We start from the raw sequence: 72,089 nt of genomic DNA, 5'->3' as shown, positions 1-72,089 counted from the left end.
CAGGCGGTATGCTACTGAATAGAGCTGGAGTTTCTTTAATCTAGCTGGATAAGGCACATGTTTGAGACCCATGATCCTCTTGGTGAGGTACTTCTGGGGTCTTTCCAGTTGTTGCATGTGGCGGGTGAGATACATCCCAAATGGAGCATTATATTCAATCATGGGCCTGACAAGTGAGGAATATAGAGGTACAATGACCTCCTTTGATTTGGATGAGAATCCCTTCATGATGAGATGGGCAAGGTAGAATGTCTTTCTGACCACTTTGGCAACATGGTTGTCAAAGGAGAGGTCACTATCAACTTGAGTCCCCAGGTCTCTGATTACTTCTTCCGTACTCAGTGGGTTATTGTCTATGTGATAATTTGTGGGTACTTTGTTTTTCCCAAAGGGGATGACTATACATTTTTGGTGTTAAGTTTGAGGCCATGATTCCGCACCAGTTGTCCGTTTCAGTGAGACCTTTCTGTAGGATGTGTGTGTCAGCAGGTGAATCAACTATGGCACCCAGTTTGCAGTCATCTGCAAACTTTGTCAGCCATAATCCTCCCATATTTGCTTTCACATCCGAGAAGTAAATGCCGAATAAGAGTGGTCCCAAGACTGAGCCCTGTGGGACACCACTCGTGACTGGTTTTGAGTCTGACATGGCTCCAGCAATTTTGACCTTATGGGTTCTGTTTTTTAGCCAGTTTGCTACCCATCTTGTGACATATGGATTTACATTTAGGCTGCTGAGCTTGTCTATGATGCCAGAGTGTGGTATCGTGTCAAAGGCTTTAGCCAAGTCCAAGTAGGCAGTGTGGACAGCCTTGCCCTCGTCGATGGCACTAGTGACTGTCTCAAAGAAGTCAACCAGGTTTAAGAGGCAGGATCTGCCTTTTACAAAACCAAACTGGGTGGGATCAAGGGTCTGCAGATCTCCAATATCGCCATTTATGAGTTCCATGATGATTCTTTCCATAGCCTTGCAGACCAGGCTGGTCAGACTTATGGGGCGGTAGTTACCAGGGTCAGTAGAATTTCCCCCTTTGTGTAGTGGGACCACTGTTGCTGTGTGCCAGTGTTCAGGTACATATCCTGTAGTGAGGCTAAGATTGAATAGCGTTTTTAGGTGCGGGTTTAGTTCATCTTGAAGTTCACGTAACACGCAACCGGGGATACCATTGGGTCCCATAGATGCTGTGTTTTTTGCTTTGTTGAGTGCTGTTTTCACCTGTATGTCTGAGATGACAGGTAGGTTACATTCAGCAGGGATAATTATTACATCTTTAGGGGGTGAGGGAGGGGAGAAATTTGCACTGAACCTATCTGCCAGAATATTGGCAATGTCAGTAGGGTCAGTGAATTTTTTGTCATTGTGTACCAACTCAGAGCATATCTGAGAATTTCCTCCCAAGGTTCTGACATAATTGAAGAAGGCCTTGTGATTGTCTTTGGTATCCTTGGCAATCTTTCTCTCAAAGTTGGCTTTAGATGTTTTTATGAGAGAACGTAGTTTTTACTTGTGCTGATCAGGAAGCCTTTCCCTTGTGGGATTTGGCTTTGTCCTGCAGTAGCTTCCTTCTTTGTTGTACAGTTTGTTTATAGCCAGGGTCCACCAAACCGGCGTTTTCCCTTTGTGGAGAGGGACTTGGTTTTAGTTGGGAATGCTTGATACATGCATTCTTGGAGATGTCCGTAGAAGGCTGTTGTGTAGGATTCAGCATTTTGGGATGTGGTTTCCATTAACCCAGTAGGCTTAAAGGATATCATTTCTGACTTAAGGAGTGTAAAGTCAGCTTTTGAAAAATTTTTCACTGTAGTCTTTTGTTCGCGGGGTGGGTTGGGATATGTACATCCAACGTGATCAGTTTATGGTCAGATCTTACTAGTGAGGGGTTTATATCCGTGCGGAGCATTTGGACCCCATGTTTGTGATAATCAGGTCAAGTATATTATCTCTCCTCATAGGAGAAGTGACCAGTTGCTCCATAGCATTTGATTTAATGAATTCCAGGAATCTTTGGGCTAGGGTGTTAGGGCTAGAATAGTGGGCCCAGTCTATGTTGGGGTAGTTGAAGTCACCCAATATGATGGTGTTTGGTGTGACATTCATATCCTCCAGTGTTTTCAGGAATGCTTGATGGGATTCCTGGGATTGGGAGGGTGTTCTATAACATGCGACCAGTTGTATGGCAGTTTTGCCTATGGTGATTAAAACTTGTATGGTTTCTGATGCTTCATGGTAGCCACCAATCGAGAGGTGTAGGTGTCCTTTATGAAAATGGACACTCCCTTCCTTTGTGGTTCGGCCTGGAACTTGAGGCCGAAAAGCATGATATGAGGTATAGCCTGGTAGCGCTGGAGTGCTCTCAGGAGCCTTGAACCAGGTTTCAGTTACTGCACAGACATCGATGTTCTCCATACTGAGAAGTGCTTCGAGTGCCTGCATCTTGAGATTTAGACTTCTGGCGTTGAGCAGCATTACCCTTAATTTTTTTCCATTTTTGTTTTTTATGGAGGTTGATTTGTCTTTTGAGCATTGCCTAAAAAGGCACTATGGGGGTGGCAAGAGCCTTGGCCAGTATCCGGAAGCCCAGTGGTGACAGGTGCAAGCCATCCCTTGTGAAGCAACGCGGCTTGTCCAGCATATCATCCCAGGCTGACAGACATTGCATCCCCCTAGAATGACACCAGTGATTAAGCCAATTGTTAAAATTGATCATTTTGTCTTTGTACTGAGGCATCATTCTTGGTGAAGGCAGGATGTTGCTCAGGGTCAGGGTCATACCAGTCTGGGCTACATAATCGGAGAGCTCCTCAATGTCTCTTTTCATGTAGTCCAGGGAGGTACGTCTCAGGTCATTCACACCAGCATGGACAATGACTGCATCATACTTGTACTTGCTTTGGAGTGACCTGAGTGCATGTGTAATGTGGCGGATCCTAGCTCCCGATAGGCAGCTCACTGTTACCCTCTCCTTATTCAGCCTGGTAAGTGAACGCCGGTGTGTCTGACTATAGAGTCACCTATTACTAATGTCTCTGGCATAGTGTTTTGCCTTAGGGGCTGTGATTGTGTGACACACCTGTTGTTTGAGGTATGTGTTGTAGGTGTTACGTTTTGTGGGGTGTATTTCTGGGTGTCTGCTTTGGAGGCCTCTGTTGTTTTGGTAAGTTTTTATAAGAGCCTCCGAGTATGTCTTTGTGTTCTTATGTGTTTGGTTTGTAGTGGTGGTGGTTTTATGTGTGACCGGTTTTGCTTGGTGTGGGTACCTTCTCCTCCTGTCTGGTCTTGCCAGTCCTGAGTTGAGAGAGTTCAGCCTCCAGTCTGGCTATATAGTTGCATCTCTCACAAGTATTTGTGTTAGTAGGAAGGAGGAGAGGGTTGTCTGTGTACATGAGACAATTGTAACATTGTCTTAAGATTCCCAGGTTAACCAGCTGAACAAGAGAGGATGCTAGTGGTCTACCACTCGACATACTAGAATATTATAAGGAGTGCTGTGCCTTTAAGGGAAGTGGGTATTCACAGGAGGTAGTGGATGGCTGTAGTGCTTACTTTAGTATGAGAGTGCTTACTTTATTATAAGAGTGCTTGCTAAGACTAGAAGTCCCGAAAACAGTGCTAATATATACAGCTAAATAGACTGAGTAGAGCTTTCTAAGTGAAAAATTGAAGAGCAGACTTGGCGGAGCCAGAAATAGTGAGGGATACACTTCTGGTCTGGAGCATAGTGTCCCCATGTTGGTGATGATCAGGTCCAGTATGTTTTCCCCTCTTGTGGGAGTGGTAACAAGTTGTTCCATAGCATTTGAGTTTATAAATTCTAGGAACCTTTGAGCAATATGTTGCTCTCTGACAAGCTTGAAGCAGCTAGTTGGGTGTTGAGATGCATCGGTTACAAATTTAGTAGAATTCAGTATTGTCTACGTATTAAAGCTGGTAGAATTTAGTACTCTACCCCAATAAAGTACCCTTATTTGATCTGTACAAACAAAGCACCTTTAATAGCTTTCTAATCCTAATACACCACCTCCTTGTAGCTTACAAAACAAAAGACTGGACAGTATGGATATGCAATTTCCTATCTTTTTTGTTGCCAACTTGGTGGATATGAGCATCTTGAGAAAATGTAGCAGTTGTCTCATGTTTTCTGACAAGAACTTAACTCTTAAAGAATCAGATACAATATGCGAAAGGTGTACTTACACAGTGACACTGGAGGCTAACCTCTCTCAAACAAGTCCACATCAGGGTGTCAACACAACATACAAAATACACACCTCACATAGCACACACATAGACTAATGTATGCAGAGGCACTTAAAAGCAATCTTCCCAAACAACAAAGATTACCTAGACCACCCACTGTCAAAGCTATCATCATCAGGTCCAAAGGCACTCAGAAAAACAGTGCCTAACACCACACATACTGTCATTCTCAGTGCAGCCCCAAACACTAAGTTTCTAATGCAAGCTAAAACACTTCCCAGGACATTCATCACAGGGGACTCTACTGTAAGATATACTGATTCCTCTCTAACCAGGCTGAACAAGAGAAGATAACTCTTCATTGAAGATTTGCAACCAGGATCTGCCAAATGAAGCAATGCAATCAAGTCACTACGCCACAGGTACCAGTATGATTCCATCATTGTCCATGTAGGTGTAAATGACATGAGATGTACCATCCCTGGGTTATATGAACAGAGACATTATAGGGCTTTCAGACTATGTGCCTCAGGCTGGTATGAGCTTAGCATTGAGCAGCATATTACCATCTTCGAGAATGATGCCACCATATGAGCAAAAAATGATTGATTTCTGCAACTGGTTGTCTTTCTGTTGTCATTCTAAGGGGATCCAATATTTGTCAGCTTGTCAGGACATGATCAACAGACCATATTGTTTTACAAAGAGTGATCTGCTCCTTTCCCTTCTAGGCTTTCCAGTACTTTATCCACCCCCATACTGTCTTTTTTAGGCAATGTCAAAATGACAAATTTACTGACATAGCAAAACCAACTCAACAGAACCCCAGACTGTTACTGCGCAATGTCAGGAGCCTAAATAAAAAAAAAACTGCACTCCCTCCAAGCCCTCCTCGCACTCAAGAATGTAGATATCTGTGCAGTTACCAAGACATAGTTTGAACTGGCAGAGAGTACCCCAGCAGTGCAAGGTTTCAGTGCCATACATACTTTTAGACTAGTAGCTGCACAGGCAGGGAGTAAAGATGGAGTTGTCTCAATATACATCAATAGCAAATATATATTTAGGGATGTCAAACAGGATGATGTGCTGGAGTTCCTCCATGTGCAGATCACCATAGATATAATACTGTGCCGTATCCTAGCCAGCTATAGGCCACCCTTCATCTACCAAAAAGCTCACAATGCATACTTGGACCTACTGGGGACACTTGGAATCCAACCTAATACCCTGCTTAAGGGAGACTTTAATCACCTCTCTACTGACTAGGACTCATACATGACCTCAAGCCTACAGGCACAGATATTCCTGGACTTTGTAAATACAAATACCATTGACCAAATAGTGAATATATCCACTAGAGGCTCCAACCTACTTGACCTCTTGCTCACAGATATGGGAGAATTGTGCACCTCCTTCCCAATACCTTGTTCTCTTGGTATGGTCTGACCATAAAGCTGTCTCCTTTGAAATCCAAATCAAACCCATAATCCCATTAAAACCAGCAACAGTTAGGAACTATTCCAAGGCAAATTACCTGTTATGAAGTGATGGTTTGTCCAAAGTCAATGCCCCTTGAAACTCTGAGACACACCAGACAATGCTGAATTGCTCTCAGAAGCTCTGTATAAACATGTCAATGGCTGCATAGAGGCTGCAGCACGTACTGGAAGTAAGCCCCAAATTAGTCCCAGAAGCAAACCACAATGATGGCATCCCAAATTAAACAACATATACAACAAAAGGAAAAAAATATGGCAATAATCAGGAAGGGTAATTCCTACAAAAAAATTAACTCCCTCTCTTATCAAAGTAAATCAGAAACTAAGAGAGATAATTAGGTCAGGTAAAGTCACCTTTGAGGTTAAGATACCCTCTCAGGTAAAAGATAACTATAAGGTCTTCTGCAGCTATGTCAGAAACCTCTGAGGGCAGCACACGGCAATGTGCTGAACTGGTGGTTAATGGTGCAACATTCACCAAGCCTGGTGATATAGAAAACCTGTTAGTGGACAAATTGACTTCCAAATTTACCCCCTCACCCCTAACAATCACTCCAGTAATACCCTCAAACATAAAACCCTCCAACTATAACTAGGAGCATGTACAGGCCACACTCACTAAAGCTAGAAATACAGCCTCAGTGGGCACTGATAACATCCCAGGATACCCCCTGAATAGTTTAAAATATGACTTACCAGGACCCCTGGAGTTAATAATTAACTAGAGTCTTAAAACAGACTTTGTGCCAAGTGTAAGGAGGATAGCAACAGTCACCCCATTTCATGAGGGAGGACTTTCAACAGATCCTGGAAGCTACAGAACCATTAGTCTGACTAGTCTTACTTGCACAGCCATGGAAAGAGTTATCATGAAAATTGTCAGCAAAGACATAGGAGACCTCCAGACACAAGACCCATCCCAACCTGGTTTTGTCAAAGGAAGGTCATGCTTATTGACTCTAGCGGACTTCTCTGAAAAGGTCACTAAGGTAATGGATGAACGGAAAACAGTGCATACTGTCTACCTAGATCCTGCTATGGCATTTGATATAATACCCATCTCGGCCATTGTCAGCAAACTTACAGAACTAGGTATAAACCTTTTTATAACAAGCCAGATAGCTAATTTTTTCACTAATACAACTCAGGAGGTTAGAATCCGTGAGACCACCTGAACACAAAGGCAGGTCACCAGTGGAGTTCCCCAGGCCTCTTTGCTAAGACCACTCCTCTTTGTCATCTACTTCTTGGATGTCAAAGTCAATGTCAAGGGCCTCTGGCTAACCAGGTTCAGAGATGACTGCAAATTGGGAGCAGTCAATGAATCCCCCCAAGAGGAGACCAACCTTCAGGAAGGACTAATGCAGAGAATCGCTTGGTGCCACAGCCATGGTTTGAAGCTCAATAATAAGAAATGCATTATAGTACCTTTTGGGAAGTCTGCCACCCCAAGTAATTATGTCATCAATGAAACACCATTAAAAGTTCATTCACTAGTCAGGGACCTGGGAACTCATGTAGTTTGTAACCTAGGAACTCACAACCAATGTCAAAAAGCAGAGTACAGGAACCACTTGTAAAATTTATTAAGCGCTTTCATCTCCAAAGTGCAGACTTCTTCAGAATGAATAACTCAACCCCCAATAAGCTTTAAATACTCTGAATATTAAAGTAATAAACCAATTAACTACATCATATGCCCCTTAAATTAAGCAGTCCTATAAACCCATAAAAAAATGTACCATGAATAATATAACAATGTAATATAACAATTGCCCTATTAAAAGCCAGTAAATGTTGTTAAAACATAATGAATTGAAACCAGACAAACTATTATCTATAATAATTTCACATAAAAAATTGTGCCCTTAATCTAAGAACAGGGCTGATAGACACCGCACTGTTAAGACCAGGTAATTCAGCTGCATTGGTCCTAATCTGCCATCTATGCTCAGATAACTCTAAGAAATCATTAAGTGGCCCACCCCTTCCCCCACTGTTATCTGATCTATTATAATAAATCTAAAGCTATGGCCTTCATTAGCTGTAATATGCAGTGACAAAGCATTTTTACTATCTCCCTTTGTACATCTTAATAGTGCTGGTACACCCAGCTCCTGAGAGCATTTTTAGTTATTCCGATATAAAAACTTAGATATTGGGACATAGAGCAAGGTATGCAACTGCTTTGCTACCACAACAAAACTTGCCATTTAAAATACATTTTCCATAATTGGGAATGTTGATCACCTTACCTTTAATTATATGCTGACATTGCATACAATAACCACATCTTACAACAACAGCAGCAAAACCAACCATCTTTTAATGCTAAATATTAATATTAGAAGTATCAAAAATAAAATACCTGAACTCCAGGCCACAATAGCACACTACTCCCCAGACATAGTTGCTTTAACAGAAACCTGGCTAAATAAAAACATAGCTAACTCAGAAGTTCTCTCTACTGGCTACAATATCATTAGACAAGACAGACCACTTCATAAAGGGGTGGAACTGCCTTACTTTATAAGTCCAACTTAACTGTACGTCAATTACCAAACTCCTGCCCCTCCCCCAATAATTGGGACATACTTATCTCACAACTTCTTCACATTAAAAAGGTCATCACCACAATTGTGATCTATATTCCACCTGGTAATACACCTGATAGCCTTGAATACTTCTTATCCTGGTGTTCTTCCATATACTCACAAGAAACCCTTATTAACCTAGATTGGTTCACCTGTATATCAGAACCACCAAGTAATCTAATAAATCTCCATGGCTACCAGCAGCTAGTCCAAATTCCAACTAGGTGTGATAAAAATCTAAAAGGGAATCCATCCTTGACTGGGTCCTAACTAGCAACCCACATTGTACCCTCACACAGGCAGTCTCCCAGACACCTTAAGTGACCACAACATAATATACTTTATACGTAGTAGAACAAGCATATGCAAAACCACTAACTATATATCCACTAGAAACACAAAAAAATTCTCTCCTGAGGTCCTCAACACTTTACTGTGTAACTGTGACTGGACCCCCCTAAAAACCCTCCCACTTGACCAGGCTGTAGCATATTTCAACAAAACATTTCTACAACACCTAGACACTGTCGCTCCATTGCGCAAAATCAAGGTTAGAACCGCTACAAACCCCTGGCTCAGTAAAGAAACCAAACAAATCCTCAAGTCCAGAGACACTGCCTGGTGTTACTATCACAAAAACAAAGAAACACAAAGCCTAACTAAATACCAAGAACTGCGCAATCGTGCAAAAAAATGCATTAGGCTGGACAAAAAATCCTACTATACAACATTACAAACTAAATACCAACACAACCCGCAAAAATTTTGGCAAAATGTAAACCAGCTACTAAAATCCACCCAAAAGGCTACCCCCAAACCAACCACCCCTGACACTAAAGTTCCCATCGAAACACAATCCAACTCCCACTTTATGAACTCAGTTCTATCCTTAGTATCACAGGACAGTTCCTTCCTCACTATCCCCCCTCAACACAAATAACACTAATACAAGCTTTACCCTCAAAACAGTTTCCACCACTTCAATCAAAAGCATGCTCTCCAAACTAAAAACCTCATCAACAGCAGCCGACCTACTCCCCAGCTATTTCTTGAAACTTACAGCAGATGCTATTGCAATCCCAGTCTCCACTCTCATAAACAGATCAATTGTTGAAAACTATGTGCCCATACTCTGGAAAATATCCTATGTTACACCCATACATAAAGGCGGGACCTCCACTGAACTTAATAACTACAGACCCATTGCTTTACTCTCCCCCCTGGCCAAAATCCTAGAAAAATGCATCCATACCCAGATGCTAAACTATCTCCTAGACTGCAACATCCTGTCACCTACTCAGCATGGTTTCAGACCTGCCCATAGTACCACTACAGCTCTCCTCTGCTTCACAGACACAGTAAACCGTCTCAAAAATGAAGGCCTGCAAGTGTCAACTCTTGGATATGTCCAAAGCATTTGACACAGTCTCACACCAAATCCTGCTAAACAAACTAAACCAATATCATCTATCTAATTCCACTCTTACCTGGTTCCAAAGCTACTTAACTGACAGGTACCAAGCTGTGAAATGGGAAAATTCTCTCTCTCCTCAGCTGCCCATAACTATAGGAGTCCCACAGAGTTCTATCTTAGGACCACTACTATTCACAGTCTTCACAAATGACCTCCACACCTCCACACAGCATGCATCTATAATTCAGTATGCAGATGACACTACCTTAATCTGTGCTGCACAGAACATTCCCACCCTCCTGCAAACAACTCAACTAGCATTCTCTGACGTTGAAAACTACCTTACCAAAGCCCAACTTATCCTCAATCCAAAGAAAACTCAGCTTATGATTATAACCAGTTCTAACAAAAACACTAACAGTCAATTCACTATCTACTCCACAAATGCTACTCCAATTGCTCCAGTGGCACAGGCTAAGCTATTGGGAATAACCATAGACTCCCACCTAAAATTTGATAGTCATCTGAACTTAACTATTAAAAAGTACATGCCAAACTGGGGTCACTCTACCGTATCAAACCATTTCTTACCAACAACACAAGATCAGCCATTGCTCGCTCCCAACTTCTATCCACCCTACTCTATGCATCTCCCATTCTGACTAATCTCAACAAAACTGAACTAAGCAAAATGGAAGCTTGCTATAACAGAATTGCCCGTTTTGCTGCAAATTGCTCATATAGAACTCATCACTGTACTGCTTTGAGACAGCTCCACTAGCTTGAACTGCCCAACCTCCTAACCTACAATCAGCTCTGCCTCTGTCATTCTATCTATTACCTCCCCAATAAGTGTCCTGCCCTCAAAAACCTAGTACAACATCACTCAGCCAAAAGGCCTCTTAGATCATCAAGCAAACTACTACTAGAAGTCACCAACAGCTACAATAGCTTTGGAGATGTACTATATAGTAGTTCGGTGGCTAAAAAATGGAACTCTGTCCCTACTAGCATTCAAAGCACATCATCCAAAGCCTCCTTTAAAGACCTCATCAGGCAACATCTCAAGCAAAGTTGGCAGTGCCATGATTGCTCCCCAGGCTAGTGAAAGCGGATAACATATGCATACTAAATCTAGAGCAATTTATAATAGTTTTTCAATCTTACTCACAAACACTGGCTAATCTACAATGTATGTACTGTGCATGTGTACTATGTATGTATTCTACCTACATTCCAAAGTTCAGCTGTACACCACAAATCTATTACTTACCTTTATTTTTAAAATTAATATCTTTTTTGATTGTTCTCCCCACTGTAACTGTTTGTTTGTGCCGCATACCACTGTAAAAACATGTCTCTTGTAATTTGTGTGTATACTGATTATGTCTAAATAACTAAATGTGTCTGTATTTTTTCTTTGTGGAGCTTTTCTCCCCGGGCCCCTGCTGAAAAAGGGCCTTTTCGGCTCAGTCAGACACCCCCGGTTAACAAATGTAAAATAAAATAAATAAAATAAAATAAATCTTGTCATACCTGCCTCCCCGTTAAAGCTGTGTTTGCATCTTCCCAGTATATTCTTTATGCAACAATCCTTTTTATAAACAATATTAGGGTACGGTCCTACGAATTCAAGTTGCTCAGTGTTTGTGTGAAAAATGTTCCAATTATGCTTAATGATATCATTGATTTTATAAAAATGATGGTTAAAGCTAAAGATACCTGATTTATTAAAGTGTTCATTACCATCCTGTTTCTCCTGATTTTGTAGACTACTACCCATACCAAGTTTAGGGACAAAGTGTCCACTGATCCTCTTTTGTATAACTTCATTAAGACTTTTGTCCACGAACATCACCGGGTATCCTGTTTGTATTAATATATCCTTTAATACGCCCATTTGCTCTAAAAAAATGGTGTTCAGATACCATTCTAGCCAGTCATACCCCCCCTGCCCCTTAACTAATGATTTATTTTGATCTAGGTTGTGACTGCTGTCAAAATGTAAAAGGCTGTTTGAATACGTGGGCTTACAGAATATGGTAGAGGTAAATTGTTTTAAAACACCATTTTTCTTAACAGTAGTATCCAAATAAGTAGTTTCTTCATTATTTATAGTGTATGTGAACTCCAGGAAATCCGTGCTAGCTTTTATAAATTCCAAAAAATTCTTTCGTTCATTACTGTCTCTATTCCACAAAATAATAATATCATCAAGATAACAGCTGTAAAAAGTCCAACTATTAACAAAGGGACTTTTAAAAATTATGTTATATTAACATTGTTATATTATTCATGTTATGTTTTTTTCTGTTAATAGGGCTGGTTCCTTTAAGAGGCATATGATGTAGTTAATTGATTTATTAATTTAATGTTTGGAGTATTCAAAGCGTGTTGGGGGATGATTTTATTTATTCTGAAGAAGTCTCCACTGCGGAGATGAAAGCGCTTAATAAATTTTACAAGTGGTTCCTGTACTTGGCTTTTTTGTCCTTGGTTGTGAGTTCCTGGTTTGTGAGGTGTGTTTCATGCATAGTTTGTAACCTAGCCTTTGACCAACATATGTCCAAGGTAGTAAGAACATCCTTCTGTGTTGCTTAACTTATAAGCAGTGTCATGGCATTTCGGTCCAGAAAAGTCATTATCCCACTGTACTTGTCCCTCATCACACCCATCCTAGCAGATAATGCCCCCTTCAGTATGTACCAGATCAGGCACATGCAGCAACTGGTACATCCCAAAATTTCTTTACAAAAAAAAAAAAATACAGTACCATACAGCAGTAATGGTCACACCACTGTCTTGTAAAAGTAAGGTGTGCAAGACAGTGGTGTGATCAGTACTAGTGTATTTTACAGAAACCTGGGCAATAAAAGCAGAACAGTTGAAGAAGCTAGAGGTTAGGGAAATTAAGATGAAGAAATGAGGACATAAGGGCAGAATCCAAGGTAGCTGCAATTGCAGAAAAAAAATCAAAGAGAACAGATTACGGTGGTTTGGACACATTCAGAAAAGCAGAAGACAAGCTAGTGAGGAAGACTTGGGACAGACAGGAAGAAGCTAAAAGAAGCGAGGATGTCCAGCAAAGAGGTGGATGGATTGTGTGAAAGAAGATCTGCGACAGTCAGGCATGAGTGTTGAAGAAGGCAAGAGTGTGGCACTGAATCGAGAGAGGTGGCGACAGCACACTACCCCGACTCTATGCAGAAAAAATGGGAAAGGGGGGGGGGGGTTTATGATGATACACACTTCTGACAGTTGATCTTTGCCTGGCATACAAGACATCCCTGGATACGGTTTTGATGAATATTTTGTACATCCACAAAACAAGCAGCATCAGAACTACTAGATTAAAAGCCAAAATTTTGCTTGCAATATGAAAAGGGCATGTTAGAGAGATGGATATATTTCCCAGAGAATTTCCATTGTCTGGAACAGGCTTCACATCCACAAGAAGCAGAGTTCCTCACAATCCTTATTTAAGTGCAACTTGGACAAATGATTGGGTAATTGGAAAATTATTCTTGATCTCGCTCCCATGTCTCTGATGGACTGAGGCAGTCAGTAAAACAACCGAACCCTATAGCCCATCCATCCATCCATCTACAGACCCTTTTCCCATTTTTACACATGGGGTAGGATGTCACTTCAGCAATGACAACCATCCAGAGCACAGGTTCACATTGCTGGATTGGTAGCTCTGCCATCAAGTAGATTTTGAACTTGATAAAACACGCCCTATAAACCAAATATAAATCAAATTTGTAGGTCACATTTGGGTTACACAGTTAGGCTTTTAAGGACCCTAGTGGTCATTAGCCTAGCACTGAAAGGTGCTCATTGCCAGATGTACCACATGGTGCATAAAAGGGAAAGAGAGACAGAGTGGTCAGTAGGCTAGTATATACCTATGAACCTATGAGATAAACACTGTCTACAAAGTCTTTAAAATGCATACATATTTAGTTATTTATTTGTGCTTGCTTACCATGGAAGTCCAACAGAACAAAGTTCCATATCATTAGAGACCTGTAGCGAAAAGCTCTGTATTACATGAATTTAAATGTGAGAACAGTAAAAATATACTGCAACATGTAGTATTATATTATTTGCTAGGTGTTCACCCTGCTGCATATACTACATATTTCTGTAGCATGTTAAGACACATCTATAGAACACAGTTTATCCAGCATGTAAAACTCATACACATCAATATCACATTCAGCATTATTTTACTCCCACTGTAACATAAGCATACAAACAGCAAATAAGGCATTTATAAAGATAGATAGATAGATAGATAGATAGATAGATAGATAGATAGATAGATAGATAGATATCATTTTTTTTGTTTTATATATCTATTTTTGGGGTCTATGTTCAGCCATTGAATGGGAAAATTGCCGAATGGCATTACATCAAAAATGTCATTCAACAAAACTCCTCAGTCCCCACACCTCCCACTAATTATATATACCAACGCTGAGATCAAACTACAGTGGGGAAAGGCAAAGTTTCTGATCCCTACCATAATGCAATCTTAGTCAAACTGCTCAATGAACAGTATGTTCCATGAGACATGTCATTCTATGCTTTCTTCATTAAATGGCTGAACATAGATCCCTATTTTTCATATCTCTCTACCTATATGTATAGGGGTGTGCATCAGTAATTGCAGTCTTCATAACTGAAAAAAAAATACTACAAATAGGAAAATATGGAAATATGTCTTCATTCCACGACTGGCGTTTCTTGTGTATACCCCCTGTTCCAAGGAAGAACAGACTTGGAGTTAATACATATATAACAAGCAGAATTCTGTGTGATACTTGAAATATATAACTGCAACCCTGTTACTTTGGTGAATCACACTTTAGTTTGAAAAGTGTCATAACTAGCATTATCATGTCTGTCATTTCTGAAAGAAAACCAAACTATATAAGTATCTATACATGCATACATAGACAGTGTACTTATGTTTCTCCTTGTGTAAATAAATAGCTATGCATGCACATTCACACAGTACTTTAGTTCTTTCTTATACTAATGCATTAGGGTGTGTTAAAGGATAAATGCGAGTGTGCCTCTGCAACTGCCAGGCTATGTCAAGTTGGCTCTATGTTATTGCAAATCCCACAAGTAAAAAAAAACATGCTTTCAACCCCTAAACAGTGGTATTGTGAAATCCAGGTTGTTTTAAATTACTTTTTTTCTAGGGACAAGCCTCTATTTCCCCTGAATTGGGAGAGCTGGGCTCACAATAACCTTGCTAACTATATACAATAACTTAGAGGTTGGCTGTAAGTGTTTTTGTGCCCATGACTGCTGTTATTATCATGGTTACATTCCTCACTCAGATTAAATGCAGCAAATGTCCACAGACAGGTTACATAGGAGAGACAGGCCAGTTACTCAGACCTAGGATGAATGCCCATAGACATACAGTTACAAATAAATGTTATCATCATACTTTTCCTAGTCTGATCATTCTGTATCAGATATGACATTTTTGGTTCTTAAAGAACATTTCTGCATGCCTTTGGAAAGAAGAAAAATGGGGAAAAGTCAGTTCATACAGCTTACCTTGACTTAACCAAAGCCTTTGACACAGTCCCCCACTCGGGCATCATCAAAAAGCTAGCACAACTTGGTTTAAATCCCTATCTCATCAGGTGGATGGCCAAGTGGCTCATTGATAGGACCCACAAGGTCAAAATAGGTGCCACCACCTCCGAAAGCAAACCTGTCACTAGTGGTGTCCACCAGGGATCTGTCCTGGGACCCCTATTCTTTGGCATCTACTTCTCAGAGGTCCAAGCTAAGACAAAAGGCCTGTGGCTGACCAAGTTTGTGGACAATTGTAAGTTGGATGCTGTCATTGACTCCACAAATGATGTTAACACACTTCAAGAGGTTCTCACAGCAACAAATGACTGGTGCTGAAGTCATGGCCTTAAGTTAAATGCAAAAAAAAATGTATTATCACACCATTCAGCAAGAACACGACCCCTGCTGATTACCACATTAACTTCAGCCCCCTAAGCACACAACCTCTGGTGAGAGACCTGGGTACACAAGTTGGCAACAATCTCACATTTGACCATCATGTAACAGCAGTGGTCAGAAAAGCCTTTTACATGGTTCACCTCATGAAAAAAGAAGGCTATTACCTCTCTGTACTCTTCCCCCCTCATTAGGCCAATAATTGAGTACAACGCCCCATTTGGTATGTACCTCTCCAAACACCTACACCAACTGGAAAGGCCACAGAAATACCTCACAAAGAGAATCCATGGCCTCCAACACCTATCTTATGTGGACAGGCTGAAATAACTATCATTCTACTCTGTATTGTACAGATTGCTCAGAGGTGATCTGTGTCTTGCCTACAAGGCAATCTCAGACCATCGACTACTAGAGATGCTCCTTATCCATAAGTCTAACTCCTTGCGTAGTACTCGATCAAAAGACTTAAATCTAATATGTGACACTAACAAAACCTGTTGGAGATACAGGTTTGTCTCCCAGATGCTGCCCAGTCTCTGGAATAGACTCCCCATACACGTCAAACAAAGTATGTTGTTTACCCTCTTCAAGCGCAACCTTGATGAGTGGATGGGTAACCAGAAATTTGTCCCAGGGGTTCCACCTCTGTCCTTCATTGTCAGGGGTGACAGGTGCTGATTGGGGTTTCTTTTCTGGGGATAAACTCTTGGCTAGGCTTGTAAGGACCACAGAGCCATTAGCCTAGTAATCTATGATCCTATGATCCTATGAAGTACTCTGAAGAGCAAAATATAAACACACACACACACACACACACACACACACACACAGATATATATATATATATATATATATATATATATATATATATATATATATATATATATATATATATATATATATATATACATATATATATAAAATAAAAATCTGCCCCAACAACAAAGACTTCCGAAGCAGAAATCCAAGCAACCATCTCACCCAAACACAACCTCCAAGACACATAGCCCACATAAGCAGTGTGCCACTCAGCCCAATACACTAGTCATAGGTGACTCAATTGTAAGGCACACTGACGTACTCACTAGGTTAAATTAGGAGAAAGTTACAGTCAGCTGCCTGTCGGATGCCTTGATTCACCACACGCACTTGGGTCTCTCCACAACAAGTACAAATATGACTCGGTCATTGTCCATGTTGGTGTGAATGATCTAAGACTTACCTCCATGGACTACATGAAATGAGATATTGAGGAGCTCTCTGATCTTGTAGCCCAGGCCGGTATGACCCTAGCCCTGAGTAGCATACTACCATTGCTTAGAATGATACCACAGTACAAGCAGAAAATGATTGACTCAACAATTGGCTAAGTTTCTGGTGTCATTCAAAGAGGATCCAGTATCTGTCTGCCTGGGATGACATGATCGACAGACATCGATGCTTTTCCAGAGATGGCCTGCATCTGTCACCCCTGGGATTCTGATATACTGGCAATGGCTCTTGCCACCCCTGTAGTTCCCTTTTTAGGCAATGCCCTGACGACAAATTTACCACCATGACAACTGCAAGCAAACACAACCTGAGGGTTATGCTACTCAACGCTAGAAGCCTAAATCTCAAAATGCACTCAATCGAGTCACTCCTTAAACTGGAGAGCATCAACCTCTGTGCAGTAACAGAGACCTGGCTCAAGATGCCAGAGAGTACCCGATTGCTACCAGGCTACATTGCATATCACACCTTTTGGCCCCTAAACCTGGACCAAAGCCCTAAAGGAGGTGTGGACCGAAGCCCCAAAGGTGGTGGTGTATCCATCTTCATAAAGGATACACACACCTCCAGACTGGTTGCCCAACATAATGCATCATTGAAACTATAGGTACAACTAACACTGGATAAAACTGCTATACAGGTTATAGCCTGCTATAGATTCCCCCAAAATGTCCCAAGACTCCCACTCCACATTCTTGAACACTCTGGAAAGCATTAAGGTTCAACCCAATACCCTTATACTGGGAGACTTTAACTACCCCTCCATTAGCTGGGAAAATTACTCCTGTTCCAATTCATTTGCCCAATGATTTCTGGAATTCATTAATTCCAACGCCCTGGACAACTCATTCTCACCCCTACCAGAGGTAAAAATATTCTCGACCTGGTCATTACAAATATGTGGGACCACTGCTCTACACCAGTAATCAACTCCTCCCTGGTTATATCTGACCACAAGTTAATCACAGTCTATATCCAAATCCCACCCTCACCCCCCCATGAAGGAAACCACAGTGAAAAACTTCTCCAATGCCAACTTTGATCTTCTAAAGACAGAAGTGTCAAACTTCACGTCATCCATGCAAATGTGGAAAGGAAGTATGGCCACTGAATCATACACCAAGGCACTGTATGAGCATTTATACAAGTGCATGGATCAGGCCATACCAAACAGAACCAAGATCCTGTCCTCCAAACAAAGGAAGCCAATCTGGTGTTCCCCTGCCATTAATAAACTCTACAAACTGTTGCAGAAAAGGGCAAAGTCCCAAAACTGGAAAAATTCCCTTGTAAGTCTTAGCAAAAAATTGAGATCCCTCATCAAATCCTCCAAAGCTAGTTATGAAAACAAAATTCCAACAGATGCTAAAGATAACCACAAGGCATAATTTAGTTATGTCAAGAATCTGCATAACAAAACGCATAGGTGCTCTGAGCTACTACACAACGGCACCACTTATACTGAACCAACAGACATTTCCAATATCTTGGCTGACAGGTTTAGCGCAAACTTTACTCCCCCCTCAGCCCTTAAAGGGCCCATCCCAATGCCTAAGGAATGCCAAATCCCTAATATCACAGCTGCACAGGTAGAAGCCACACTATCCAAAGCCAAAAATACAGCTTCCATGGGACGTGATAATATATCTAGCTGTGTTCTACATGAATTACAAAGGGAACTGGCACCACACCTGAGTGCCATGTTCAACCACAGCCTCACTTCAGGCTTTCCTCCCACTGAATGGCACACTGCTACAGTCATTCCACTCCATAAAGGGGGAACAACTACTGACCCAGGAATCTACCTCCACATCAGCCTGACTAGTCTGATCTGTAAGGCCATGGAGCACATCATTATGCACCTCATAAATAGGGATATAGCGAACCTTCAAACCCTGGACCCCTGACAGTTTGGGTTTGTGAAAGGCAGATCATGTCTGCTCAACCTGATAGACTTCTTTGAATCTGTCACCAGAGTGGTGGATGAAGGCAAGATAGTCCATACAGCCTACCTTGATCTGGCCAAGGCCTTTGACACCATCCCCCACTCAGGGATCATTGACAGACTCACTAATCTCGGAATTAACCCCTACATCATAAGATGGATTGCCAACTGGCTGGTGGACAGAACCCACACAGTGAAAGTATTGGACTCCAAATCCAACTACCAAGCAATTACAAGTGGAGTCCCTGGGTCCTCTCCTGTTTGGTATCTACTTCTCTGAAGTTCAGGCCAACACCAAAGGAATCTGGTTGATCAAATTCACAGATGACTGCAAACTAGGAGCTATTACTGATTCTTAGGCTGATGTAGACATCCTACAAAAAGGCCTCACAGACACCAGGGACTGGTGCCAGAACCATGGTCTTAAGCTCAATGATAAAAAGTACATTGTTATCCCCTTCAGGAAAAATACAGTTCCCATGAACTGCCACATTGACGGTAGCCCTCTCAACTCCCAAGGTGTGATAAGAGATCTAGGGACACAAGTAGATAGCAACCTCTCCTTCGACAACCATGTTGCCACTGTAGTTAGAAAGGCCTTCTATGTGGCACACCTCATTACAAAAGGTTTCTCATCCAGGAAGAAAAAAGTCATAATCCCTCTCTACTCATCCCTTTTTAGACCCATTATAGAGTACAATGCCCCATTTGGCAGGTACCTCACTAGACACCTGCAACAACTGGAAAGGCCACAAACATTTCTCACAAAGAGGATCCTAGGACTCAAACACATGCCCTATACAGATAGACTCAAAAAACTCCAGTTATACTCCATCTTATATCAACTACGTAGAGGCAATCTCTGCCTGGCATACAAAGCCATGTCTGACCCAACGTTGCTAGACATGCTTCATCTGAAAAAGTCTCAATCCCTCCGCACAACACGCTCCAAAGACCTCAACCTCATCACCACATTAAACAGAACCTGCTGCAGGAACAGGTTCCTAACCCAGAGACTTCCCATACTCTGGAATAAGCACCCCATTCATGTAAAGCAGAACACTTCACTAGCCCTCTTCAAGAGAAATCTTGACGAGTGGATGGGTAACAGGAAATTCACCCCGGGGATAATTTCAACAGCATTGCTCGATAGGGGCACATAGAACTAATGTCCGGCAACAGGACGACTGGGAATATTCTTGGGCTAGGCTTGTTTTGGCTCCAGGGCCATTAGCCTAGTACTTACCTATGAACCTATATATATATATATATATATATATATATATATATATATATATATATATATATATATATATATATATATATATATATATATATATACATATATATATATATATATATATATATATATATATTTTTTTTTTTTTTTTTTTTGTGGTAGTGCATGATTTATGATGAATTGTGTTTGAATTCAAACTGCTGAGTATTGCAGAATATTAACAGTAACTGTTTAGATTACTGGGGTCTGTGTTTTAACACCTGTATTTTATTCATGGCAAGAGGATAGCTACTTTCAGATAAGACAACATTCTGGTCAGAATTGTAGTAACTATAAACTTACGAGTCAGTAAGGCCTTAATGTTCAGACATTTTTAACAGTATATCAAAACTTTATACAATTCTGCTGTTTTTCATAACCAAAGGCTGACATAACAGCATAATTTCTTTCTCTTTCTCTTTCCTTCTTTCTTTCAGTTAGCTTAACCCCAGCCTGTGCAGTGTATTAGCTGTATACAATATCCATGCATTCTGAACCTGTATTGTATTCTTTTAGTAGTCCCTGTCTTTTGCATCATTGTGAACTGGACATTATTGCTAATACCTATCTTCTGTTTGCAAAGATTGCTTGTTAAGACAGATTAACAGCTTACCAGTTATGGCTTCTTGTTTTTCTTCTCTGGATTAAACTAACCTCCCTACATATCTCTTGTTTTGAAATTTATCATATCATTAAATGTCAGAGCAATCTTCTCTTCTAAATGAACACTAACTCTAATGTAATATGTCAAGCTTTTTTGTAGCATGCCATGACCCAGTTCTACAGTTTTAGTCTCTCTCTCTCTCGATCTATTTCTAGCACCCCCTCCCCACACACTCTCTCTCTCTCTCTCTCTGTGTGTTTCTGTTGTGTAGGATGAGCTAGCATATTTCAAGATTTTGTTTTTCTAGCCAATTGGAAAGAAATCATGTCCTTCCCTCTCCAGTCACAACTGGATGCTTAAGTACTGTTTATAACATCAGAAATTTAATAACTCCTGATGAAGGGCTCATGCCAACTCAAAAGCTAAATTAATTGCAAAACCTATGATGCTCCAATTAAAGGTATTACATCATAACTGCATTCCAGTGTATTTGTGTTTTCTGTTAGTGGACCAACATGGCATAGCTTTATTTTTTTTCTTAGTTGCAATCTTCAGAATTTCAAGGGAACCCACCAGGTAGCATTTTAAGAAATACCATTCTAATTAAATACAACTTTAGAGCCACAGACTCAAGTTTTTGTCAAACAAATCAAGAAGGGTATCTGTCACAAGGATGGTTTAGATTTCCCAAGTAAATTCTCAGATGACTTCTGAACCTATGACATAAGATCAAAGGACCAATGGAGGTTGCTAGGCTAATGGTCCTGGGGCCCTTATAATCCTAGTCAAGTCTTACCCTGTTACCTTCTATGATGACTGCTATACGAAGACCTAAATCAACAACTGCTGCCCTTGTCCAGAAGAGATGCAGGTGAGACCCCTATGGTGACTTTACGGTTTCCCATCCTCTTGTCCAAATTATGCTTAAAAATGGTCAGTGATGGGCTGTGCTTCACCTGAATTGCAGCTTGTTCCAGAGTAAGGGGTAGTCTTTTGGAGATGAATCTATCTTATCAGCAAATCCTGTTGATGTTGCATCTCAGGTTTAAGGTCACTAGAGCAGGTGCAATGAGTGCCATTGCACTTGTAGATGTGCTGCATTTCTATCAGAGCTTGGTCTGAGGTTACCTTATATGCAAGGCAAAGATCTCCCCTTAGCAGTCTGTATGAGACAGAGTATAGTGACTGGGATTTTAGCCTATCAACATGTGACATGTGTTGTACACCTTGAATTTTCTTTGTAAGGTACCTCTGTGGCCTCTCCAATTGCTGTAGGAGCCTGGTGATGTACATACCAAAGGGGCATTGCACTCTATTATTAGTCTAATAAGAGAAGAGAAGAGTACACAGGGGTTATAACCTCCTTTTTCCTGGAGGCAATGCATTTACTTATGAGATGGGCAATGTAGAAGGGTCTCCTTACCACTAATGAAGCATGGTGATCTTACTTTCCACCTGTGTTCCCAGATCTCTCACCATGGTTGGAGTACTTAAGTTATTATTATTTATGTGGTAATCTGCAGGGATGTTCCCTTTGCCAAAGGGAATGATGATACACTTCTTAGCATTTAATTTGAGCCCATGACTTTGGCACCAGTCGTTGGCTTGTGTAAGACCCTCCTGTAGGGTGTCGGTGTCACTTGGCAACTCTATGACTGCTCCCAACTTGCAGTTATCTGCAAACTTTGTTAGCCACAAGCCCTTTGTTTTGGCCTGTTCTTCTGAAGAGTATATACTAAATAGCAGGGACCCCAGCACTGAGCCCTGCGGAACTCCACTGGTCACTGGTCTGCTGCTGGATGAAGAATCCCCTATTTTAACTGTATGTGTTCTGTCAGTCGATCAGCCTTTCTCCTACCCACCTAACAATATACTGGTTTACACTAGGTTGGTTAATTTTGTCTATGATACCTGAGTGGGGAATAGTGCTGAAGGCCTTTACTAAGTCCAAATAGGCCATATGCACAGTTTTACCCTCATCCAGGGCCTTGATGACTGTCTCAAAGAGGTCTACCAGGTTCAATAGACACAATCTCCCTTTGAAGAAGCCAAAGTGGGTCGGGTCTAACATCTGTAGGTCACCTATATCTTTGTTAATAATGTTCATGATGATTCTATCCATGGCCTTACAGATGAGGCTGGTCAGATTTATGGGTCTGTAATTTCTGGGGTCAGTGGATGGACCACCGTTATGTAAGGGGATGACAGTAGCATTTTTACAATCTGCAGGGACACATCCTGATTTTAGGCTGTGATTGAAGAGGGTATCCGATGGTGCAGCTAGCTCCTGCTTTAAATTATATAGAACACAGCCAGGGATGTTGTCTGGTCCCATAGAGGCTGTATTTTTGGATTTAAAGAAGGCATTAAGGACCTGATCCTTTGAGATTGTAGGGGGACAGGCATATAGAAGGGATGTCTTGTGGTATATGGGGCATATACAAGGGGGAGAAATTTTCACTAAATTTATCCGCTTGCAGGTTCAGTATATATTGCACCATTTACAAGTTCTGTACAAATCTGGGGTTTACGTTTAAGGTTAATGACATAACAAAAGAATATCTTATGGTTACCCTTAGCTAAGGTGGACAGTTTGGACTCATAGTCAGCTTTAGATTGTTTACTAGGTGTCTTATTTACTTATTTGGGCAGAGGAGAGAGTGCTGTGGAAAAATGGCTAGACCATATTAATATTTTATTTACATACGCTATTTACTTGTAGCTGATCAGACTCTAAGCTTTGAACTCAAGATCGGGGAATGTGCTGCCTTACAAAAATGGTCTATAATAGCTAATTCCAAAACTCACCATCAACCTACTGATTATGAAGTTGGAATATCTATCTGCATTTCTGGTGTTTGACACATAGGAGCAAACTCTATGCAATTTGAGGATGAACCTACGTGGTAAGTAATATTTAAAACACCAGTCTGAAGGACATAGATGAAACCCCTGATTCATAAAACAGTGTGAAAGTGCATTTACTCATATGTTTTGGAGCTGTTTTGTAAATGTGGAAAAGTCCTCCACAGGCATATGATAAAAGTCTGTAGCCTGCAACCCTTACTTAATACAGGAAACTGGGATGATTTCCTCATTAACCAAGACCTCAATTTCCATGCAATTTTTTGTTTCTTACAATTGTCCATCACTAAGATAAGTACCTTGGTGTTGTGTATCATATCGAGGATCATAAGGACTTAGTGAGTAAACAAGTGAAGGGACCCATTAAAATATAATTTATGCCACTGACCAGAAGAGTAAACACAGTACATAGCGTATAAGAGCACTGCCAAATCAGCCTTTTAATGTAAATTCACAGTCACAGGTGATTAAAAAAAGCATTATGTGATACACCATTTTACATCATAACTTGAGACATTTTGTTTAAATAAAGCTAGAAATTTAGCACATCCTTCTAAAAATGCTGAAAACTGAAAACAAAAGATTTGTTCAGCAGAGTAAGTTGCTACTTACAGTCAAAGGAAGTTACTTAGAAACATACTCTTCTTCTTTTGGCTTTTCTTGGTTAGGGGTCACCACAGCAGATCAACTATCTGCTTATGACTGGCAGTGGAGTTTTATGGTGTCGAGTTGCCAGTCCGGCCCCCAACCTTCCACAGAAGGTGCACACACATATGCACTCACGCCTAGGACCAATTTAGAGTGTCCAATGCATCTACGGTATGTCTTTGGGATGTGGAAGGAAACTGGAGCCCCCAGAGGAAACCCACATGACCACAGGGAGGACATGCAGACTCCACACAGAAGGCACCCCAACTGAGAATTGAACCAGAGAACCTCTTGCTGTGAGGTGGCATTGCTAACCACTGCACCACCGTGGCCACCCCATGTTTAGAAACATACTGCTGACCTTAAAAAGGATGATCAAATGAAGCAGTTGTTTTGAGTACTGTTATTGTAAATAAGCAAAGAGATAAGACAACAGAAACACGTGTCCTTCTTATATTAATTTGTACTAATGGACGAGTTAGTTGATTTGGGGTACAAAGGAGCACTTGCTTTAAGCCAAATGTACACTGGTATGGCAGTCTCTATCAAACATTTTGGAGTGTTACAGACTTCAGAATTATACCAGTTAGACTGACAGAAACATTACTACTAACACAAGAACTAGACATAACAATAACCTTTCTAAGTTTCCTAGTTAAGTTGTCATTTACCTTCATATTTGTTGTCTGATATGCCTAGAGGTAATCATGGGCAATTATTTTTTTCCATTGTAACTAAATGAACAGTCTGAGACTAGAGGTTTAACAGTTAAGCTGTTAAGGATCTCAGTTTGTGTAAGACCACTGTGGATTTCAGTGGTAAGCTTTTCCTTTCCCATTGTTGTTAGACTATGGCATTGCTGTTTAAGTTTGGGGGTGAGGGAGGTTATCCCTCATGAGATGTACAAAAATGTTTATCTACCATTTTGCAGGTGGTCTTAGAAGAAGATTGCCTGCTACCTGTTAATCTAGAATAGTGTCTTTTCGTTAAATCATGCAGTGCTCTTTTATTGGGAAGTTTTTTTATCTGCCTAGTGATATATCAGTTTAAAAGAATTGTAGTTTACCAAGAATAGCTTTGTGCATTCACTCTAATATTTTAACACACAAAACAAAAGCATGTACAATCCATGTTTATTAGTTGTTTTGCATTTTTGTGAAGTTGCTTTGCAGTAATAGTTAAGTGAATTTAAACTGATTGCTTAAATTGTATTTGTATTTTATATAATTTATCTTAATTTCTAGTCATGATTATCATGTATATTTACAATTGTTGTGTTAGCTTTGCTAGAATATAAAAAAATATCTTTATATTATTTAAAAGGTAAATACAAATAAATATCAAACAATGTAAATTAGACTGGTGATGAAATTTGTAACAAAAAGCACTGTAATGATTGTTTAATTCTGAATATTCAGTTGTATAGATGAATATTTTTCCTGAGATGCAAAAAAGGTCAAAATGAAGAAACTTAGAAACTTCTACATATATATATATATATATATATATATATATATATATATATATATATGTAAATTGTTACATACTAGCTAATAGTCACTGCGAGTATTGCAAGCCAGTGGATGATACTACAACTTTTTACAAGTTAGATTATGTGAAAACTAATTTATTTTCTTTCATTTTGGATGACAAAATACAATGTCTGGGGGATAATCACCCGAAGAAAGAAATGCAATTGAACTCTCGTTATTGCTTTTTTGCTGTGGCTCTGGTGACCATCTCATATGACAAAATGTTGAAAAAGGCGAGAACAAAGTTTCCCCAGTGTTTAAAAAGGATATTCAGAAAGCAGGCTTTCAGTGTAGACAGTCTCAGACGTGCAGATCAGATACCACAAGTGGCAGAACAATATAAAATGTACACAAAAGGGAAAACAAAGAAAATAATTTTATCAGAATACCAGAAACCAAAATTGTCTAATATATGCCAACAAGTAGAAAAGCACCCAATAAAGAGCGCTTGTAACATATATTCTTAACAGTTGATATGAATTTTTATATGTTGGTTTACTACGTTTATTCAAGATCCAGTTATATTATATATCTATATCATTATGTGTATGCCTCTGTTGAGGAAGGCAAACCACAACACAATGCCTATCTCTCATAAAGAAACAATGTACATCCATAACAAAGCAGGGTCTTGTAGCAACACAGCTAAGGATCCCATACCATCACAGAGGTGGTTGTGCAGCTAAATGATAATAAACATTTTACCATAAAATACACACATTTCATAGGATTCATGATGTCTGCTACTGTGTTGCACTAGAAAAGGTATATGTGTGTGTGTATGTATCCATCCATCCAACCTCAACCCCTTTTCCCATTTTTGCACATGGGGTCTGAGTGTCGCTTCAACAGTGACAATCATTTAGAGCCAAGGTTTACCCTGCTGGCCATGCATGTATGTATGTATGTATGCATGTATGTGTTTTTATATATATATATATATATATATATATATATATATATATATATATATATATATATATATATATATATATATATATATATGTGTGTGTGTGTGTACACACACACACACACACACACACACACACACACACACACACACACACACACACGCACACATTTATACACACACACATAAATATAGATATATAAATGTTTAATGACTTCCATTCCAGTGGGAGTTCATACCTGGTTTACTAAAAGTAGTGCACTTTACATGTTTGTGGGTAGCGGGTCAAGCCCAAACTCCTCCATCTTCATGGGGGTACCCTTTCCTCTTTCCCTCCTTACCCAATGAAATCAACTGCTGCAAAATGTAAGAAAAAGTTATACATTTTTGAAAAATTAGTTTTCCTTAAGAAAAAAAAAAAAAACAACTCTGTGAAAAAAATCATATCTTTCCATCTGTCTTATCTATCGATCTGTATCTATATATCTATAGCTGAATCTATTTACTTCTATCTATATTGACAAATGTCTGTGACTATACATTTAATTGCACACTCCCACAACTGCATAACTACTGATTACAAAGGCTTGTCTCGCAATCATAACAGCACTAATTAGCATCATAAGGTGCATATGAAAAATGAATGCAAAGATAGCACTAGCAACATTGTTCTTTGTGATCAGTAGTTTGTACACGTCTTATAGAAAATTAGAACAGATGTTTAACTGCTCAAAATTAAGAATTGAATCTATGTGGGAGCTTTAACCCTACACACCCTTACTTATATCCCCTACTTATATATTTATATACACTAACTACAATTGCACAACCTTGACTACACTGCAGCATGGTTACATGGCATTTGAGGGTCTGAATGGAGAGATGATAAAATCAGCAAGAAAAGTGGAGTAGTATTACTCAAATTGAATTCATCCTCATTTCTTTATTGGCCTGAATATAGCCATAAAGACTTAAAAAGTAAAATGCCATAGAACTTCAGAAAACATGAAGCTTAAACACTTGATGCCCTTAAGGGAACATTTGCATATATGCATGGACCTCTATTACAGGAGGTTTAAGATATCACATGGTGAACATTCTAGCTTGGCTGGGTTTTTATTGCTGTTTTTACAGCATCTGTAGAAGAAATTCAAGTACAGGTATACAAGATTTGCCTTCTCTTTTTTTAATCAAAGCTGAGGAGGAAATTAGATATAATAGCCAGCAGCAACAGAAAAGAATAGATAGACTGGTGGAGTATTCTGGTAAGTGTAACAAGTGTCCAAGACTATTTTTGCCATACTAGTTCATATTATGTATGAGAAACTTACAATGTTCTTCTTTCAGCTTTTCCCAGTTAGGGGTCGCCACAGCAGAACTCCAGTCTGCTAATGATTGGCAGTAGATTTTTTATGGGTGCCGAGGTGCCAGCTCAACACCCAACCTTCAACGAAGGCATGCCCATTTTACGCATGTCTTTCGAATGCCACTCGACCGTGGGGAGGACATGCAGACTCCACACAGAAGGCGCTCCAGCCGAGAATCGAATGGGAGAACCTCTTGCTGTGAGGCAACAACTCTGCTTACAATACAGGATTGAAATCATTATACTAATGTAAAAAGGAAACTATTGTTATAGCATTGCAGATGAAAGAAATGCAGCTGAAGACTTTACAGTTCAAGCTAATGTTTTTAACCTGATTACCTGCGCTAGTTTCAAAGTGTTTTAATACTGTATTCAATGTATTGCAAGTACATAAATTGAGAGAAACACACACCTCTTCAAGAAGTCAAAAGCCCTTGCCATTTGAATTCATCACAAGTATGCAGAAGCACTATTCATATTATTATTCCCAAGAACGAAAGCACAGTCAGTACCCCTATTGTTTTCATAAGCACTAACCATACACAAGTTTTACTGCAGTAAAGAATTTAATGCAGTACGTCCATACAGTGGCATGTAAACAGTATTGTGTGGATTTATTGTGTTTTCCCTGTTTTGCCTCTCTCCACCCCTTCTTTTCTTTGTTTTTATTATTTTGCTTTTGCATTTTTCTTTCTCCTTTTTTTTGTTTTGCTTCTCTCTCATTTATTTTCCTTGTTTTTTCCAAGTTCAAATCCCTCAGGATTTGACCTAGAATGTACCTTCCAGACTAGGGACAGATCACCCTCTGCCCAGCTGGGGACATCCTTGCAGGGTCGGAGTTGAGACACCAGTCTTGCTGGCACTCTGACATGTGGCAACCTGGTAAACCACACAGAATGGGGGCTTCAGAGCTTGGTTGAGGATGTACTGTAGAGGTAGCAGACAGGAGATTTCAGCCAGTTGAAGCTTCTCTGCAGTGTGTAGAAGACATGCTCTCCCAGTTGGTGCTGACAACAGCACCAATACAGGACCCTACCCCCTATATTTCTATGCCATTCACTGCAACATCATCTGCCTTTGGATGTGTCTGAGTCTCTGTGGACTGGGATTTCAGCTGGCACTTCCTTGGCTCTTCTTCCCTTACACTTTTTCCTTCATCATCTTGCCTGTTTCCTACCCACACTACCCTCTCATAAAAAAAATGAAAATATGGGGGGAGGTCTATCCCCCAACAAACATAGTGCCCATCCTCTCCCACACCTCCTCCAGCAGAAACCCATTTGATGCTTCCCGTTTTGTGTTCCCCACTTTGTTTTGTTTCCCTTTTTTCAGTCTTTCCTATCACTCCCTTTCTATTCTTTAATGAAGCCATCAGGGTGTCTGCAAAAGAACACCTCCATATAAAAAATTATAAACCCTTTTTCTTAAAAAAAAATCACTCTTAAGTGCTGCTCAATCTGCAACTATCCTAAAATGCTTTGAGCATGACTGCACTCAGCTGGTCTTGCTGGTGATATAGGAAAAAAAATAAATAAATAACACCAACCCTCACAATTTTGCAAAGTAATTCACAAGTTCATAATGCTAAACTTTATACAACTTACTCTTTTGAGAAAAGGTCTGTGTGTTTTCAAAAAATACTTCACTTTTCCATATTCATTATAAATGCCTTTTGTTGATCTTATTTGCATATCTGTGTAGGGCCGCTTTTCACAGATAACTATAACCTATTTGTGAAGCCCCAGATTATGAATTTTATATAATAAGTCCAGGATCTCTATGTCCTATAGTATTTCATTTTATCTGATGTATGGCTCTCCTGGTGTCAGCATTAAAATAGCAAAGGTGACAAGGGTGCAGATGAAATACCTCCCTGCAAAAATCAGCTTTAAAACAGTAATTGTCAACATTTCCTGTTCTCTTATTTTTACTGTTCTTTTTTCATAATTATGGGACTCAGAATAATAAGTCTTATAGCTGTAGTAGGAAGCTCTGCAATACCCTACAGAGTGGACTGCATTGCACTACAGGATAGCTGAGCTCAGCACTGGGTGGTAACCTGCCGAGTCAACCAAGATGGACACTCTCCAAACAGGATGATTAAATACATGGTTGGACAGCTGTGATAGCACCACATACAAATATAATAAGCATATTATCATGTGTTGATTACAACAGAAACCAGTTCAGAGTTATTTGACAAATCCTATCTAAGAACTGCTTATGTTTTACTTTAGTGATAGGAGAGAGAGGGAACAAAGCCATTTCCGGGCATCTTATTGTTCTTGGGGAACACTGTTTTCTATTGAGCACTACATTCATCTGAGCTTTTCTTCTGTTCTCAGTGTTGCTATAAATCAACAGCATTTTCAAGGCATATTGCTATGAGCTGCTACATGCTGAACTGTTAAGCTCCTGATTGTGACCTACAGTTATCAAAACATCACAGTTTTCTACTGGACTGACTAAATGATAATCCCTGCAAGGTTTGTTAAGTGCTTTTTGATTTTTTATTAAGTTTATTGGCATAGCTGTAGACTTTTTTTGTACTTTTTAGCAATTAGCTATGAATATGGAGGCTTCCCTCTTACAACAACAACAAAAAAATAAATAAATAAAAACATGGACTGTGTGCAACACGCACATCCAATGCACTCTACACCAACCCACAATAAAATGTCTTACACTCTGGCTATAAAAAAGTCCTTGCCAAAACCACCTGAGACTCACAAAGGTGAGGTCTCAAAGAAAATTCAACACCACATCACCTTCAAACACACTTTTACTAAAATGTGAAATCAATTAAACTCCACTATACCAAACAAGTAAAACTGTTTTAGATGACTGATGACTGTACTCAATCGCTCTGACTATCCACTTGGTAGGCAGATTTTTTCTTTCAGGTGCCAGGATTTCTGACATCTCAAGGGCCCTTATGACACTTTCACCTAATAAATATGACTACGACATGGTGGTGGTCCAAATGAGGGTGAATAACTTAGGACACCTAATCCTGTGGAATATTCAGACAGACATGTCATAACTCCATTATTTCACAAATGCATACAAGACTCTGGTCCTGAGTGGAATCCTCCCTTCCTCAGGAATAACACATAGGAATAAAGAAAAGATAACTGGATTAACAACTGATTAAATAGTTGGTGTAACTTCAGAGGATCCAGTGTGTATCAGCAATGGATGAGATACTAGACAGTCCTAATTATTTTGCAAAGGATGATCTGCACCTCTTGTTCCAAGACTTCTACATACTTGATAATGCCCTTGCTGACTCATAGTGCCTTTTTATTGTCAAAGTCCAGTCATTGTGCATTCCAACATAGCTAACATATCAAATCCAAAACTGGATCAAACTGAGGTTGCTCTGCTGTATGTCATGAGTTTCAATAACAGACTTCCCAACTTTGATGCTCTCCTGTATTTGGAATAAATCCATATCTATATAATTACTTAAACTTGGTTTAAATGTTTAGAAAGCACTACTTCCATACCTTGGCTGATCAGACAAATGACCATACCTTGGCTTTGTGCTGACCATACCTTTAAACTCAATAGCAAATGTGGTGGCATTTCCATATCTACTAGGAAGCATATCACCTGCTGATATAGTCCCATAGACCCCAAAACCGAACTCATTGAACTCCTAATCAGTAAAAAAGACTACCTATCACTTTATGGCCTGTTACAAGACTCCCTCTATGTCCCCTGAAAATTATGTAAAGTTGTTTTTAAATGCATTTGATGAACTCCCTGTAAACAAGAACACCAGTGTTTTAAGTGACCTTACATACTCCTTAATAAACTGAAGTAATAGCACCTCCAATGTAGGGTATGCCCAAAAGTTGTTAGATAATAAAAACTACTGTGACCAAATTATTAACAATCCCAGTAAAAAAAATATGGCTACCCCCCCCCCCCCATATGTTCTTCCTTGTTCAAGTTGGATCATAAACTAGTAACTTATCTTCAAAAATCTCTTACCCTTCTGAAACCAGTTTTTTTCTGGACTTCAATGATTTCAAAGGTACTAACCTTATAAAATTATATGATGACATTTCAAAATTCACTTATAGAAGAAATAGGTCTAACATTGCCACAAAAGGTAGCTTCAAAATATTTTTTTTTTTCATTTAGATAAATGGATAGAACTTGCAGTCCTAACCAAATCTAAAGAGAATTGGAAATGTAAAAATAAACCCATCCTGGTGCTCCTCTACCATAAATATCTCTACAAAATAGTCCTCCTTAAAATACACTGTAAATCAAAAGACCCTCATATTAGGGATAATATTAGAAATATGACTAAAATTTGAAAAGTACTATCAGGTCTACTAAAGCAGCCTATGTCATTAAATTAGTATCTGAAGAGAGGGTCAAATATAAATCATTCCAGGTATGTTAGGAAACTAAGAAATAACACCCAACATTGTTTTAACTTATTCAAAATGGTACCAACTACTCTGATGCAGTAGACACCGCAAACTTTATGTGAGAAATGCCTACCCAAAGCCCACTTATCCCTGAAGTTTTCAAACCCATCATCACAATTAAAGAACATGTTCTGAAGGTGCTTCCTGTGACTAAAAATGCTTCCTGCATGGGACCTGATACCATACCTGGTTGTTTAATAAACAGTGCTAATACAGCCCTGGTAATGCCATTCCTTCAACTATGTAACCTGAATTTAGCCACAGGCTTTGTTTCTGAGGTTTGGTGTACAGCAGGCATGACGACATTCCATAAGAGTGGTCCCACCATTGAACCTAGGAACTATATGCTCATCTACCTGATACATTTCATTTGCAAAGCAATAGAACATGGTTTCAAGAAAGCACCCCTGCATTCCCAGGCTTCAACTCTTTGCATACCTTTCGGCCACAGAATATGGCCAGAAGCTCCAAAGGCAGTGGTGTCTCCATGTTCTTAAAGGATACACACACACCTCAAGACTGGTAGCCCATCATAATGCATCTGACATACTTCTGGTACAACTAACACTGGATAAGATGGAGATACAAGTCATAGCCTGCTACAGAACCCCAAACATGTCCCCAGACTCTCACTTCAACTTCCTAAGCACACTGGAATCTATTAAGGTCCAACCCAATACTCTCATACTGAGTGACTTCAACTACCTTCCATCAACTGGGAAAACTATTCAATTACCAATGTACAGGCCCGATGCTTTCTGGAATTTATCAATTCCAATGCCCTGGACCAGCTCATTCTGACCCCCACTAGAGGAAGCAACATCCTCGACCTGGTTATCACCAACATGGGAGACCATTGCTCCACACCTATAGTCAATTCCTCCCTGGTTAAATCTGACCACAATCTGATCACCATAGAAATCTCCATCTCACCTACACCCTCCGCTAAGATGACCACCCCAAAAAACTTCTCTAAAGCTGACTTTGTGCTCCTAAAAACAGAGGTGGCTAATTTGTCGACACTCATGCCAATGGAAAATAGCTGCATGACTGCTGAATCATACATCAATGCCCTGTACGACCATGTACGCAAATGCATAGAACTTGCCATACCAAATAGAAATAAGACACATTCTTCAAAAAAGGAAGCCAATCTAGTGGTCCCCAGCCATCAAAAAACTCTACAACAGAAGGAAGAAACTATCACAGAAAAAAATGAAGTCACAAGGCTGGAAAACCTCCCTTATCAGTCTCAACAAAAAGCTGAGATCCCTTATCAAATCCTCTAAAGTCAGCTATGAAGACAGAATTGCGGCTGACACCAAAAACAACCACAAAGCCTTCTATAGCTATATCAAAAACCTCAAAAGCAATACCCAGATTTGCTCTGAGTTATTGCACAGTGGCACATCCTATACTGAGCCAACAGATATAGCCAACATACTGGCCAACAGATTCAGTGCCAGCTTTACCTCGCTCCCCCCACAGGGCCCTATCACAACACCAGAAGAAACCTGGTACCCCCCATTTCTGCAGCACAGGTAAAAGCTGCATTGTCTGAAGCCAAGAATACAGCATCCATGGTACCTGATAATACACCTGGCTGCATCCTGCATGAGCTACAAAACAAACTGGCACCACATCTGTGTGCCTTGTTCAATCGCAGCCTTATCTCAGGCTATTTCCTGAATAGTGCACTGCTACAGTCATCCCTCTCCATAAAGGGGGAGCAACTACAGACCCTGGGAACTATCGCCCCATTAGCCTGATGAGTCTGGTATGCAAAGCTATGGAACGCATCATCAAGGACCTGCTTAACATATAGGCAATCTCCAAAGTCTTGGCCCCACACAGTTTGGCTTTGTCCAAGGGAGATCCTGCCTTCTGAACCTGAAAGGCAGTCATCAAGGCTGTGGATGAGGGTAAGGCAGTGCATTCAGCCTACCTTGACCTGGCCAAGGCCTTTGATATCATTCCCCACTCAGGTATCATTGATAAACTCACCAAACTAGGCATCAATCCTTACATCATTAGGTGGGTTGCAAATTGGCTCACAGACAGGACCCCCAGAGTGAAAGATGCAGATTTCAAGTCAGACTGTCTATCAGTCATGAGCGGAGTCCCACAGGGCTCAGTCCTGGGCCCTCTCCTGTTTGACATCTACTTCCCAGAAGTCCAGGCAAACACAGAAGGACTCTGGCTGACCAAGTGCACTGATGACTGCAAGCTAGGAGTCATTATCAACTCCCCAAGTGATGCAGACATCCTACAAAAGGGTCTGTCTGAGACCAATGACTGGTGTCAGAACCATTGCCTGAAGCTTAATGCCAAAAAATGCATTATCATCCCCTTTGGAAAAAACTCAGTTCCCACAAATTACCATGAATTACCACATTGATGGCAGCCCACTGAACACTGAAGAGGCCATAAGAGATCTGGGCTCCCAAGTTGACAGCCACCTCACCTTCAACCACCACATTGCTGCTGTGGTCAGAAAGTCCTTCTACATGACACATCTTATAACCAAAGGTTTTGCATCCAGGAAGAAATAGGTTATCATCTCTCTCTACTCATCCCTCATTAGACCAATCTTTGAATATAACGTCTTGTTTGGCATGTACCTGACTAGACACCTACAACAGCTGGAGAGGCCACAAAAGTACCAAACAAAAAGGATCCTAGGCCTTAAACACATGTCCTACATGGACAGACTCAAGAAACTTTAGCTGTTCTCAGTCTCTTATCATCTACTTAGAGGTGATCTCTGCTTGACTTACAAAGCCATATCCGACCCAGCCCTACTTGAAATGCTACAACTAAAGAAATCCCAATCCCCCCATGCCACACAATCCAGAGATCACAACCTTATTACCACAATGAACAGAACATGCTGGAGGGATAGGTTCATCTCCCAAAGACTGCCCATACTTTGAAATATGCTTTCCATTCATGTCAAGCAAAGCACCTCGCTGGCCGTCTTCAAAAGAAATCTTGACGAGTGGATGGGTAACAAAAAGTTCACTCCAGGGATCATTCCCATTGCCCTACTGGATATGGGCAATGTAAACTCACATCGGGTGGCACTGTGCCTGGGCAATTTTCTTTTTTGGGGCTAGGCTTGTAGAGGCTCCAGGGCCATTAGCCTACTACACACCTATGGACCTATGATAAACTATGATATCAAAAATCTCATTGCACTAGACCCACAGCAGTTTGGCTTTGTCAAGGGTAGATCCTGTATAATGAATTTGGATAACTTCTTCAAAAGGCTAACACAGGCTACTGACAATGGTCATGCTGACCACATGGTGTACATTGTCCTGGCCATTGCATCTGACCTCATCCATCATGCTAGCATAGTTAGTAATCTCAACACATTTCAAAGAGATAGATGGATGACAAACTGGCTAAAGAAGCGGAATCCACCGGGCGCAGGTGTCAGATGACTCATCAGACAGTTTTGACATAACCAGTAGTATCCTGTAGGTCTCAGTGTTGGGACCTATTTTGTTTGACATTTATTTTACTGATCTCCAGATCATGACTCAAGACTTCTGTAGATGACTGCACACTGGGAGTTATTGGCAAGTCTCCTTTGCAACCCAAATACTTCAGAAATAACTTACACTCATTCATACTTGATGCATTAAAAATAGGTTCAAATTAAATATAAAAAAGTACAGTATTCTGACATTTGGTAGAAATGCCACCCCCAGATTACAACAGAGACAGTACCCTATTTCAAAATGAGAATGTTGGGAAAGATGTTAGAACTTGGTTTGCTAGCTATCTGTTCACTGATTATCACATAATGACAGTAGTCAGAAGTCATTCTACTTACCACAGGCAATTGACAAGGGAATGTTATCCAGATCTAAAATGGCCGCTGTCACCTCATACTGAGCAACAATCAGGCCTGTTATTCAGTACAATACCCCCTTTAGCTTCTACCTCATTCGTCTTATCAAACAGCTAGGAATACCCCAGAGGTTCCTAACTTAGAAGATCCCTGGCCAATTAATAAATTGTAACAATGTTATTTACATTATCCTATTTTGGTTGTCATAAATATTACAATGGTTTAATAAACTATATATTAAAGAAAAAAGAAAATCACTGCATTAAAAACCCTAAGCTATCAGAAAAGACTAAAACTACTGTCCTTTAATTCAGTATCTTATTGGCTCCTGAAGGGAGATAAATGTTTTGACTTTCATGCTATTAGTAATCCAGTGGTCCTAAATCTTTTGTGTCTCTACAAAACAAATAGCATTACCATTGACAGAACCAGGTATCTAAACCTTCATCAGCAGGTAAATAAAACTTGGTGGAGTGAAAGATTCTTTACCGGGTATCTCTTCCATCTCCTGAACAGACTTCCCCTGTAAATTAAACAGTATGGTACAGTATCGTCTTTCCCATGGGAGTTGGATAATTAGATGGTTATTCACAAATTCATGTTGAGCCTTCCTGCAGAAAGGGGGTGTGGTCTAGAGTGAGTATAGGTAAGGCTTAAGTCTTTAATTTCTTATGATCCTATGATACACCGAATCCTTTCTGGCTTCTCCAATAATGTCATTTCAGCTAATTAAATATATATATATAGATATACCTATATATGAATCTACTCACTTTCTTTGAGTAGTCCATGCATCAGCCTCCAAAGTGTTCAGTTCAAAAGGTAAACAAAGCAAACATCAACACATTACTACGCACACACAAAAAAGGAACCTCAGCGCATGCAGAAAATCACATATTTTTTGCAGGGGACAAACTTCCCATGCCCCCTAGTAATTATATATACTAACCATGAGATTGCACAGTCCTTGGGGAAAGGGAATATTCCCCAACCCAGGGATTGTTGATCTCATATACATGTCGAACATCTGCTTATATCAACCAAATATGGTCAGTTAAAAAGATTTTTCCAAACAAGTTTTTAGACCAAAATCAGAGAACCCATATACATACGTGTATGATAATCTATAAAAAATGTACCCTACTGACAATCTATCAAAAATACAAACTATTGAAAGGCAATGAACTGAACACAAGTTAATGATCAGCAGCTTAATGTAAAAGAGAAAAAAAAACATTGTTTTTACAGAGTGGCACATACCCATCTGCCCCTGCAAACCTCATGCTAATTATATATACCAGCTCTGAGATCAAATTACAGCCAGGAAAGGGCAAATTCCCTGATATTTGGTAATCTGTGCTGACATTTCTCTGGGATTGACAAGTTGCTGTTCAACAACGTTTTCAGTATACCCACACATATATATATATATATATATATATATATATATATATATATATATATATATATATACCACACACACACACACACACACACACACACACACAAGCACACACACTGCACTACTAATGGACAAGTGTAACTGATGCATGGGTCCTCTCAAACTATCTATGATATGATGCCAGTTATTCTCATTAGGGATAATATGTAATTGTCGACCATGAGATGGGTAAGGCCAATCTTTAACCAAACTGTATAGGTTGATCTAAGTACAAAAAGGGAAACTGGCTAGGCTTAAAATGGCTCACAAAGGCAGCTAATCTAGTACTTACCTATGAATATAAAGATACTTATTTAAGATGAAACTGTTGTATATTTGTATCTTCACAATGACACTAATTATTGTCAGTATTCATTAGGTTCATAGGTTCATATGTGTGTATTAGGGCTTTTTTAAGCCTAGACATGCATCCCAAATCTCTGACAAGTTTTGGTACCCTTGATGAGTGTAAACAGGGGCTTGGAGACAAACATTTACAAGCAAGTGCCTGGGAGATGAACAGTTTACAGGCTCCATGTGTCCATTAGAGACTTATGTGCCAAACCAAGGATGACTTTCCTGTTCCCCATCTAAATCTCTAAGTTACACTTGAATTGGGTTAAGAAGGAGCTCTAATTCACATGGACGGGGACCCTGTTCCAGAGAAGGAGTATTATCTGGAGTACGTACCAGGCCATAATTATATCACAAGCAAGGTCTTTAGAACAGACAATTCTGGTGCTGTTTGGTTTTCAGATATGCAGGAGGTCCACCAGCATGGTGTCTGACAATGCCTTGAATGCAAGAGATAGATGTCCCCTCAACATTCTGTAGGAGACAGACTAGAGGGATAAGACTTAGAGGTGGTCTGCATATTAAATGTTACTTATGCCCTGTATTCTTTGGGTGAGGAATCTCTGTGGACATTCCAGTTGTTGGTTGTGCATGGTTAGGTACATTACAAAGGGGGAACTGTACTCAATGATAAGTCTGATGAATACTGAATATAGTGGAACAATGATCTTGGATCTAGATGTCATAACTTTGTTTATAAGTTGTAGACATAGAATGAGTTCCTCAGTACTGTAGACACATGATAGTTTAAGGCTAGATTACTGTCTATGTGTGCCCCCAAGTCCCTTACTTCTGGGTTGATTCTTAGATGTGTGTTGTAAATATGATAGTTACCAGGGGTGGATGACTTCCTGGAGGATACTATTATGTATTTATTGCATTTTATTTTTAGATCATGGCTTTAACACAAATTATTTGTCTGTGTCAGCCCTTCATGGGAAATGTTACTACTGGTTTGGGATTCTATGACTGCCCTTAATTTGCAATTATCTGCAATTTTAGTCACCCAGAGGTCTTTGATATTGTCCATAACTTCAGAATGTTATTGCCAAACAGGGAAGTTCCTAGGACTGATCTCAGAGGGACTCCACTTGTGACTAACCTCTTTGTAGAACTGGACTCTCCAATTCTAACTTCCGGGATCCTGTCAGTGAGTCAGCTAGCTATCTACTGGGTGACATAAGGGTTTATATCTAACAGCTTGAGTGTTTTGCCAATGCCAGAGTGAGGTTTTGTGTCAAATGCCTGGCCAGGTCAAGGTATGCAGTGTGAATAATTCTGCCCTTATCTGTCACTTGGTGATCTTCTCATTAATGTCCATCAGGTTCAGTAGGCATGACCTGCCTTTGACAAAACCAAACTGGGTTGGGTCCAGTGTTTGAGGGTTTCCTATGTCATTTTTCCATGATCATTCTTTCCAAGGTAATGCATATGAGATTAGGGAGAGTTATTGGTCTGTAGTTTCCAGGGTTAGGTGGCCCACCTTTGGGCAGAGGGATGACTGTTGCTGTTCTTCATTCATAAGGCATGAAGCCTGTTTGGAGGCTACAGTTAAACAGCAATTGGAGACGGCCTGATAAGTCATGTTTCATGTTATTTACAAGGCATCTTAGGATATTGCCTAAGCCCACATATGCAGTGTTTTTGGCCTTAGAAAGAGCATTGAGGACCTGTTCCCTAGTGATAGTATGGGGATTTATAATTGATGGTATTTCCTAAATGGAAGTTGAGGAGAAAAGCGGGGTAAAGCTAGAGATGAATTTGCCTGCCAGTAGGTTTGCTATATCTTCTGGCTCAGTGTAGGTGACTCCATTAACAATGAGCTCTGCACACAATTGCGCATTGTCTTTGGAGATGCAGACAACAGCTAAAGAATGCCTTCTGGTTATCCTTGGCCTTGGCCTGATAGGCCAAATTTAACTGTAATTTGGCTTCGATTGACTTTATTTGCCCTGCTAGGTGCTATACGTCCTAATTTTTGCCATTATTTTCTTCTATACAGCTTATTGATGCCTTCAGGGTGGGTTGTTTTTTAACTTAGTTCTGTACTTCTTCCCGGTGGTACAGCTGCATCTGTGCAGCTATTAACATGCTTGTACAGGGTTTCTGGGAATTGTTTTGCATAGGCAGCAGTGCCCACAGGGTTTATGGGGACTTGAAGTTTTGCCAGGTTATCACGTAATAGTATGAAGTTAGTCTTAGAGTAGTTCCTGAACATTCCAGGGTTAGCTGAGGTTCCAGATTTTATTTTTACTTCAATGGACACCATTTTGTGGTCTGACATTACCAGAGACAACATTATACTAGGGGGTGTATAGCAGTCTTCCACATTAGTGAGGACCAGATCCAGTATTTTTGAACCCCTGCTCAGTGTAATGGCAATCTGGTTCAGGAAGTTTGTGTTCACAAAATTCAGGAATCTCTGGACCCGTACTTTTGGTGTCATATATGATTTCCAATTAATAGTGGGGTAATTAATGTAGCTCATAAATATGGTATTGGGTGAGCTGGTGACTGTTTTCAATAAGCTTAAATACATGCTATGGGTTTCCTGGGTCAAGTCCATCTCACTTATTAACCCATCAAAAATCATACATCCTGGATAATTTACTAGGCTCGCAAGAAAAATGTCAAAATGCAAAAAAAAAAGCAAAACTAAGTGTTTACAACCCCAGAAACACATTTTATATATATATATATGGGTCTACTTCAGAATGTCGACCATTCAGAATGCCGACTTTCATATGGCCAACACCATATGATAGACATTCCGAGAGACCGACATCCTGAAATAGCACCATTTACCTACCTGTAAATAAAGTAAAACTGTGTTATGCAGGGGGCAAGCCCCCCTGCACCCGCTGCTACTTAAATATTCTCACTCCAAGATTGCACTACAGTGCAGGAAAGGGCAATCTCCCAGTCCCACACTGTAGCGGGATCTCCACTATCATTTGTCGGCCTTTCAAACGTTCGTTCATATGGTGTCGGCCATATGAGTTTCGAACATTTGAAAGTTCAAAAAAATGAAGGGCTCCCGTGTATATATATATATCTATATATATATATATATATATATATATATATATATATATATAGCTATATATGCATACACACACACACACACACACACACACACACACACACACACACACACACACACACACACACACACACACACATCTATCTCTCTCTCTCTATATATATTCTATTTATATATATATATATATATATATATATATATATATATATATATATATATATATTTGTGTGTGTGTATATATATATGTATATATATATATGTATATATATATATATATATATATATATATATATATATCGATATACAAACACACACACACATATATGTGTATATATATAAATATATATATATATATATATATATATATATATATATATATATATATATATATATATATATATATATATATATATATATATATATATATATATATATATATATATATATCTATATACGTGTTTATATCACATTATCGTGAGATGAAAATAGCGAATGCTATTTCATCGGCCCCAAAATATCTAAACATGAAAATACCGAACATTCAGAACAGCAATTTTTTTCCCATGGAAAAGATTTGCTTCTCCGAAACACATACACACAACACAAGCACATCAAACAAACAGCAACCACACACATACACTTAAATTCCTACATCTAAAGCTACACTAAACTAAACATACACTACTATCTACCCACTTACCTTAACCCAAACCCTAACCCTAAGATCCGTCACTATTGCAAACTCACCTAACCCGCGCCCTAATCTTAACTCACTTAAACCGCCCCTAACTCTAAAGTCTGTCACTATCACACAAACGCCTAACCCGCACCCTAACCCTATCTCACTTAACCCGCCCCTAACCCTAACGTACAAATAATCACACACTTACCTGAAACCGATCTGTAACTTTCCACCACAGTGCTAAAAATAGCGAAGCCACAGAAACGGTCAACCATATTCTTTCTCGAGGAAAAAATTTGCTGTTCTGTAGCATTGCTATTCTTAGTGTTCGCTAAACAGCATTTGATATCAGAACATTCAAAGTTTTAATACTTCAATGTTCTGATATAGACCCTATATATATATATATATATATATATATATATATATATTAATTCAATAGTCACATAACTATGTCGACAGCAAAATCAAGCACATAGTTTGCTCAGGTAAAAGTTGTAATCTTCAGGCACGTTCATGACTCTCATTTGCACTACCACCTCTGGCAATGTTTCAGCTTGTTGCAGTCCCTTGTGAGAGTGTCACCACCTTCCTGGCATGGCACATCTGTTCTTTCTTTTCCTCTTTAATTATGCCAGCACATTCTTCCAGCCAGTCCTGTGACAGTTAAAGAAATACCCTAGATTTACCCATATCCATCCAAGTGGCAACACATTAGAGCAGGTTTAGTATTTCCAAATTGCATTGGAGCTGTCATGCCCTCCTTTTTGTGTCCTATTTGTCATCAGTCCCTATCAAATGCCTGTCTTTCCCACACCACTTTGAGTCTTCTTGTAATCATTCCTCTTCAGTCTTTCATCGTCTGACATTTTCTTTTTGGATGGTTAATTACTAAGTATATTCCTTAGCAGTAAAATTATTCTTCCCTAGAGCCCTAATCCTCACCATCTTATATTGAAATTTTGTTCTTGTAATTCCTTCTCATGAATATCCTTGGTGCTTAGTCTTCACTTTATTTCATGCCGCTCCCTGTTTAAGTTAGGAATTGCAGCTTGTCCTTCTCTGTTTTAGAAACCAGTTTACTGTGACAAACTTTGTTGGGATGGCTAACAACTGGTATTTTAGCAAACCCATTGCTCATGGTTGTGGACTGTAATTGAATGAGTGAGAATCTCCATCGAGCCAATTTTCACATGTATAATCAAAACATTGCAGAGTCATGTTGTGTTACAGTTCCTTGGTAACTTTCATGACATCTGTACTACCACTGCCCAACCACACTGACTTCAGCTACCTGATCTGCCAGTTTAAATGTTGCACAAAGAGATTAACACTGTCAAAGTCTCTTTACTTGACACTAAACGGGTGTTCAAGTACTCTTTATTAAGCTGAGAAGCACTCTTTAATTCTGCTCTGCCCAGTACTACCCTTTGTAGAGTTTGGCATCCTTGTTTTACTTTGTTGTCCTGACTACAGCTTCTCTTGACATTTGTTGCAGGTAAGATCACCTAGTCTAATCACACATTCACATTAGTAATTACACCCAGTGTAACAGTGTTCTGGCAGGTTTCAGCGGACATTTAAGACTGTGTTGCTTAGTCAAGACCAGCAGTAGTCCTGAGTTTGATTCCCATTGCCTCCATTTGCCTGTTGTGTTATTGCATATTGCAAGCAAATCACTTAATCAGTTATTGTGGACAATAATGGAGAAGATCAATTTAGATTGGAAAGGGTGAGGCTAGAAACCATATGTCAGCATCTATATGTTGAAAATAGATTGACAAGTGCCTATAAGATAATGTTGTATAATAATATAATAATAGATATAAATGAAAAGAATATGCTAAGAAGTAATTTATATAAACTATATTCAGCCTTTGAAAGGGTCATACACAAAACTCTGAAGAATAGATTAGAACAATTAAGCACTAATGCAATCTTGATAAGATGGATAGTTGCATGGCTTACAAATAGGACATGATATGCACCATACAGCAGTTGGACTGGTGACATTATGGTTTACATTTACAGTGTGCTGTATGGCTTGCCCTTGGCCTAAACTTGTTTACATTGTACCTTTCTGATCTTATTCAACAGAGGTGTTCCATAGTCTGCATGCAGATGTCTTGAAAATGAGTAAACTGATTGCACATGTTACAGACAGGGCATGTCTGTAAAAGAACTTGACTAAATTGTCCATTCACAGACAACAGAATAATATGCTGATGAATGTATCAAAACGAAGCATGTGAGATTTGGAAGACATAGACTGAAGGGAGAATATTTAACACAGCACACAGGGAAGGAAACTGGATTCATTTAAAAACCTGGGTATATGGGTAGACTCACCTTTTAGTTTTCTGATCATATCAACCAATTAGTTTATGATAATTACAAAACTGTAGGCAGCATAAAAAGATTTATGAAATCTAGGAAATTACAAATTATGAAGTCATTGTTTGTAAATTACATTGAACCCAAAGTACAGTATGAAATATTAATGACCCAGAAACCTTATATAAAAACAAGCATGAGTAAACTGGAAAGAGTACATCAGAACCTTAATGAGTGTGTCCAATGGATGTAAAACATTATTATAAAAGATTAATATATCTGAACTTGCACAGTGTCTCATATAGATATTCAAGTGGAGACCTTATTCAGGTATATAGGGCATTTAGAGACAACTGCCTCTGGAAATGTTTGAGGTTAGCAAAGAATAGTACAGAATCATCAGACAACCTGTGTAGATGATTAGTAATGGAAAAGAAATAGAAAGTAAGGTTATGGAGTACCTGTGAAGATTCAGTATAGAAAGTCTAACTCAGAAAGCACCACAGCAGGATACTTCAATGGATATCCAAATTAAGAAGAAGCCAGTAGAATGAGAAGCAACTAGTCAGTTGCCATATGAAGATATTTTGGACTCTTCCTCAGGAAATCAGTATAAATGTTCACTTGAAGCTGGACAGCAAGGGAAAGGACAGGAAGCAGTTGCAACTCTGACGCAGTCAATGTTGAGGAGTGATAGGCCAGTGAGTTCCCATATGACAGAGCAATGGGTGAAACAAAATGAAACTGAAGACAATGTGCCACAGGAAGATGCTATAGAACTTTCTATAGAATGCCTGCAGGAAATGGAGGACAAAAATGTGCCCTCAGTTTAGAGGAGAATGAGATAAGAGAAGAGTTGCTTGCTTTAACCGAGATAGATAGCCATATTAAGATCAATGAAAGAAATAGACTGCAAAAGGTCAATAAAACCCCAAAAGTCAGAAGTTTAATAAAACAAATGAACACAGTAATTAGAACTATCCATAGAGATCCATGCAATATAATAGAAGTAAACAGGATATATTAATGTGAAGCTAAATTAATAACAGTTACATTCTACCACAAAAACACAGGGTAGTAAGGAAAAGGAAGGGGAGAAATCGAATAACATTATGGAAGTATCGACTAGAGAAAGCTAAAAGGCAACTGAGACAAGTAGTGTTAGTGTAAGTAGAGTATAGAAGAGGAAGCAAAGCAAGAAAAATACTCAGAGAGAAAGACGTGAGAAAAGTAATGCACAGTATTATAATGGATCAGGATTTATCATGCACAGTCGCAAATAATAAACTAAAAATGGCAGCACAGGCAGAAAAACGTAGAAGATAATTATAAAGGAAAATTACAAAATAAGCAATTTATTGATGACCCAAAAATGTTTTATACAGAATTGGGAAACAAGTAAGAGGAATTGAAAGACCACCAACAAAAGAAAAAAAATAGATACATTTTGGAGAAGTATTTATGAATATCCTGTAGAACATAACAAAGATGCTAAATGGATAGAAGAAGTAAAAGAAAGAATAAGATGTTCAAAGGTACAGGATATGAAATGGGATGAAGTAACTGCCAGAGACATTGAAATAAAGTTAAGAAAAGCCTTCAAATGGAACACCCCAGGCCCAGATGTAATACTTAACTTCTGTTTAAAATGATTAACATCTTTGCATGGAGATTTAGTAATGAGTAAGAACTATTTATATGCACACCGTGAACAGACACCAACCTGGCTAACAACAGGAAAAGCAATGCTCCTACTTAAGAGTGAACCTGCAAGCAACCCTAAAAATTACAAACCAATAACTTGCCTTCTAACGACTTATAAACTATATACTAGAATTGATGCCAACAGAGTTTATAGTCATTTAGAAGAAAATTCAATCATGGCAATGGAACAAAAGGGTAATTAAAAAAAAAGTCATATGGAACAAAGGATCATTTGTTACTAAATAAAGTCATAATGGAGAACTGTAAAAGGGGGAATAATCTAAGTATGGCATGGATTGACTGCAAAAAAGCATTTTAGTAGTATCCCAAATTCATGGATAAAAGAGTCCTTAAAATGTATAAGATACACCCTGTACTGATCAATTATATTACAGTGACCATGAAACAGTAACAGACCACTTTGCATTTAAGCCATGATAAAGGACAACTTTCTGCCTAACATACAAAGCTATGTCAAACCCAGAGCTGTTGGACATGCTCCACTTAAAGAAATCCCAGTCCCTCTGAGCTACATGCTCTAGGGACCTAAACCTTGTCACCACAATAAACAGAACATGCTGGAGAGATAGGTTCCTGCCCCAGAGACTTCCCATACTCTGGAACAAACTACATATCTATATCAAACAAAGCTCCTCATTAGCACTCTTCAAGAAAAATCTTGATTGGATGGGAAATAGGAAATTCACCCTGGAGATCACCTCTATGTGTCTGCTCGACAGGGGCACAGGAAAATAATTTTCTTGGGTGGCAAAAGTCAGAGTACCTTTTTGGCTAGGCTTGTATATAGGCCCTAGGGCCAATAGTGTAGTACTTACCTATGAACCTATGAACATATGAACTTATTATTCCAAAAATACAAGGAGGGATATTACAGGGTGACTCCCTGTCACCACTGCTATCCTGTCTTGCCCTTAACCCATTAAGTTGTCTACTTAACAGGCTAGGTCATGGCTATAATTTGGCTTCTAGAAAACAACAAAGTGTAAAGACTTCTCATCTTCTCTTTCTTGATGATTTTAAACTGTATAGCTCATCAAATGAGGAACTGAAAACACAACAGTAAGTAGTCAAAACTTTTTCAGATGATATAAGAATGTAATGTGCAGAAGCAACCTTTAAAGCGGGAAAGCTACAGCACCAAGAAAACATCAGTTTGGGATAAGAATGTGATATAAAAGAACTTGAGCAAGAGTGAGTGTATAAATATCTAAGAAATGATGAAGGACCAACATTAAAACATGAACAAATGTGAATAAAACTTAGTAAGGAATATTTTAGAAAACTTAAATTAATTTTGAAAACAGTGTTCATATATAGGAACAAAATTCAAGCTATAAACCAATTTGCTCTTCCTGTCCTAACTTACAGTTTTGGAGTGATTGACTGGACCCAAAAGGTGTTGGATACATTAGATAGGATAACAAGAAGGATGTTTCATGCTCATCAAATGATTTATAAAAATCAGTGCATATCAAGATGATATATTCCCCGTTCTAAAGCAGGGATGGGCCTCCATGAAATTGATTATATATATAGATCTGCAGTTGTGGGACTGCACACATATCATATCTGCAGACATCACAAGACCCAAACATAGTGAAAGTTTTGAAACATGAGGAGAATAAATCTAAGATGACTTCCCTGCTTAGCCTAGCAGAAACATACCGTCATCATGTGGGAATGGAAATCAAACCAGAAGTACACAAAAATCAGGCAGCAAATGAATATACTAAAAAACAAAAGAAACAACATAAGGTGAAGGATCAGATGAGAAGGCAAGAAATGTGCAAAATGCATAAAAGTAGTTGCAAGTATAGAAAACTCCTGCAAGAACCTCAAATTGATCAGGATCGAATGCAGAAATGGTTAAGGAGAAGCAAATTCAAACCAAAATATGAAAGTTTAATATTGGAGGCCTAAGACACTGGGCTATGTACACCTTGGTTTACAAAGTCCATTGAACATGTTGGAAAACAGGCAAATGTATGTTTTGTAAAACAGAATTGGAAACAGTCTCACACCTTGTTGCTGATTGTGACATACCAATGGCAGAAGGACTGTATATTGAAAGGCTCAATAACATAGCAAGTCTGTCGCACTGAGGATTGTGCAAACACTATGGTACTGAAGTGGCTGAAAAACACTGGAAACATGAGTCACAAAGCATTATAGAAAATTATGAAGTCTACATGACATGGGATCACCCATTGCCAACAGTTCAAAAGACAGATGTGAGAAAACCAGATATAGTGGTCCATGAAAAGAAGACAAACATTGAAATCATTACACCCAGAGACTACAGTGTCATGCATACAGAGAGACATAATGTCATAAAATAATCAGGATTTGCAGGCAGAAATGACAGCAATGTGTAAGAAAGATACCCAGACAGTTCCAACAGTAGTAGAAGCAATGGGTCTTACAAAACAAGAATCTACAGTCATATTTATATATGTTACCAATACATGTAACTCCATACGAACTGCAGAAGGAGTCATTACTTGGCACATTACATGTGCTGCGAAGAGCACTTCTGGCTGACATCAAAGATTGAAACAATACTTATTTCATGAAATTTAATTGTACTGTGACTTGTGAATGGGGTCCATTCCCATCATGGTATTAGAAACCGAAAAGATTTGGAGAAATTAAAAACAGGTTATATAGGAGTGAGAGATGTACAATCGGTCCCAAGAGAGTAGCTGATGCATGGAATAGAATACAAAGTTAAATTAAAGCAAGCACCTTTTTAGATATTTTGAAGAGGAACTTTAACACTTATTATGCGGATGACTGTTTTGGTATAATGACATCATTGCACATCCCTTAAACATTTGTATGTATGAATGCAAATATTGCTCTAAGGTCTGCTTGGAAAAGGGTCTGTTTGTCCAGAGGGCTTGTTTGACTTTCAAATTATATTTTTCCAATTATTACACTTGACTATCTGCAATTTCTCTGAACTGCAGTCATAGTCATACTTAATAGCATTTTCGGAACAAGCACTAAAGACTGTTATTATTGACATATCATCATTGTAGAGTAACTGCCTACATAAGTCAGTAATATTTGTTGAATTTCCCATTAAATGCATTACTTAATGACATTTAGCATTTACTGTTATTTACATAACATTGTATTGGGAATTTCTTGTAGGATTATGATTCTGCAGTGCAGACTGGATGAACTGCATTGATTTTAGTGCGTCAACCAAACTAAATGCTTTATGTTCTATAATTTGTTGACTATCTGCATTTCTTCTTCTTCTTCTCCTTCTTCTTTTGTCTTTTCCCAGTTAGGGGTCACCACAGTGGAACTCCAGTCCGCTAATGATTGGCAGTAGATTTTTATGGTGCTGAGGTGCCAGTCCGACACCCAACCCTCAACGAAGGCATGCCCATTTACGCATGTCTTTCAAACGCCACATGGGGAGGATATGCAGACTCCACACAGAAGGTGCTCCAGCCGAGAATAGAATGGGAGAACCTCCTCTTGCTGTGATGCGACACCACTACCACTGCACCACCACGGCTATTTACTTGTATATATTTCCTACCTTCTGATGCAATACTGTAAAGCTGTTTTTTTTTTAAGTGCAGTGATTCTGGGTGAAGCCCCCCACTTTATTAGTGTTTTAAAGTTTTTTTTTTTTATTTTACGGCCATGTGAATTTTTTCCCGAGGAAACAATTCGAGGACGGGGCTTTTCACGGTTTACAGTGTTTGCTGTATATGTGTCAGTTATTATGTGTTCAAAGATTCTTCTATCACAAAATATAGACCCATTCTGGTAAACTGCACTGGACACTGCTTGTTTCTTTTTCTAAGTGCAGTGATTCTGATACACTGCACTAGACACTGCTTGCCAGCAATACATACTGATTCTTGCAACCTAATCTGAAGTCATTTTATCTAAATTAAAATCTTATAAAAGGATTTCTTATATATTCCTTGCTATTTTTGTCAAAATCATCAAGGTACAGCAATGCATAGCTAATAAGAAACTACCATGTAAATTGCTAAGAAAGTTAATAGATTGAAATGCTTTGCATCAACATTTTCTGAAGTGTAACAAGTATAAAACTCTAATGCATGGCATTATTGACCATCTGTAATCCTCAATGATTCGGCAGAAAGTTAAAAGTTTTGTGAAGGGCAGGATAGACATACTAGGCAAAACCAAAAACATTCTGCTAACTTGCTAATGTATATTTTACCTCAAAAACCTAGACAGGTGCTTAATGCTTTAAGCTAGTTACATGCTTTGTTGATAGCCTAGTTTTCTTTCAGTAGTTCCTAAATAATACACAAATTGCATTGACTGCTTTAACTCAACAGTGCAGCCATTTTTGCAGGTACTGCCTTAACTGAGTGCCTTATTTTTTTGTTGTTCAGTGTTTTAAAACATAGATCAATGCCACCTATAAACAATCTGCATTCTGAAATGAAATGTGTTGTGATCCTTTCATTAAAAAATTGTTTCATTTTGCTTAATTATTGCATATGTACAGTGTGCAGCCAGCTTATTTTTCCTTGTATGTTTTCGTGAACTGAAACGCATATTACCACATCATTTACATCCCATTTAGATTACCATCATGGCTCAGAATAATTTGACATTCAGAGCAATAATTCCCTAGATTCATATTTGGAGTCACTCCATATGGTTTGGAAACAAATGCCAACAAATAAAAAATGACAAGTTCAGGGGTCTGGAAATGAAACCATTTGAATACAATGACAGCAATAACATTATTTTCTGTGCTTAATATGCTTTGAACTGCTACTGCACCATGGTATATTAATCAATGATCACTGTTTCACATACCTTAATTTTAACTGTACTGTTTTATACAAGAGTATACCCTTTTAGACAAATGTTTTAATAGGAGAATGTGAACTGATGGCACTTTAAATATACAGCTACTTGTAACTGAAATGCAAAATTAAAAAAATAAATAAAAATAACTGTAAGAAAGTAATATTATTATGATTATTATTATTATTATTATTATTATTATTATTATTCTCTTTTTGCTGTAAACATAGTAGTATGACGGTTGTTCCTTCTAATTTATTTTGCTTATTCATTGTGATTTTTTTTACCTTTGTACATTTTGACTACTAAAGGCACAATGGCGACTCTTGTGGTGTTACCATTTCAGGGAGTACTATTTTTTTTTCAGATCTTCCTCTCCAAAAAACATATCCTCTGTGACCCAGTGTGTGCATTACCAGACCCTCTGCACACACACTGTACAATGTAATTTATTTATCCACGAAGCATTCCTGCCAAACAGTATACTGCCATTTTATCCCTGTAAGCATTTACTTACAAAAATAAATATTTCAGTATATTACTAAGCTGAGTGATAACCACGGAAAGGGATACAATAAAACATGTTTAAGCTAATAACCCACAATGACATTCCTGTAATGCTGCATTGTTGCAGCATGTCTAACAAGACAGTTTGGGATACTTGAGCTATAATTCTAACAAAACCTGCTATCCCCTTTTTTCATTCAGCAGGTACATTTCCCATTTTCTATATGACGTTGATATGGTATGTTAACCTCGATTGCTGATTAAGTTGGGAAGAAAGGTAGAACTGTTTTACTGGATGCTGAGAAAGGACCATCAGTAACGAATCTTCTTCTGAATTTACTAATGTAGCATTTCTCATCCCACATGATCAACACCTATTAATTAAGAAGCTGTATAGACTATATAGGTAGTCAAAAATGAATCTGAACTATAGATCAATTTAGAATCCCACACTTCACCATTTATCTGAATTCAAAATAACTCCAGTAGAAAATGGTGCCATTAAATGGAACACTACCTGGAATGGAAAAGGGAGTCATTGGCAGATCTTAAAAGACGATTTACTTCTGCAAACTATTCAGTATCAGCAGCCACTAATTAAATCTGTATGAATCAGTTTCAAGAATTCATATTTAATCCGATATTAATCACTGACCGACTATTTCTGGCAGACAAGTTAGAATAAATTCGGGAAACTAGCATCAACAGCTGACAATGTAGATGTGACTCTGCTTTGGGATGTTTACACTGTAGTGGATTTGTACAAGATATGCACATTCAAAAGTTTACTCAGCCCTGTCTGGATAGTATTAAATAGGCTTTGACAGGCAAGTCAGGACATTGCGTTTTACTTACATGAAGAACAGAAGTAAATTAAAGTGGCAGTCAAACAATTATTCAGAGTTCCAATACTTCATATTCTTTAAAGCTATAAAAGCTGTTTTTAGAGAAATAACTTCGGTCAAATAACAGCAGTGTGTTATCACTGAAACATTTTCAGAAACATTGATAGTAGTGGTTAGTGTTGAGGACTGAGGGTTCAACAGGGCACAGAAGAGAAGGGAAAAATCCCTCACACAAAATGTTAGCTTTAAGAGAAAAGAAAACCTTCCACTCCAGCTATAACTCCATCAATTAAACGTAAGTGCAAGATAATTTTATAAAATGCAAGACAGCAGATCACTAGACAGATAGGCACTGTAATTTCTACAGCTTATCATGTCTATTTCACTGTAATTTGTACAACTTCCTATTGTCTATTTTTACACATAGCTTTAAGCCAAATGCACATAATGTATCTGATTAAGCCTTTACATTCCTAATGAAGATCTACTGGGTCCCAGAGAAGCTTAAGGGAGAGGTATGGAAGAAAGGCAACACTAGGGATGTATATCTGCCATCTCTCAGTACATATGACATAGCAAGAAACTTCAGGATATTGACACAAACAGGTTGAGTTCCTCTGCCTGATTAAAATACAAATGTCTGAAAAAAAATCTGATGTATGACCAGCCATAGAAAATTCAACACATGGAAAGGCAATTGAGCAAACACAATTTGCCAATCAGCACCTTATCAAAAACAAACAATCAAAAAGAGGAGCAAGCTTTGTTTTTTATGAGAGGCAAGCTCCTCGACACCCCCATATGGAGGTTGTGTCTGCACTGCCCCTGCTAATCATAAATACCAGTTCTGAGTTCACAGTACAGTGAGGAAAAGGCAAATTTCACGATCTCTGCACCATGATCTCACATAAAACCAATGCCTAGAAGTTGGCATTTTGTCCATTCAACAACTCGTACTTTTGACCAATTGCCAGCATCCATATCTATTGAAATATAAATATATATATATATATATATATATATATATATATATATATATATATATATATATATATCAATTCAATTGATAAATCTGTTAGGGGGAAAATATAAAAAATAAAAAACATACAATAAGCTGGTTGTACAAGTGTGCACACCCTTAAACTAATACTTTGCTGAAGCACCTTTTGATTTACTTACAGCATTCATTCTTCTTGGGTACACACCTGACATCAATTAGAGAGACTCTGATTTACCCCAAATAAAGTACAGTTGTCCTAGTAGGATTTTCCTGACATTTACTCAGTTGCCTGCTACAGCAAAAGCCATGGTTTGCAGAGAGCTTAAGTATCAAAGGGATCTCATTTTTGAAAGGTCAGGAAAAGAGTAAAAAAGAATTTCTACAGCATTGGATATACCATGGAACACAGTGAAGACAGTCATCAAAAAGGGGAGAAAATATGGGACAGCAGTGACGTTGCAAAGAACTGGAGGTCCCTCCAAAATTGATAAAAAGATAAGATGAAAACTGGTGAGGGAGTCTGCCAAGAGACCTACAGGAACACTGAAGGAACTGCAGGAATTTCTGGCAAGTGCTGGTTGTGTACTACATGTGACAACAGTCTCCCGTATTCTCCATATGTCTGGACTATGGGGTAGGGTTGCAAGATGGAAGTATTTTCTTACACAGAAAAACATCCAGGCCCAGCTAAAATTTGCAAAACAATACATCAAGTCTCCCAAAAGCATGTGGGAAAATGTATTATGGTCTGATGGGTACAAGGTTGAACTTTTTGGCCACAATTCCAAAAGGCATGTTTAGTGCAAAAACAACAATTTGCATCACCAAAAGAACAGCATCCCCACAGTGAAACATGGTGGTGGCAGTATCATGCTTTGGGGTTGCTTTTCTTCAACTGGAACTGGGGCTTTAGTCAAGGTGGAGAGAATTATGAGCAGTTGCAAATACCAGTCACTTTTGGCCTAAAACCTTCAGGTACCTGCTAGAAAGATGAAGATGAAGAGGAATTTCACCTTTCAACATGACAATGACCCCAAGCATACATCCAAGCCAACAATGGCTTCACCAGAAGAAAATTAAACTTTTGGAATGGCCCACCCAGAGCCCAGACCTAAATCCAATAGAAAATCTGTGGGGTGACCTGAAGAGGGTTGGACACAAGAGTTGCACTTGCAATCTGACAGATTTGGAGCTCTTTTGCAAGGAAGAGTGGGCGAATATTGCCAAGTCAAGGTGTGTATGCTGATAAACTCCTACCCAAGAAGACTGAATGTTGTAATTAAATCAAAAGGTACTTCAACAATGTATTAGTTTAAGGCAGGGGCGACTCATGGCATCGGACTACCGGACTGCAGCCCCCTCAGCTAAAAAGAATAAACTTGTCTTTAATTAAGTGTGTAAAAAAAAAAAAAAATACCTTTTTTTTTTTTGTTTAAACAAAGTACGAGCATGCGCAGTGCGCACTTTAACCGCCTTGGGCTGTGGCGGTTTTAAACAGCTTTTTTTTTTTTTTTTTTTGATTGCAGCCCGGAAGAGTAATGAAGGCATCATTGTGATGCCCAGAAGTCTATGCGGTTCCAAACCGCATAGAATTGGAAGGGGCTCGGACTGCGAAGTCCGCAGGCACGTCATGACATGCTTGCTGGGCTAAATGCTGCTGATTGGTTGTCGCTCTCTTCCCGGGCTTTATGTGCTGGGAAAAGAGCGAGAATCAATCAGTCAGTTGTTGGCTTCCCTTGTGGATTGTTGTTTCGTGATCTTTTACTTTTTATTAATAATTTTTACTTGTTTTGGCATTGGATTTGGAATCGGATTTTACTTTTTTATTTGGGTGGATTTTTGTCAGCTGTGCTGCAGCCTGTGCTAGAGAAGGAAGAACAGAAGAACAAGAAGAAAGAAGAAGAAAGAAAAGAAGAAAAGAACAGAGTGAAGGTGCAGAATTAAGTAAGTATTGTAATTTGTTTTGTAGTTCATGAATGATTCACTTTTCCAGCTGCAACACAATGTGATTATGTGCTATAAAATCAAGGTATGGTCTGTTGCCTCACAGCTGCAGGTTCTTAGGTTTGATTCTTGGCCGGGGTGCCTTCTTTGTGGGGTCTATATCTTCTTCCTGTGTTTGTGTGGGTTTGCTTTTGTGTCCTCCCATGTTACAAAGACATGTCTTAATTATTTCTTCCTGGGCCTCTGCTGAAAATTGTTTTTTTGTTCCAAGTCAGACTGTCCTGATTAACAAATGTTAAATAAAATTGACAGGCATTTGAATTTCAGACTTCAGGTTTCTGAATGTTTAATTCCTTACATATTTGATGGTGCAGTGATAGTATTGTTGCCTCACAGCTATAGGTTTTTCTGGTTTGATTCTTAGCTGGGGTGCCTTCTGTGTGGAGTCTGCATCTCCTCCCTGTGTTTGTGTGGATTCGTTCTGGTGCCCTGTCATTTTACAAAGACTTGTCTGAAGTATTTCTCCCTGGGCCTCTGCTGAAAATTGTTTTTGTTCTGTCAGAAGTAAAATTGACAGGCATTTGAACTTCAGACTTCATGTTCTTCAGAAAATAGTAACACAACCTTTTATTCTAGCAATTTTCTAAGTTTATAAGATGAATATTTGAAATTTGTCCCTATTTTTGGGGCTGTATTCCCTTATTATTGGCTTCGTCCAGGTTTTTTGTGCTAAGGTTGACAACTATGGCAAGAACTGAATTCACTGAATATGTTTGAGGGCTGTATTCCCTCATTACTGGGTTTGTCCAAGTGTTTTGTACTAAGAGGTTGACAGCTATGGTGAGAACTGAATTCACTAAATGATAGCCATTTAAGTTTCAGTCTTCCTCTCTTTTACAAAGCAGCTGGCATAGTGGTATGTTCCTCTGACTGTTTTGCACAGGGGCCTTGGCAGTAAAATGTATGGTGGTAACGCAGCATTTCTCTTTCACAAAGCAGCTGATTTGGCGTAGTGGTATGTTGCTCTGACTGTTTTGCACAGGGACCTTGGCAGTAAAATGTATGGTGGTAACGCAGCATTTCTCTTTCACAAAGCAGCTGATTTGGCATAGTGGTATGTTGCTCTGACTGTTTTGCACAGGGACCTTGGCAGTAAAATGTATGGTGGTAACACAGCATTTTATTCTAGCAACTTTCCAAGATTATACAAGCAATGTTTAATGTGTCCCTGGTTTTTGGGCTTTTGACCCCCCCCCCCCAATAAATTTTGGCTTTTTCCAGTTTTCTTGTGCTGCGAAGTTGAGATGCAGTTGAGTATTGAGTAGATTTTACAAGGAGCTGAGAGCTGCAGCGGAACAGAAGTTTAGTGTTGCTTAAGTGAAGTTGGCTTGCCTTGTTAATAGCACAACAGCTTTTGTACTTGCTTTTGATGCAGAAGGCTGTGGGTTCTACTCCCACAAGGGGTGGATGCTGCCATACTGAGAATGTTCTCCTTGGTGAAGATACTAACTATGAGTCTGTTATCAGTTTGCCATCCATTTCCTCTTGCAATATTACTAGCTTATCATTTTTTAATGTAATATAGGCAATTTATTCCTGAGGGGCAACAGACACTTTATTTTTCGATGAAACCATGAAATATAAAGGTGTTTGCTAGCAGCAACCTCTTCATTAGTTACAGATTTCTTTAATGTGGAATTATTTAGATGACTTTTACTTCTTCAGACATTGTGCATGTTTGCTGGTAATGGACTGTAGAATTGTGCATATTTACTGATAATGGACTGTAGAATTGTGCATATTTACTGATAATGGTGGACTGTAGAATTGTGCATATTTACTAATAATGGTGGGCTGTGGAAGTCTGAGTAGACTTTTATGATGGAAATGTTCTGAACTGGGCAGTTTTGTCATTATGGGTGCATGCGTTTTGTTTCATTGCTTACTGGAAAAATGATCAAAACAAATTTAAAACGCCCACTAACAACTGTACTGTATTGTACAAGGAATATAATTTAGTACAATGAGGAAGGTGTATCAAAGAGCACATGTATGTTTCATATGCAAGGGGCCTATGATTTGAAAACAGCCCAAAATTAATCTTTATCTGCCACTGGCAAAATGTATTTTCTTTGAATGTGGGTTTCAATGCTGTTTCAATGAATGTGAGTTTCAAGGGCAGAGAAGTTTTAATGCTAAGTCTGTTTTCATTGTGAGACTGCATTGCTTTGTTTAGCAGATGTCTTAGTGTTTGTGCTGTAAAATACAAAATAAAACTTTCAAATGAAGTCCAACTCATCATAGAAGTAAAGCAGTATGCACATTATTGTTTATGGTAAATGGAGTGAAATAGCCAAGTAATGGATCATTGGAATGGCTGCAGAGGCACCATTCAACTATGATTTTGTGAGGGGGGGAGGGCAGCAAACTCAGACAGGCCCAGCTGAACTATACCTCCCCCAACTGTCCAGATTTTCAAAGAATGAATAGATTTTTGCTTCTTATTTTTGGTTTGTTCTTCATAAAATTTGTAGTTTTCTGGCAAATCATTTAGGAATTAAGTCACTAAATAATGATACACTGAGTTTCAGACTTCATAACCTTCAGAAAAATGCATGCTAAAGTAAGACCTAAAAATGCATAAAGTAAGACCTGTTATTCTATCAACTGTCTCAATTTATGCAAGAGCAATTTTTAGTACTGTTTATATGTTCCCCCAATATATCTGGCCTTGTTCAGATTTACTGCATTAACAGTTTGAGAGGTACATGCAAGTAAATTGCTTTATAGAATTAGACATAGCCAACCTTTCAACTGTCCCTGATTTTGGCTCAAAATGTTGCTCTTCCCCCTAATAATCCCTCTGCAAAATAGCAATTTTGGAAGAAAATATGGAGGGTTTACAATTAAGAAATAACTGTAATAATCAAAGTTATAGATTACTTGAAATGCATGTAGATTTTATTTTGTCAGCTGCTCAAGTTAGCAGTACTAATATTAAAGTCTCTTCTTTGACAGGTTCCTAGCTGTATTGCGTGGCTATTTTATATTTCTGCATCACATTTTTGGTCCATTTTTCATAAAATTGTGTTTTTTGGCAAATTAGTGACTTTAAAGACTGAAGTTAGAAAATAATGACAGACATTTGAGTTTCAGATTTTATACCCTTCAGAAAATTCATACTAATGCAAGACCTATTCTATTATGTTTCTAAGTTTATTAGAGCAATATTTAAAAATTGTCCTTATTTTTGGGCCTTTGTCCCACTTCTGTGTATGGCTTTGTCCAGATTTCTTGCTCTGAGGTTGAGAGGTATGACAAATGTGTCAGGGCCATCACAGTCAGCCAGAGACATTTCAAATTGTGACATACTTGTTGCACCCCACTCCCCCATGTAGTGACTCTGGATGTGTCCAAGCAAGGCAAGGAGCAGTTATTCAGTGTAAATGTGCAGGGTATCCCCCCATCCAAGGTAGACACAAGTACTACAGTGGCTTTTCATCTGTCCTTGATTTTGCAGAATGGTCTGGTTTCTGTCATATCTTTGTACTGTTGATTTATGTTTATTACTCAAAGTGCCTGTTGCTCTGGGTTTAAGTAGCAATGCTGTAATGACCATAAGGTAAGCTTGTCTGAGATCATAAGATGCAAGAAAGCTTTAATAAGCATACTGTTAAAGAATTGCCACCATTGAAAGCCTTTCTGTTGTTGCCATGCAGAGAATACCTAACTAGATAATGTATAAGCCTTGGGTATTGAAGGACAGGATTACATTCTTTTAAAAAGCTCACACTTGGAGACTTCCAGTCATCTCTACAGGCTTTACCCATAAACTAAACAGAATGCCAATCATGTGTGGTCCATAACCTGTACAGTAATCCTTTAAGCAATGTATCTTGAGCTTGTTTCTTGTTTGCTTTTCATTTTTTACTTTGATCATGTTTTCCCCATGAAACAAGTAGATAGTTGTCGGGCAGCAGGTCTTTTTTGGATAAGAAACATTTTTACAAGTGGGGGCATCACAGAGATTTCTACTTTCAGCATGTTACTTGGTACTTTAATAAAGCTGAATATAAATTATAATTAGAACTGCAGTGCAAGGAGAAGTGGTTTGAGTTGAGTACTGCTTGTTTTTCTTATACTTGATTTTGACTGGCATTCCAGTAATGTATTTAAAAAGTAATTTATTTTTTCATGCCTCACAACCTTTTGTTTCCATCTAGATATTAAGTAAGCTGTCATTGCAGCCAATGGATTGAAATATTTTTATTCTTCTACACTTATTTTTGTCTTGATTGGACTCTCATAATGATGGTTTGACACCCAGGGCAGCGTATTTAATTAAAGTTAGTTTTTGTGGTTTTGAGCATAGCACCTCCCCTTTCTAGTTGGCTGCACCCCTCATCCTTGACCCCACCCATTCAGCTGTCTCCTGCAGCCCCCCTTTGATTTGAAGTCACCAGCCGCCACTGGTTTAAGGGTGTGCACACATGCAACCAGCTTATTGTACGCTTTTTTTATTTTGTATATTTTTTTCCCTTAACACATTTGTTTTTCAATTGAATTGTACAGGTTATAGGTCACATTAAAGGTGGGAAAAGTTTTGGAATGATTTATTGTGGTCTCATTTTTTTATATCACAAAAACCTGACATTTTACCAGGGGTGTGTACAAATTTTATATCCACTGTATATATAGATTCACTTCAGAATCTCAAAATTCCGAAACATTGAATTTCATATGATCAAGACCATATGACTGATGTTTCAGAATATCAAAATTCCAAAACAACCCCCCCCCCAAAAAAAAACTATTTAAATGTTTCTGCGGGGGGGGGGGGCAATCCCCACTACTTAAATATTCAACTTTGAGATCACTCTACAGGGAGGAAAAGGAAAATTTCCAATTCCACTCTGTATGGATATATATATTTATATATATATATATATATATATATATATATATATATATATATATATATATATATACATATGTGTATATATATGTATATATATATATATATATATATATATATATATATATATATATATATATATATATATATATATATATATATATATATAGACATAGATAGATAAACAGATACACAGATAAACAGGTCGATATGCCCTTTCTGTTTATAGAACTTGGTATTCATCTCTATCTACTGCACAGAATTGTTTAAAAACACAAGTCAACATTTTCCTTTCCTGTTTTCCTGTCTTCCTTTTAGTGTCTTGCATTAAATGTTTTCTCAGAGTCAGTCACTCTAGTCTTTAATTTTCTACAAACTCAAAACCTACACATTTTGCTATATCTGTGCAGCTCTACAGTAAAAAGAGACATTATCTAACTAGTAAAGGGCCATCTGTTTATACTAATCAATTACCTTGAGCAAATGGGTTTTTCACCGAATGGAAACAAGCCTGAACTACACCACTTCAGATGTTACATTTCTAATTTACAGTGAGAGACAAAGTGTAAGACAAAAATTTCAAGAGGTTCATTTTTATATGGAAGAAATAATTCTGGTAAATTAACCGAGGAGAACAAGAGCTTAAATTGTAAAGGAAAATTAGACAAACAAAACTGCAAACTGGAGAACCACAGTGAAGACATTTATGATGGAGCTATTGGTCTGTGTCCTTGCATTCCAATAAAAATACATGACTACCCACTGACATGGCAACCAACTGATTTATTTAAATATGACACTTTGGCATGCATAAATCAATACTCATAATTTAAGAAAGTAGCAGACCTTGTACTGTATCAGCTCAGAATTTATCACCTCTTAATAATATAATTTTTGAACATCATACCAATTCATTTATTCCCAGACCCAGTTGATTTGGTGGTATAACAGACAGCACTACTGGATATGTCTGTTTTGCAGCCTTAAGGCAGACAACTGCCCCTCTCTTGGTGAACTGGCCACTTTAACAAATGCAGGAGTTTAACCACCTTTGCCATATTTGGATTTTGTATCAGCTCAGTGAAGAAAAAGGTTGGGGTTTGATAAAAGGGGGAAGAACGCAGAATGATCGTACTCTAGACTGCAATAAAACAACCTGCCATCTCCAACTTTCCTGGCTGTAACATCTATTTAAACTCCATTGAGTTATCTATCTATATACCCATACATCTATATATATATATATATATATATATATATATATATATATGGGATCCGTCAATCTGTTCAAAGTTTCACTACTTCAAACAACACCTCACTGAGTCCACTTGTTTGAAGTAGTGAAACTTTGAACATTGACTTCAGCAGTCACGCTACAGCGTGGAATGGGAATATTCCCTTTTCCCTGCTGTAGTCCGATCTCGGAGTTGGTATATTTAAGTAGGGGGGGTATGGGGGGGTCACAGCTGTGTTTTTTGGGGGGGGAAGCCCAGGAAACTAAACTTCAGCGAAAGTGCACTTTCGTTTAAGTGGACTTTTGCTGAAGTGTAGGGTCTACTGCTCTATTTCGAAGAAGTATATTTTTGATGTAGAGCAGCAGACCCATATATATATATATATATATATATATATATATATATATATATATATATATATATATACACACACATACATATATATATATATATATATATGTATGTATATCTAGATAAAAACTATTTCCTCTCCTGATATTAAAACTAAAACTTATTATCCTCAAATTATCTGAATAGTGGCAGTGTTACAGGATGGTTTTAATGATGCAGCATTAGGATTAGAGTTGCAATCCATTACTAAATAGGGCAGTAGGGCTCTGCTAACCCCCAAACCTAACATTGCCCCATCTCCCAACCCTAACCCTACACCATACTGTCATTAAAACCTTTCCATAACACTGCCACTACTGAAACAAAATTGAGGTTAATGTTATGAGAGGTTAGTTTTAATATCAGAAGTGGAAATTGTTTTCTTCTCTTGATACTATTGTTTTATTTATTTATTTTTTTCTGCTACTGTGTATGATCAAACTTATTTTGTCAGTGTTTTACATTCGACATTAGAGCGGTTCGGTCATACACATTAGACCCATATATACACACATACATTCACACACACACACACACACACACACACACACACACACACACACACACACACACACATATATATACATGTATAAGGGTTTACTATTACAATCTTGAAACCCATAATCTCAAAATCAAAATATCAAAAGATCAAAAGGCTGAGGAACACAATATTGAACTCCTGGATATGATCCCCTAAAAGCCCTATCTTACCACTCAATCCTGGTTCCACAGTCCTTTAAGATCCATGTCCTACAAGTTGCCAAGTCCAGCAACAGTATCTTCTCCACAGATGTTCATATTCATTTTGCTCTAACCACGTTCAGTGAATCCAGATCCATCTTTATCAACAGGTCTTCCTATACCAGTAGCTGTTCTTGGCAGTATAGTTAAAATATTCACTTATTACCTACACATTTAAGATAAATGACTGAACTCATAGTTTACCAGTTTGAATCTTCCACAGGATTACAAGCAGAAGCTATGAGCATTGCATTTTGAGCCTTAATACACTTCCTCAGGAATACTATGGTATTTATAGAGGACAAAACCAATAAATCATTGATTAAATAAATAACAGCCAGAGGGATGGTCCATAGACAAAGGGTTATTATACTTCTTACACTAATTTCAATCACCAAAGACCATTCTTATCCTGACAACAATGAGATGTGACTGCTAACTTTGATAACAAGTGATACAAATTAGAAGACAGCACATTCACCACCTTCCTCACAGCAGAGATGCCTGTGTCAATCTTAGTACCTTTTAGCATCAGATAGAACCACATAATGTTCTTGTCATTATTTAGGTCCATGTGTCAATGAATGAGACATGCATGGGTAAAACAATTACAAATGGGGCATTAATTTTACATATTAAAAATGGTTGTGCCTTTCAAACAATTTCAAAACTGTAGTCCAGTTTTAATGTGCAAATTGTCTGGCTGGAATAGTTTAGCAAGCTGCTAATTCCTCCAAATGGACAAATCCTGAAAGATGTATTGTGAACATTATTTGCATGCCCTAATATATGATGCAATTTATCTGAATGAGGTTATACATCCTCAGAGCAAGGGGAGATGGATAAACAAATGTAGTTTCAACATTTAGGTGTTAGAATAATTAAATGTAGTTAGTGTGTGAGTATAAAGTCACATCACTAGCACATTCAGTGAATCCTATGTTATATTCCATGCCTAACAGATTAAACTTTGGGTACTAAAAAGTACCCCGAGCATCACTGCCCTAAGGAACAGTTTCTACTATGGGGTCCACAGGCAAGAAAAATACTAAAGGTTTAAACGGGAAAGCTTGTCTCACTTTGATCTGATTGTGTTTGAAGGGAATCATATACCTTTTACCCTGCATGAAAGCCTCACAACTTGCAAAGTTTTTGCAGGCACTGATTAATGTCATTATGTGAATGAAAAAAACAGCAGTACTTCCAGAAGATAATTCATGCCACCCTTTAAACTTACTTTTTGTATCCAAAATAGGCATCACCATAAAATGCCTGACAACAGACCTGCTACAACAGCAAAGCAAACAGCACAAATGGGAGGACCAGACACCCTGATGCATCATTAGGTGCAATGATTGATAGTTTTGGTTAGGTAAAAAGAGGAACAAATTAATCCCAGGGTTATGTATTGCTGGTCATTTAAAGATGGCACTTACACAAGGCCATCCTGTGTATTTCTAGTAATTTATTCTGTTTACACTGGTAGGCAGTCTGCTTTGAAGTGTTGGTTTAGAGATGTACTTAAATCCAATGCTCTAACTAGAAGCTCACAAATAAGGCTAATAATTTTCCAGATATTGCAGTTTAGTATGGTAAGCTGTTCTTTTTGGGGTTACAATAAATCCTACTCCTTTTGTAGAATAAGGTAAAGAAGCTTGAAATTACACACCCATAAAAACAGACAAGTTGATGGAATTGCTTACAGATGACACATAGGCAAACTGCAGTTGAATCATTAAATAGATTTACATCAAGTTTGTGTGTCAAGACCATTTCTATTATTGATACTACAAATTGCAGAAATGTAAAGCCAGTTGAATGGAAGAAGGCTGTAGTAAAGGACACCATACTGTGGACAAAGTAATTGAGAGTGTTAGAATAGTGGGCTCTTATTGGTATCCACCATTTAAGTTTTTACAGTTTCACTGCTTGGGTTTGTGCCTAAAAAAGGAGGGAGAATTTAGATTATTAATTCACCCTTTATCTTTTCCAAGTGGCACTGGGCTAAGCAAGGAAAATGCTAAAGTTTAATATTTTATCATTAATTGGAGAAATTGTAGTTATATGGCATTCCAAAGACTCTTGGTTAGCTAAACTTGATATAGCATCTACATTTCACCTCCTTCCTATTTGTCCTCAGGACTAACATCTTTTAGGTATGCAGTTTGAGGGCAAGTATTATTCTGACCTAGCCATGCCAATGAGTTGTTCAGTCACTTGTACCAGTTTTGAACCATTTAGTTCAGCCCTTGAGTGGTGCTTTGAGATAAAAATCTTTTCATGCTGTGGTACACAACTTCGGTGATTTCCTTATTGTGGGCAATTATGTGATGTCTCAATATGCTCTTGAAAAAAAGAGGACCCTACAAAGTAACTAACAGTTTTAGGCATCAGAGTAGATCTCCTTACCTCTTTTTAGTTATTGCTGAATAAATTAAATGTTATTTAAACCATTTATGTATCCTTTCTTCTTTTTGTCGCCCAATAAAGTTACATTTGGGTGAGATATGGAATTGTGTAGTTTTTTTTTTTTTTTTTTTTTTTTTAATTTCATGTTATCCCAGGCAGGGCTTTCATTAGATCATTGACCAATTTTTTGTGAGTTGGTAATAAAAAAGTACCATAGAATTGGCGGTAGTCAGATGGTTAGAGCATTTCTCCATTTATCAAGAATTTTTCTGTCAGATTTCAATGGGAGATTAATTTAGCAGGGCAATTTGGCATTAAATGACTCTGTAACCTTTCCACTCTTATTAATTTGGAGAAGTTAGCATTTACTCTTCCTCATGGTTCTCAATTAACTCCAATGAGCCATGATACATAGCGTCATGGGCTCTTCCTCATGGTTCTCAATTAACTCCAATGAGCCATGATACATAGCGTCATGGGTTCAAAGGTTGATACTAGGCTATTGGCCTGGAAGCTCTATAAGCCTAGCCAAGAATTTTGCCATTTTTTTCACAAAGTCAGCACCTGTTTTCCCTGTCCAGCAGGGACACAGGTGGGATCACACATGTGTATTTTCTGTTTCCCTTTCAGTCCTCCAGTTTCCTCTTAAAGAGGGCTAGAGAGGTACTCTGCTTGACGTGAAGAGGGAGTCTATTCCACAGATGGGGGAGTCTTGTTTGCAAACTGCCTTATCTCACCAAGGTTTGCCTTCTCTTGCTTATTCTTCTAACTCATTTTGAATGAAGCCAGCTTCAGATTTAGCTCAACAAAGTCAGTCCGTGGAAATGGTAATGCTTATTTGATATATATATATATATATATATATATATATATATATATATATATATATATATATATATATTCACTAATTTTCCATTGTTTAGTTAGTATTTACTTTTTCATGTATTCTTTCCTGCAGAGTGAACCCATCATTATCATAGGATCATACTAAGCTAATGGCCCCGAGGCTCTTACAAGCATAGCCAAGTTCAACCCATGTTCCCAAGGCTGTTTAGTTCAAGCAAACACTAAAATCAGCAGCTATTGCCCCTGTCCAAGAGGGACACAGGTGGAACCCTCCCCCCGGGGTGAATTTCCGGTTACCCATCCAGCTGTCCAAATTGCACTTAAATAGGGCCAATAAGGGGCTTTGTTTAACATGAATAGGAAGCTTGTTCCAAAGGTGGGACAACCTGTATGAGACAAATCTGTCTCTACAGCAAGTTCTGTTGATGTCACATACAAGGCTAAGGTCCTTCGAGCAAGTTACCCGTGTGCCATTTGACTTGCAAATGAGCAGTATTTCATTAAATCTGGGTCAGAGATTGTTCTATATGCAAGGTGCAGGCCACCTCTGAGCATTATTTTGAGGTATGCTTTAATTTTTCAAGCTGCTGAAAGAGCAAAAATTAAAAAAAAAATAGGTGAGAACTTTGGATTGGATCTAGGGTTTATATGAAGCTCTATAGAAAGGAATTCAGATGCTACCAGCTTTCTTTTAGGTTATTAATGAAGTAGGTCAGAAATAGTCTATTATAGTTTTATGGGGAAATGATTTAGGTTTTAGGTTTTTAATTGTAAACTGTTGCATTACATTCACAGAGAGTTTGTCAGGATCTTCTTCTACTTCTTTCGGCTTTTCCCGGTTAGGGGTCGCCACAGCAGATCACCTGTCTGCTCATGATTGGCAGTGGAGTTTTACGGTGTCGAGTTGCCAGCCCAGTGCCCAACCTTCCACTGAAGGCACACACACGCACACACTCCCGCCTAGGGCCAATTTGTAGTGTCCAATCCACCTACAGCATGTCTTTGGGATGTGGGAGGAAACCGGAGCACCCGGAGGAAACCCACGCAACCACCGGGAGGACATGCAGACTCTGCACAGAAGGCACCCCAGCAGAGAGTTTGTCAGGATAATGTAGTTAATTTCTGGTATAATGGTGGCATGGTATGCTATAGTTCCACAAGTAATTTGTCATGGAGCTATAAATCCATCAACTGAGGAACATGTGGGAAAATGTGTAAATCACAGGGTACCTCATGCTACTCCTCAGTTAGCAATTTCAGTTATCGAGCACTGGGACCTTGTTGATGAAGATCCTAGAAGTTTTTTTGGATGATGGGATTCATCTTTCATTATTATCGTTTGTATTTATTTATTTAATCTTCATATACCACTGCTGTTACTAAGTGAAAAATACTGATTTGGCATGGTAGCACACACACACACACACACACACACACACACACACACACACACACACACACACACACACACACACACACACATACACACACACACACACACACACACACACACAAATATTTATATCTATATTTATGTATATATATATATATATATATATATATATATATATATATATATATATAAGACCATGACATCGAAGTTGTGAAAGTTCGTACCGTTTGAATGGAGATCGCTGTAGATTGCAGAATGGTATATTTACCATTTTCCTTGCTGTAGTGCAGTCTTGGAGTATATTTAATTAGCAGGGAGTGTGGGAGGTGGGTGGGGGCATTCCCCCTCTGCAACAATCTAAAAAATATATATTTTTTTAATTTAAATTTCGAACTTGCACAAGTACGATCTTATGGTCCCATAAGAAATTTATTTGAACTTGTGAAAGTTTGAAATTTAGAAGTAGACCCATATATACATGTACATACACATCTATATATATATATATATATATATATATATATATATATATATATATATATAGATATATATATTTACACATATAGGTTTATTTTCCAAGTCTTGAAGCCCACAATCTACAAAATCCATAATCCCAAGGCTACAATATCAGAAGATCAAAATGCTGAAGACCAGAATGTTTAAAAATCTCAAATTCTAAGTTTCTGTACTAGAAGGAACCCATATGCAAGCACTGTAACTATAATTACCTTCTTCTGTATACATGGATTTACCATATTTAAGCATGCTTGAAATCCATCCATAACCCCTTTTTCATTATTTTGCAATGAAGCCAGGGTGCCACTTCAACAATGACAGTCATCTAGAGTCAAGGCCCTGCCATGATAGCTCTTCCACACCTCACTCACACCCATGGCCAGTTTAGAGTATCCAATCCACCTACTGCATGTATTTGGAATGTGGGAAGAAAGTGGAGCACAAAGGGAGGAAATGCAGACGCCACAGGGCATGCACCCCAGCCGAGAATTGAACCTGGAACCCCTTGCTATGAGGTGACAACACCACTGTGCCTTAAATATGCTTGAAAATTCTATTTCTATTAGCCCTGTTATACCAATTTCTTTGAGGAATATTTAAGTGCTTTTATTCCACATTGCTCTAATTATTTCTGCCATATCCTGGTAGTTTATAAATGTATTTTCTCAACATACACCAGGCACTATAGTTAGTAGGCATAGCTATTCCAATAGGTAGTGTTACTTCCATCATTTTATTCCATAAATACTTGGCATTCGTGTCTCTAGTTACTTGACTGTTTATATTACATCACTTGTGATCAATACTTCTTCATTTTCAGTAATTGTTTGTGGTTCATATTTCCAATGCTTCTTAGCTGCCTGTATGTTATAGTTTTTGGAAACCTTTAAGATAAAGTTGTGCTGCATTATTGTACATTTCAATGTACAGACTTTCAGCATTAAGTATAGCACAACCAGCAACAAGGCTGTGCTATGTGGTTGCAAAGCACTTTGGTCATACATGCAAGAGTAGTGTACAATATATGATAATTTGACTGATGACAGGATCGGTAGGTATTTACTATATTAATTATAAAGGTGGAACCAAAATGCTTACCAAGTCTGGCATTGGTTAATTTAATTGTATACTTCACCAATGCCAAACATGGAAGTGATACTATATGATTTTGTGTATGACTCCATGTACCACCAAATACACTATTTTTTGCATATTTGTTGACAGGGTAAGCCCAATGGACGCAATTGTTCTTTTACAGAGGTAATCCTGGAATACTATCTAGTTAAGTGACTTGCTCAGAGACAGATAATCAGGAAATGAATGTGGAAAGAATCAAACCCTGCTCCCTGGTACAACATAGGAGTTAAGTGTTGTTTTAATACAGCATAATATTAGATAAATCTATAAAATCTGCATTTACAAATGTCATTTAATGTTGGTGTCAGTGGTAGAGTACTGCAAGACAAATTGAGATATACCTTATCAGCATTTCTTAAATACTTTAGGTCAGCACTCGAAACAATAATAGTTTTATACTATTGGCTACTTTGCAATCTAATGCAAGACAAAAAGAGCACAACCTCCCCACAAAGAAGATGACCCCAAAGTAGCAAAAAAAAAAAAAAAAGAATGTGGTCCCTAAACAAAGATAATGTATGACTTTTACTCTACAAGTTTTAATAACTATTTTATACTTAGTAAAAAAGTTACAAACTACCCTTAACCTTCTATTTTCTTATTATTACTGACATAGCAATTTGTGTCCCCCCCATCTTCTGACACTGTCTGGTAGCTCTGCCAATAGCCACTCTTCCCCAGTCTGGTCCCACATTAAGGGTGAGAGTTAGGAGAAGCCGAGTTTACAGACCTACCCCTTTAGTGCTTACCCTAATTTGAAGTAATTGCATACTTGTTATTCCCTGTGCTGAAGCTAACATCATTAAACACATGCCAGTCTTCACTAGCCAGAGGGTATCCTCTACATCCATCCAGAAATGGGGAGCACACCATCAGCCAGTCCCCTGCATCCATCCAGAAATGGGGAGCACATCATCAGCCATTCATACCTTTCATTAATTGGTCCCCCAAGATCTGAACTACTATCCAAATATGGATCACAAGTGCTTCAAACAAGACACCACTGAATGCACACACTACACTGTGTACAAGCACTGCAAAAATATGCAGGCCTCATTCATTTATTCTAGAGACCTGAAAATGAGTGACTGAAAAAGCAAGGAATTTTACATTATATTCTTTATACTAAATATTCCTGTACATTTCAAGTCTGAGAAAACAAATGGAAACACTAAGTATGACATAGTAAAATCCAGTCAAGGCTTGTATTTAAGTAAACTTTAAGATGGTCCTAGCATATTTCAAATTAACGTGACAAATATTCTGAATATATAATGTAGAGCACCCTAAAATAATATTTCTTGAGCTGAATTTCTTATCATTTCTGAGACAACATGCTGGGAATTTCTGAAAATGTGTACATTTAAAAGTTTTGTAGTTTTCTGAACAACAATGAACTCTTAAGACAGATTTTAAATGACAGACATAACTTCTTTGCTTTAAGACTCCTTAAGATTAAATATTTCATCTGTAGAGTTGTACACAACACTATTTCTCAACATATTTAACATGTATTTTAATTTTATTCTTTTTCGACTGCATGTCTACTGACCATCAGTCATTTGCTACTAGTCTTAAGCCCATTTCTTACCTGGTCATCATGGCTGCTTCAGTGATCGCTGGTGGGTATGAGAGTTGACAAGACGGACATCCAGGAAGCCATGGGTGCTGATTTCTTTCTTGTGAGTGTCTCTCCATAACCATATCTCCAGCTGCTGATATATGCACTAGCAAAGGTTTTCCTAATGTATAATGAAGGTCACCACATAGAGGCAGTTTAAGAATACCAAATATATACCCCATTTCATCTTGCTATTCCTTTCCATCTCCAGTATATGCAGGCATTGCAGCAGGCCGACATACCTCAGTCTGGGTAGGATATGCAAGCCAGCACTGGCAGCTCACTTACAATCTCTTTATGTGGCTCTTTAATGTTTGGGTCACTAGATGATCCTTGGTTGCCTGGGTTTCAGTGAAGCCTTTATTTTCATCATGGAGCTGGCTTTCTGTTTTTTTCTTCAACTGCTTAATCTCCTTTTTCATTTTGATCTGTTAGAAGTTTAGGGTTAGGACATTAGGACTGATATTTCCTATAAACTGACACAGCTCTAAACCTATAAATAAACAGTGAAGGAGAAACTAATACATTATGTATAATCCTATAGCTGAATATTCATGTAATACTGAAGAGGTAATTTATGTGCTAAAATGTCCCTGTAATCTTTTTTTACATTGGTGAAAGCAAAAGAACTTTTAGGATAAGATTGCAGGAACACTTGACAGATATTAGGAATAAGAAAAGTGACAGCCCCTTAGCAGTTCATTTTAATGCAGCCCATGGTGGGGGGGGGGGGGGTTGTTAATGGTTTAAAAGGCTACATTTTGGAACAGGTTGCAGAATTTAATAGTTGACTTTTAAAAAAATAAACTGTTATTTAAGGAAGCTATTTTTATTTTAAAATATGGTACATTGACACCTGCTAGCTTAAACATGGAATGCAGCTGGAAGTCCTTATTGTGAATTGTTCTTATTGGATAATTTTATTATTGGTGTTAATTGTAACCACTGCAGCATCCCTATAGTATCATCCTCCCTGGTAAGATCCGACCACAAAGTGGTCACATTCGAAGTCACCATCTCCCCCATCCCCACCTCTAGCTAGGATCAGACATAAAAACTTCTCCAAAGCTGATTACAGCCTACTGAGGGATGATATAAACAGCTTCACAGCCCACTCCCACTCTGTAGGAACTGGCACCAATATCCAAAATTACACCAAAGCACTATACGAGCATTTATATAGATGCATGGAATCAGGCATACCCAACAGGACTAAATCATCCTCTGCAAGGAAGAGTAAACCTGTCTGGTGGACATCTGCAATAAATTAAGGTTATAGCAAAAGGAAAAAATTGCTGTCCAAGACCAAGAAGGAGCAGGTACCAAATGTAAGAAATGTCTCCTTAGCCTGAACAAGCAAATAAGAGCATTAGTGAAATCCTCCAAAGCAAATTTTGAGTCCAAATTGGCCACATCTACTAGAGGCAATCATAAGGCCTTCTTCACATATGTCCACAACCTCAAAGGAAGCACCAAGATCTGTTCAGAACTGGTGGTCAAGAACACCACATATACAAATGCTGTAGATGTAGCAAACTTGCTGGCTGACAGATTCAGCATAAACATTACCCCTCTGCCCCCCCAACAGTAAATCAGGACATCCCCAGTACCTGCCCCCTTCCCCTTATATCTATGGCAAAGGTCATCACTACTCTCTCAAAGGCAAAAAATACCACCTCCATGGGACACGATAACATCCCAGGCTGCATCCTATGTGAACTCAAGCAGGAACTTGCAGCATCACTTGGCAC

Source organism: Protopterus annectens, chromosome 4.part0 (assembly GCF_019279795.1).
Source record: "Protopterus annectens isolate FY-2018-M chromosome 4.part0, PAN1.0, whole genome shotgun sequence".
In the NCBI taxonomy this organism is placed as follows: Eukaryota; Metazoa; Chordata; order Ceratodontiformes; family Protopteridae; genus Protopterus; species Protopterus annectens.
The sequence above is the reverse complement of the archived record's forward strand: the minus strand, read 5'-3'. Positions refer to the sequence as shown.